The sequence below is a fragment of the Heloderma suspectum genome, chromosome 7, assembly GCF_057233095.1.
Source record: "Heloderma suspectum isolate Gila_16-S chromosome 7, 16-S_ref, whole genome shotgun sequence".
NCBI lineage: Eukaryota > Metazoa > Chordata > Lepidosauria > Squamata > Helodermatidae > Heloderma > Heloderma suspectum.
In genome coordinates this window covers 44,057,488-44,129,576 of record NC_139464.1, presented here as the reverse complement: position 1 = coordinate 44,129,576, position 72,089 = coordinate 44,057,488, and the positions used below count along the sequence as shown (strand labels likewise).

General features: G+C 46.9%; 1 protein-coding gene across 2 annotated transcripts; it reads right to left on the bottom strand.

Moving 5' to 3' along the window:
* Nucleotides 1–46,041: 46,041 nt before the first annotated feature.
* TAB1 (TGF-beta activated kinase 1 (MAP3K7) binding protein 1) lies at nt 46,042–68,883 on the bottom strand. 2 transcript variants are annotated; one of them, XR_014784292.1, is made up of 12 exons: nt 68,827–68,883; nt 65,217–65,353; nt 64,897–65,050; nt 61,208–61,294; nt 59,931–60,069; nt 59,483–59,596; nt 54,033–54,144; nt 53,782–53,926; nt 51,785–52,007; nt 51,156–51,312; nt 50,161–50,420; nt 46,042–46,654 (listed from the first exon to the last, which is right to left on the bottom strand). XR_014784292.1 is itself a non-coding variant. In XM_084809877.1 (11 exons), the coding sequence occupies exons 1-11, from the start codon at nt 68,857–68,859 to the stop codon at nt 50,213–50,215; spliced, it is 1,509 nt and encodes a 502-aa protein (XP_084666003.1). In that variant the 5' UTR covers nt 68,860–68,883; the 3' UTR covers nt 49,743–50,212. The 2 variants fall into 2 exon arrangements, 1 of the variants encoding a protein (XP_084666003.1); XM_084809877.1 differs by lacking the exon at nt 46,042–46,654 and having other exon boundaries at nt 49,743–50,420.
* Nucleotides 68,884–72,089: the final 3,206 nt, after the last annotated feature.

Below are 72,089 nucleotides of genomic sequence, written 5' to 3'. Positions count from 1 at the left end.
GGTCCACAAGTCTGCACAACTTTTAAAAGCTGGTGCAGTGCAGAATCCATAGGTTGGATTCATAGAAATCCAAACTCATTTGACTCCTTTGTGGATTTCTGAGACATCCCTAGTCCTGATGAACCCTCACACCCAGCTGCTATTAAACCCCAGAGGAGAGACCCCGTCAGAAAACCCTCCCTGAATGTCATGGTCCCAGTCCTGCTCAGGGGTCCCCGTGGCAGTTGTTTAACTTATTTATTTTTAATCCACATTACATGCAAATAATGTCACAGCTAGTTTGGCCCAAAGATGCTTTGGAGAGCTAGGCATAGAAACCCCTTTCATTATTGACGTTCATATGAATAGACCAGGCTTCCCCAACCTGGTGCCCTCCAGATGTGTTGGACTACAACTCCCACCATCCCCAGCCAGCGTGGCCAAAGCTGGGGGCCAGCAGTGGCAGTTCTCTTCCCCCCGCAGCCATTCCTTTTGAGCCTCCATGCACACCTAGATGGTACTAGGTTGCAGAAGGCTGGAAAAGGTTCTTCAGATGTTGCTAAACTCAAACCCTGGCAGTAATCTCTGGCCAAAAGATTTTTTTTTCAGGGGGGGGGGGGAAGGCTACAGTCTGGATTATCCATTACATTTTGTAGCTACAGGACTCAGAACAGTAGTTTTGGATGTCTGAGATTTCTGGTGGAGCTAATCGGATCCTTTAAAACAACAACAACAACAACAACAACACCTTAACTTGGGATGGATTGGATTTCTCCCCAAAATTCTGTTCAGTCTTGCAGATTTTATTCAAGCATATTGAGTGTTTATCACAGTACAAACATTTGAGCGTAACTGAATCATGTAACTGAAGTCCCCCCAGCCATCTCCCAGCCCCATTGATTGACTGCAGAAGTCCCTGGGGCAGAGAAGTGTCACATTTGCATCCCCCAGACCCCAAAGGGACCAGTGGATGGAATCCCACTTCATTCAATAAAAGGGATCATTTCACGCAGTCTGTGTCTTGTCCAGACTTACAAAGAGCCATGTCCTTGGCTGCCTGTGTCAAGGAAGAATGGTGTGCAGAGATGGTTTTGTCATCTGGAAGAGAGTTATTTTTTTTTCTTTTTTTCTCCTTTGGCTCTGAATGAACATAGAAATATATGGACAGGGCAAGCTGGTATGTTTTCTTGTGGACTAGTCACTTTTCTGGAGTTCTTTACAGGGCTGGTCCTGTTAAATTTTCACCACCAAGACAGAATAAAGCACATATAAATAGAAATGAACATTTGTGCAAAAGGACTGTAGCTTCCTTTCTTCACTTTGGAGCACCTGAAAATATGAAAACTTCAGGTTGCAACCCATTCAGAGATTCCCCATGTCCCTTTAACCCACCTGATTGCTGCAGAGATGGCTATTCTTCTTTGGGCCCTGTTCAGCACTCCCTTCCTGCCTGCTGTAAAGGGCAGGAATCCAGGTATGCTGCACAGCAAGGGTGTGGGGCTTGGGGTGGGGGGATGATCAGTACACCAACCTGTCCATGTCAAACATCCCAGTTATGGGAAATGGTTTACTTGGATCATCCCTGGTTTGCAAAACTGCACACTTTGGGTCCGCCTTCCCAAACCTTGTGTCTTCCAGATGTGTTGGAATGCAGCTGCCATCTTTCCCCAGCCAGCATGTTTAATGGCCATTTTGGCTGGGGATGATAGGGACTGTAGTCCAAGACATCTGGAGGGTGCCAAGTTGGGGACGGCTGCTTTGAGCCATTTCAGCCCACATGTTTTTTCCAGTAGCACACTGCTGAAAGAGAAGCCCACGCAAGCAATGTAGTTATAAACCTGTCGGTCAGACTTGGTCTGAAAAAGACTACTGGCTATTCTAATTTTGTGCCTCCAAGTGGTTTAGGGAGGAAAAAACAGCTCCTTAATGTCCCAACACTTCCTCTGTCATTGCAACTCTGAACTTCAAATTTGTTTATTTGAAGGTATTAATAAGGCATGGGTCAGAATGTGCATGGGTGGGTGTGAGAACAAGGGAGAATCACCACTTCTCCTGCAATAGGCCAAGTTCAATGGGACGACACCCCTGTAGTTAGCAATGGAATAGTTCCCAGAATAGTTAGTTATTATTTTAATAAAGTATATTATTATCAGTATTCAAATCCCAGAGAAGAAAAGGCAGAAGGTAGGTAAGAAGACAACTTACTTCTGCTGGTGAAATGGAACAAAGTTTTTTCAGTTTCATGTTGTTCTTTACAAGGCAGTTTGAAAGTGAAAATGTACCAGTTCATTAATTAAATTGTCTGTGTTTGTCAGTGAACCTCAAGGCAGCTTACAACAAGAAGTTGAAAACATAAGAAACTGCGTTATACTGATCAGACCACTGGGCCATCTCTCACGCCGACAGTCAGTGTGGCATAGTGGTTAGAGCACTGGACTAAGATTTGGGAGATTCAGGTTCTAGTCCCCACTCGGCCATGAAGCTCACTGGGTGACTTTGGGTCAGTCTCTCAGCCTAACCATCCTCAGAGGTTGTTGTGAGGATAAAGTGGAGAGGAGGAGGATCATGTACGCCATCTTGGGGCCGATCTACATTGAGCCCGCCATCGCAATGAATTCGGTGTCCCATCGGGTTAAACGCTCTCGCATTAAAACATTATTATTCACACTCACCCATTTTCCCCGTTGCAGTGCTTCATCGAATATGCAAGCTCGGTTCACACTCGAGCGCTGTGCTGTTTTCCTGCACGCGCTTGTCTGATCTCGGATGCTAAGCGGGGTCGGCCCTGGTCAGTAGTTGGATGGGTGACCGCCTGGGAATCAGGCTTCCTGCATTGAGCAGGGGGTTGTTGTATCCCCTCAAATGAGACTAAGTTTTACCCCCTCCTATCCCCCGCTCCGGATGTTTTTTTTAAAATTCAGGTGTTATCCTCGCAGAATCGGGGCTTCTCCGCGATGTTTTTTTTTTCTAATTGAGGCATGATCTTCGAAGCTTCGAAGTTGTGAAGCATGTCTTCTTGTCTTCTTCCAGCTACCGATCCTATAGCTTCCTCAGCAGCCCGTTTCCTCAGCAACAAGCAAAGGGCTGGATGTGCGTGCACTTGCCTGATCTCGGAAGCTAAGTTTTTTCAGCTTCATGTTTTTCTTTACAAGGCAGTTTGAAAGAGAAAATATACCAGTTCATTAATTAAATTGTCTGTGTTCTGCTTTTGTCAGTGAACCTCAAGGCAGCTTTGTCATGTGAGCAATCTCAATCATGAGGCATGATCTTCGAAGCTTCACAACTTCAAAGCTTCAAAGATCATGCCTCAATTAGGAAAAAAAAATTGTGGAGAAGCCCCAATTCTGCGAGGATAACACCTGCATTTTAAAAAAAAAACATCCAGAGTGGGTAAAACTTAAACTCATTTGAAGGGATACAACAACCCCCTGCTCAGTGCAGGAAGCCTGATTCCCAGGCAGTCTCCCATCCAAGCACTGACCGGGACCAACCCTGCTTAGCTTCCGAGATCAGACAAGTGCGCGCACATCCAGCCCTTTGGTTGTTGCTGAGGAAATGGGGGCTGTTGAGGAAGCTATGCGATCGGTAGCCGGAAGAAGACATGGGGCCGTTGAGAGCTGTGATTGGACAGGAGGGAAATACAAACACTGCCACATATGGACAGGTGGGGGAGGGGACTACGACTGGATATGGTAGCAAAGGCAGAAAATCAGAGCACATTAAGGGGAAATACCAGGATATTAGGGTATTGAAAGCAGGAGCACGGAAGTGGGAAATTCCAGTTCCAATTTGAGGCGGCTACCGCATAGTGTGAAAGGCGGGCGGTGAAACCTCATTGGAAGCGAAAAAAGGCGGTAACTGTAGATCCAGCCTTGGGTTCCTTGAAGAAGGAAAAAAAGGCGGGATATAATAATAATGATAATGATGATGATGATAATAATATCATCTCACTTAGACTATATTGGCTGGCAGAGGCTCTCCAGGGTTTCAGGTAAGAATCTTTCCCAGCCTTACCTGGAGATGCCTGCAGAGATAGAACCGGGGACCTTTTGCAGGCAAAAACGTATGCTCTAGCACTGAGCTGTGGCCCTTTCCCCAAAGGGGAGGAAAAATACACTGACCAACTCCAAAGACTCAATCTGTGAAAAAAAATCATATAAAAATTGCCAGTAAGAGAATAATACACAGCCATTTTATTCTATTTTTACAAAACCACAATCAATTGAGTCCAACAGATTTTTGAAAAAGCCACGTATGGGCCAGTCACCAGAAAGATGACCATGAGGTAGACCCACGGGCCTTTTTGGGGAAGAGCATTCTACAGTCTCGGTGCTGCGGTTGGCAAGGCCCTGCCTTGCATCTCCACCTGCCATCAGTGACGGGGACAATCAGCAAGGCAAAACAGAACGATAGAATTGGAAGGGACCTTGGAGATCATCTAGTCCAGGGGTGGGCAACTTGTAGGCTGAATGATCTGGAAGGCCACAATTCCCATCAGCTGTAGCCAACATAGCCTATGGTGAGTGATCATGGGAGTTGTAGGCCAAAAGACCTGGACCACCACATGTTGCCCACCACTGAACTAGTCCAACCACTGAACTAGTCCAACTATCCTTGCTCAAGGCAGGATGTAACATCCTTGGAAAACAGCCATCCAGCCTCTGCTGAAATACCTCCCGTGAAGAAGAACCCACCGCCTCCTGAGATTGCTGAACAGCCCTTACTGTTAGGAGGTTTCTTCGAATGTTTAGCCAAAATCTGCTTCCTTGCAACTTCTAACCACTGGTTCTAGTCCTGCCTTTTGGAGCAACAGAGAAAAACTCTGCTCCCTCTTCTGCAAGGCAGCCTTTCAGATATCTGAAGACCTATTTGAGCTAGATCTGCACTAGTGTTTTTTGTCGGTATTGAAGTGCACTGATAGCTGTTGGGGCACATTAGGCATTCTGTATGCCACTTTTCTAGCGTCATTTCCTGCTTTTGATTCCGTATTATCCAAAATACCGCAACAGATGTCGTTGTGCGTGCTACAAGGTATAAATGCGCAAGAGGGATATGGTGTCAGTGTCACCATGATGGGATCGTATTGATACAGTATGAGATGTAGATCTGGCCCATGGCTCCCCGTAATCTTTTCTTCTCCAGGCTAAACATATCTAGCTATTTCAACTGTCCTTCACAGGACTTGGTTTCCAGACCATTCAGTAGTTGAACAAAATGTACAAGTAGATCTGTACAAAAAGAAGGGACCTCTAAAGTATCCTGGTCCAAGACCACTTAGGCCTTAAAGGTTAAGACCAGCGCTTGTAATTGGCCTGGAAACAAATTGGCAGCCCCTGCAAGTGAAATAACACTGGGATAACATAATCAGAGTACTTGCACCAAATAGGAGACTGGCTGCTGTATTCCAAACCACTTAGGCTTTCAGCTTTTATTGCTGTAGTTGCTGCTGTTGTTTTCTCAACTGCCCTAACAGTTGACAGTACAAATCAATAGCTGACAGTACAAATCAATTCACAGCCATCCCAAACCATCGCTCTTGCTGAAACACCTTCGCTCTTCACACTTTCCAATGCTTCCTCTTTCAAGACAGGATAAACTCTGGAGGTAGTTCAAGCTGCCTTCACACATTGTATAAATATCCCATAAATCTCATTGACACAGGATACGATGGCAATAAGGAGAGGGATCATCGCTTAACGGTAGAGGATATGCTTTGCATGCGGAAGGCCCTGGTGGCATCATCAGTTTGTAAGGCTCTCAGGTACCAGGGCCGGCGAAAGACCTTTGCCTCAAAAAACAATCTTGGAGACTCGTTGCCAGTCAGAGTTGATAGTACTAGATCTGGTGGGCCAATAGATCGGACTCAGTATAGGGCAGCTTCATAGGGACACAGAATATTGTTCAGGAGATGGACTATTGACGTAATCCCAACAGTGATATTTCTGAGCTATGATACACAAATGTATATGAAGCACTGGTTTCTCTGGCCTCCACTGTGTTAGTCAACTATCTGGATGCCTATTCACGACCTGGAGCCAATGACACAATGGGAGCTGCTAACCCAGCAAAGGTTGAGGGCTTACATACATGCTGTCAGCTCCCTCTCTTCCTGGTTCAGCAGTTGCAGCTGGGTCTGCTTCCTTATTGTCTAAAGATGGGTCTTTCCCCCCTGCCAAGTAGACCCTTCCTCCTGAAGAGACCCTGGGCAAAAGGGTCTTCTGGCAGCCAGGCAGGTGCTCTGATGAGGATCTCGAGTCTCCCACCTGGTCTGCTGCCTGTGCTCTGGAGAGCTGCAAGGTGAGGGAGGAGAGTCAGGAATCAAGGCAGGGGATGGGGTGGGGCTGAAGGCGAGGCATCGGGTCTCTCCAGGCTACCCATGTCTTCTGGGGGAGGGAGGTTTGCTGTGGACTCCCAATCTTCCTCCTCTGAAGGTCTCCCCAGAGCTCAGGTTGACCAGGGGCCGGATCCTGTACTGACATTTACTCATTACTAGGGTTGTCTTCACACGTTTTATCCTGCTGTTGAGATTGCTCACTCACGGAAGTTTGCGGGTTCTTCAGATGACGTGAACCTCCAGGGCAGCTCCTGCACTAAATGACCTTTATTCTGTTTTTAAATAGATCAGTGATAATGAGCTATCAAATTACCCCGCTTGAGTTCAACTTGAGTTTCCTCCGTGGAAAAGGAAAAGGAAAAGCGGCAAGAAGAGGAGCGAGATCAATGAAACATGTGGAAAACTCAGATAAGGGGGAGAAGGAGGGGGGAAAGGGAGTGGGGAAAGGAAGCGCGTGTAAAGAGAGCCCGTCGGGATCCTGCATTTAAAACAGAAGCAGAAAGCCCCATTTTAAATGCAGGATTTTAGACTGGTGTAGAGATGCTGTAGAAGTCCTGAGCTATCCCTGGTTGAACCCCCATACTGGCTTAAGTGCTAGCTACCTCCCTTCCTTAACATCCATCTCCAGGGTGCCTTGGTCCCAGCCACAAGTGCCAGCGCCTCCTCCTGAGCCCTCCTGGAGTCGAGGGGTCGAGTGCCTCCCGTACTACTTAGCCTGCCGGGAGGCACAGGGAGTGTGCCAGGCAGGAGGCCACGGCGGAGAGGCAAAGACATGTTCTTCTGCAGGCCAAGGGGTTGGCTCTTTAAGGCTCACATTCTTCAGGCCAGGGTGCGGGTGGAGCTTGGGAAGGGTAGGCTGGAGGAAGGGACTCATAAGACCTTTGTTTACCTCCGACCTTTGTCAGAGCAATTTGCTCCTTTGAAGTTGTCCATATGGATGGATCAGAATGCAACCTTCCATTGAAAGATGACTATCAATGGTTTCCTCTGATTCGTTCCCCATTTGGTGGCGGTGTGTGTGAGGGAAATGTTGTGGATTTCTAATGCTGCATTTGAAAAGGACATTTCACCAAACTATTCCAGCTTGGGAAGACAAAACAAGCTACACGGACTTTGGGACCGTCCACACTGAAGCTTGACTACTGGCTCCATTGGCAAACTTGTTGGCTCTGAATCATCATTGGAGAAGTGTGGATGTTACAGTGGTGAAGGTGTGCATTTAAAGCAGGGGTGTTTGAACCTCTTTCAGCCTGAGAGCTGCATTCAGTTTCAGAGAAGCTTTACGGGGCCCACTCCAGTGGTGAGCAGGGTCGAAGGCAAAAGGGACAAGCCAAAGATACCAACATATTGTCGCTTAAGGTGCAATCCTATGCATGTTTAGACAGAAAGAAGTCCCACAACTCCCAGCATTACCCAGCCAGCATAGCTTCTGGGGAGTGCTATTGCACCTTAGGCTCCTACTGGCAGTAAATAAGACTGGAGAGGCATTCCAGCCCTTCAGAATGGGGAAAAAACTGAGCAAAAGCGAGGAAGCCAACAAATGCTTGGTGGGGAATCCCGAAGGGTGGATTGGGACTGCAGGAAGTCCAGATTTGGCCCCCAGACTTGAGATTTGACACCCCTGATTTAAAGGCTGTCTGTTGCTGTTGGAGGAGAAAGCTTTCAGACATGGGGAGTCGCAAGGAATATTGGCCTCCAGTGTCCAGGAATTGGCCTCCAAGAATATTATAACAATTATATAAGCAATTCCTCCAACAATTAGGTGCTGCTGTTCCATGTCCTTACTCTGGAAGCTGTTCTGTAATTCTATGTGCATGAAATGTTACAATTAAACTACTGATTTGTACTCTAGGTTATTTTGAAGAGGATAAATGGGTTTGGCATCTTATATACATATATCTTAAAAGAGAAAAGCACTAATTCAGTATATGTGTGCGTGGTGGCCATGGTGTGGTGGCCATGATAACTCAAGATCAAGTTGATGGATTTCAACCAAATTGGGTATGTAAGACACTTATAGCATAAGGAAGAACGGAATCAGTTTTGGCTGGAAAGCCACAACGGGAAGTAGTGGTTACAGCGTTGGACTGGGAGTTGAGAGATCCAGGTTCTAGTCCTCATTTGGCCATGGAAGCTCACTGGGTGACTTTGGGCCAGTCACAGATGCTCAGCCCAACCCACCTCACAGGGTTGTTGTTGTGAGGATAAAATGGAGAGGAGGAGGATTATATACACTGCCTCAGATTTCTTAAGGAGGAAAAAAGGCAGGATATAAATGTAATAAATAAAACAAAACAAAATCCTATACCTGTTCAGACAGAAAAAAGCCCTACAATTCCCAGCGTACCTCAGTCAGCATAGCTAGCTGGAGGGATGCTGGGAGTTGTAGGACTATTTTCTGTCTAAACGTGCATAGGATCGTGCCTTTGCTGAAATAAATCTATGTATTTCCATGCATATCTCTTCAATTAATGTTCTGATTGACATGAAATTTCATAGATCTCCAGACACTGGCATACAATTCACTAGAAACATCCTACTGGAACTTGTCACAAAGTCTATATTCTGAACATTGAATAATGAGAACAAGGAAGTTATTATTTTATCTAGGATTGCTAGGTATGCAGAACCTATATGCATTTCTATATATGGATGTCGAGTGGGGCCTACTCCAGATTTCTAAATAAGTTTTGAATGGAAACACAGTATGATGTTCCAGACGGAGCTACAAAAAGATAAAATACACAAGTTGTTGTTAGTATAATGTTTGCCTCAAAACACTGTAACTCACAACAATACTTCCTGTTTTTCAAGAGGAAAAAAGTCCAGTCATTGTGTTACCTACGGAAATGTTGACGTTAATTCATTAATCACAGTATTTTCAACTGTTCAATTATTTTAAGATGTTTAACTGTAGGCACGAAGGATCATGGGCCAATAGAACATACAGTGGCTTAACACACTGTAAATGCTGTGTCATGATGAATGCAGTTTATCAGCACGTGTGGCTTAGTAATATTCCTGCTGCTCATCAGACTCCTCAGTCTCTACTGCATCTGATATGCTTACACATTTTGCCACATTTTAGGACTGTTCACTGCATCCACACATCTCGGTACTCCGTAGACACGCATGCAGATAACTGCATCTTCCAGAGCCATGTCTCTTCTTGCACAAGCATTTGATTGAGTAGGATGGATCACGGTGCTGGTAGGATGGATCAAGACATGACATTGGTGTGTAACTACCCTCCCCATCCTTCATCCATACCCAGTTGGGGACAGGATATTTGGTTGTGGATCATCAGCATGGACCCCAAACATTCTCAAGTGAAACGCCTATTCATACATTCTTGCAATTGCATGAGAACTAAAGCTGGGGACAAGGCTGGGCACACCAGCTCTGCCTCCAATGTCCCCTGTGCATGCTAGTCCTGCTTCCAATGTCCCCCGTGTGCGCTGCCCCCTCAGTTCCCTCACCTTGCTGTGTTGAGCAGCAAGGTCTACAGGGGAGTTCTACTAATATTTTGCTGAAGCGAACACAAGTCGGAGTCTCTGGAAGACCTTTCCTCATACAGTGGCCAGGCTGGGGATCTGAGGGGTGGGGACAGCACATGCAGCCTGTTCCCACCCCCAGTTTTAGCCCTCGTGCATTTGAGACAACGCATGAAGAGGGCTAATGTGCTCTTGATACATGCGGTTGTAGAGTTCAGTTAGTTGGACGTAGTTTGTCCCCTTCAGCATGCTTCTGTGTAAACCAGTGGTGCAAAATATCAGGACTGGGACCAAATCCAGCCTGCCTGGGGTCCCAGTCTAGCCCTCCACTGATTGATTGGTGATTTCCTGGCTTTTGTGCAGTCCCCCCCCCCATTCTGAAAGGCAAATGCCTCTCCTAATGTTTAGTTACTGGTGGTAAGAACTTTAAGTTAACATACGCTGGTATTTTTTTGGCACTGCCCCTTTTACCTACCACCACCACTGGAATGCAGCTCCTGAAAGCTTCTCCAAAAGGGAATTTGGTTTCTCGAGCTGAAAGAGGTTCAACCCCCCAGATGTAAACAGATGCCAGTGGAGTTCTGATGTGCTATAGCCATAGAGTCTGCATTCAAGTCTCTCCAGAGCCTCCATTGTTTCATTACAAGGGAGGCCTGCTTCATGGCCTACGTCTGAAACACACAAAGCATATGTGGCTCAGAGGTGAGAAATGTTTTGAAGCAGGTACCTTTGCCCATGCCAGAAAATCTGCTGGTTGTGTCAGCACCTGTGAACACATTGAAGTCAAGAAGAGCCTTGGAGCTTTGCTCACCTAGGACCTGATAGATGAGCTGAGCTGGGGTAGTGCGCTTTGAGGAGCCATTTCCTGTAATTAACTGGTTGTTTGTGCAGAGCAGAGAGATCCAGTGCTCCAGCAGAAACTAGAGGACATATGTTTTAAGTGAATGTGTATCCAACTTTCCTGAAGGGGTTATTTTACAGGCATCGATGACATGAATAATAACCATTATTATTACGTCAGCTTCCTCCTGGTTGTGCTGATTAAGATGTTCAGACTGTCTGCCATGGTTCCAAAGTGCCACTGTTCCTGGCATAACCACAAATTCGATGTCGTTGGGTTTTGAAAAGTCTAGTAGAGACACCTCAGCCAGAAACTTTGTTAGTTCAGCCTTTTTTGCAATGTGAGACAGAAACGGCTTCCATGGGATGGGATGTTATAATAATATCAGCCACATGGTACCAGACAACCTCACCGCCACCTGTGTGCTTATTCCTCATCTTCTCTTTCAGAAAACCTTGCACATATCTATTGAATATCACTCTCACTTCCTTGTGACCATTTGATACTTGGACAACACTTGCTACAAAACTTTCAGCACAGTCTTTGCATAATTTCCGTGTGATCAGTTCTCTGTGTTGTACAAATGCTGTTCCATCCAACGCCATGATCCCTTTCTGAGGTTGTGAGGGCAGGCTGAGCATCTGCTGCTTGATGGGTAGTTTTCGCCCATTCTTCTAGGACAAGGGTGGGGAGCCTCAGGCCTGGGGGGCCAAATCTAGCCCACTGGGGTTCCCCCACAGGCCATGCCCCCATCTCTGGCCCCACCCCCTTTCCCCCAAACACTGAATGTTGGGTGGTTTCCTGGCTTTTGTGCAGTTTTCCCCCTCATTAGAGCATAAGAATGTAAGAAGAGCCCTGCTGGATCAGACCAAGGGTTCATCTAGTCCAGCCTTCTGTCCACACAGTGGCTGACCAGCTGCCAACCAGGAACCCACAAGCAGGACACAAGTGCAACAGCACCCTCCCGCCCATGTTCCCTAGCACATAGGCTCACTGCCTCTGGTACTGGAGGCATTAGGACTCGGGCTGTATGGATGGTGTAAAATCTGTTCCACCCGTGTTTCACGGATTGTCAGGCACCTTTCATTCTGTCGTCCGCCCATCGACAGAATCCGATTTTTTTTGTTTCTGAATTTGCACAATAAGCCTATAGCAGAAATGCACATTGTCGGCAGTTTAAAAAAAATTGTGTGTTTTTCTATGCCGAAATTTGTGCAAAATTCGGGAAAGTTAGAAAAATGGACTGCAAGTCCACAGAACCCACTCGACAGGGGGAAAGGCCAGTCCACTGCGGAATCAGTGGGTCAGATTCATGAAAATCCAAACTAATTTGGTTCCATTGCAGATTTTTCTGACATCTCTAATCAGGACTAGTAGCTATTGATAGCTTTCTCCTGCAGGAATTTTTCTAGCCCCTTTTTAATGCCATCCAAGTTGGTGGCCAATTTGAAAAGGTTGAAATGCCTCTCCTAAGGCTTAGTTACTGACAGCAAGAGCTTTCAGCTACGATCTGCTGGGTGTGTTTTTGCAATTTTGGCGCCACTCCAGTCCAGCCCACCATTGGAATGTGGCCCCCAAGAGCTTCTCTGAAGCTGAATTCAGTTTGACGGCTGAAAAAGAGCCCCACCTCTGTACTAGAGTAGGGGTGTAGACCCCCCAGCCTACAGTCCTAATCTGGCCCGCTGGGCTCCCTAATCCAGCCTGCAGAGCCTCTTGGGGGCAGGCCTTGTCCCCGGAGCAATCCTCCCTGGGTCTCCCCCAGTCAGGACAGCCCTTCTCATGGAGGATCTCCACGTAAGTAAACTGATGCACGCAACAAGCCCCCTCTCATGCTCACTGGGCATCCAGATAATGAAGTTCTTCTCACCTGGTATGGGTGGTGGTGACACTAGCTTGCATGGCCCCATGACCCCCTGGTACACATCTGGGGGATTCTTGAAATATACACCCCTCCCCTTCCCCAACCAGCTGCCTGTTATAATGATGGGAATTTCACTAGTAGAAACATATGGACTGGCGAGAGAAAAGAAGAAAGACATCTTCCAACGAAAGGAAACATCTGCAAGTTTTAAGGCATGGTCTCTTCTTTTTATGGGTGCATTAGAAATGCTTCTGGATTTATTTATTTATTTATTTATTTATTTTGCAAGTATTGTAAGATGGATGTTTCTCACATGGAATGTCTCTATTTTTCCGTGCAAGTTTTGTCCTCATCAGAAGCTCCTGGCAGATTGACAGCTGTTGGCAGGGAACTTGAGTAACATTCCAGAGCTCATTTAAATAAATAACTGACTCCGGAGGCTTTGCCTTTGACAATGGCTTTTGATTCGGGCATTCAGTCATCAAATACCTCTGAGATTTTTTGGGATCCTCGGCTGCAGCAGTATTTTCTTTTTCCCCATTCAGCTGCTTCTTTCTCTTCTTTGTTTCTTTTTTTAACCATTTTTTTCTCCCCTGATGTAGTGAAGGAGTCTCTTTCAGGTGCAGTAATGAGAATTATAACAAGGTACATTTTGAGAGGCAATGATGCTATCTTCCTTTTAAAAAGCAGGGGGGAGAGGTACTGGCAAATATATATAATGATATATTCTTATGTTTCCTGCAGCACATCTGGCTGTCCACTTTTGGAGACGACGTTTTAATCTGATTCAGCAATGTAGTGCTTATGTTCTTACTGGTAGTGGAGGCTGGTGGCTCCGATGTCAGTGAGGCAGTGAATCTGCTCCAGGTTTCAGTCAGAACTCTAAAAGAGCTACCTTTGATAGCTCCTTTGGAGTTCTGGCTGGTTCTGACTGAAACCCGGGGTGGATTCACCGCCCCACTGACTTCAGTGCCACCAGCCTCCACTCTTGCTGAGCATGGATGCGAAGCTACATTGCGGAAATCACTGCTACAAAGTCAGGAGACACCGCCCCTCCCCACACCCGCAATGGCTCAGGGTTTGCTAGAGAACAGCATTCCCCGACCTGGTGCTATCCAGATGAATGTGAGTACACCTCCCATCATGTCCAGCTAGCATGCTCCCCAGCCTAGTGGGCTGAGGATGGTGGGAATTGTAGTCCAACACATCTGGGCCGCACAGGGTGGCCATGTGTCCTCTTTTACAGAGGACAGTCCTCTATTTGAAGGGCAGCCAGAGAACTGTCCTCTGTTTAAAGGGCTGTCCAGTCTAAGTCCTCTTTAAAGATAACGAGCCACAAGACATAATAATAATGGCCACCTGTTTGGATGGCTTTAAAAGGGGGTTAGATAAATTCATGGAGGAGAAGGCTATCAATGGCTACTAGTCCTGATAGCTCTATACTTCCTCCAATATCAGAGGCAGTGTGCCTAAATACACCAGTTGCTGGGGAACATGGGCGGGAGGGTGCTGTTTATTTTATTTATTTCATTTCTATACAGCCCAATAGCTGAAGCTCTCTGGGCAGTGCACAAAAATTAAACCCCAAAAGTGCAGGATAAAACAATATAAAATATAAAAGTGTTAAAACCACAATATAACAATACAACCAGAATCAAATCAGATCAAAACCTAGCAGCCATACAGAGATTTAAAATACAGTTTTAAAACACCAAAGCTAAAAAACTAGGAAGCTAAAATGCCTGGGAGAATAAAAAGGTCTTCATCTGGCACCAGAAGGAATACAATGTGGGTGCCAGGCGAACCTCGCTAGGAAGCTCATTCCACAGCCGAGGTGCCACAGCAGAAAAGGCCCTCCTCCTGGTAGCCACCTGCCTCACTTCCTTTGGCAGGGGCTCCTGGAGAAGGACCCCTGAAGGTGATCTTAGGGTCTGGGCAGGCACATATGGGAGGAGGAGATCCTTCGGATAACCTGGCCCCAAGCCATTAAGAGCTTTGAATGTTAATACCAGCAATTTGAATTGGGCCCGGAACTGGACTGGCAGCCAGTGCAGCTGGAAGAGTACTGGCGTAATGTGATCTCGTTGGTCAGTCCCTGTTGCTGCCCTATTTTGAACCAGCTGAAGTTTCCGGGGCGTTTTCAAAGGCAGCCCCACATACAACGCATTGCAGTAATCCAGATAAGAAGTTATCAGAGCATGGATCACTGTAGCTAGGCTATCTCTGTCTAGATAAGGGCGTAGTTGGTATACCAGCCTAAGCTGATAAAAAGTGCTCTGTGCCACTGAGTACACCTGTGCCTCAAGTGACAGTTCTGGGTCCAAGAGCACTCCCAAACCATGAACGTGAATGTTGTTGCACTCATATCCTGCTTGTGGGTTTCCCATGGGCAGCTGGCTGGCCACTGTGTGAACAGAATGCTGGACTAGATGGACCTTTGGTCTGATCCAGCAGAAGGAAGAGCTGGGCCTTGAAGTTGCCCATCAGCAGCATCTGAACAGCAGCCTCAGCAAGGCACACAGGTCACCTGGTCAGTCTTGCACTATGGTACTGTATTTCCATTTAAATTATAATAATTCTAAATTTGCCTATATACATATACATTTGCATTTGCGAATGCTATGCAAATTAGTGTCCTCTTCTGTCCTTTTTTGTTGATGCCTTACCTCTTGGGGCAATTTGTAAGTGGCCACCCAAGGACATCACCAGGTTGGGTGAAGGCTGCTAAGGGAGGAACTGCTCCCTAACTCCCACCCATAAGCATATGCTGATGAAGAGGCCATTAACTTGTTTATATTATAAGTTGGCCCTCCCCAATTTGGTGCCTTCTGGATGTCTTAGACTATAACTCCCATTGTCCCTGGCCACTGGCCATGCTGGTTGGGGCTGCTAGGAGTTGAAGTCCAAAACATCTGGAGGGCACCAGGTTGGGGAAGGTCAGCATAGGTAGCCCTGGAAGAAGATCCATTGGCTCATTGCCGCTTATGATATATTTACACGCAAAGGCTGAAGCTGCATGAGAAGAAAAGGGACTCTGGTAAAATTTCAGTCTTTTGATTTGTTTAGAATGCAAAATGAGCTGACAGAAATCAACCCCCAGAAAGATTAAGATCTTCTAACCCACCTCTCTTGATCAAGTAAACACTAGCAGGGTTGTTATCTTAGGTATGTGGGGTTCACAGGTTCCTAGATAAACACAGTGACCTGTGAAGGACACAGGGTGGCGTCTCTGGAAGAGGCTGTCGCTCAGTGGCAGAGCACAAGCTTTGCGTAAAGAAGGCCCCAGATTCAATCCTCGCCATCTCCGGGCAGGACTGGGAAAGGCTGCTGTCTGAAACTCTGGAAAGCCACCGCCAGTCAGTGTAGTTAGATGGACCATTGAGGCACAGTGGTAAAAGGCAGCTTCCTAGAAAACATGGAGGCCCAGCATGAGGGTGTTTCAAGGCCAGGAGGATCAAGTCCCTGCTCAGCCACGAAGCTCACTGGGTGGGCCCTCGGCCTACTACATAGGCTTGTATCGAGGCTAAAATTCTGCTTGTCCTTGGAAGAAGATAGGGTGGTCATTTAAAAACCACTAAACAAGAGGAAAGGCATCACCAAAAAAGGGGACACAAGAGGATACTCGTTTGCATAAATTTGCATATGCTAATTTATAGGCATAGGAGCAAATGTAGACATTACTATCAAAATTTAAATAGAAATACAGCACATCTCACTGCAGAGTGGAAGCCTGTGAGCTGGTGACCCATGTGCCTTGCGCTGTCTGGTGTCCAGGTGCTGTTGATGGGCGACTTCGAGGCCCAGCGCCTCCTCTGATGGTTCTTTATCTTCATACGGGGCTTGGACCGGGCAGACTTTCAAACAGAGGATGCCTTCAAAATAGGGGACAGACCTCTGCAAAAGAGGACACATGGCCACCCTGGTACTAATAAAGGGAAGCAATGACCCAACTCCCTCTCCAGGATGTATTCACCACCCGATTAAAGCAGCTCAGGAAATCCATACCTTGAAGCTGACACTTGCCCAAAGGTCCCGGTTTGGCCAGGGGAGACAATACTGTGCTTGATGAACAAACCGATGTTCTGACTCAGGATAAGGCAGCTTCATGTTTTCAAACACCCAGGAATGCCTAATTGTGTGGACGAGGGTTTGTTCTTCCAACATAATTCAGCACAGAGTCTTGGTTGTGTAAGCAAATCTTTCTTCTTACTGGGATTTATTGTATGGGCAGTCTACATTTTGGGGTTTGGTTGGTTGTTGTTGTTTTTTGGCTATATTTATAAACTGACATCATCTTTCTAGGCTTCTGTTCTTTGCATCAAGGAAAGCAGGTGTTATTTCCATAGAAGCCCATGGCAAAATTCCTGTGGTTTGCAGCAGGAAGAAAACCAAGCCCTTTCTTTGCTAAAAGATAACAACAACAGTAAAAATCACAGAAGTGCTTAGATTAGCAGATAAGCCTTTCTTAGGAAGAGGTGAGAGGACTTGTGGATTTCAGAGATATATATACTTCCCACCCCTCTGAATGAGGAACACATATGTTTGAAAGCAGTTAAATCCTTAAGAAAGGAGGGGAAAGGGAGGGGAAAGCTAAGCTACAAAGTTCAACTGGTTTAATAGCCAAGCTATTCCCTAGCCCGAGGGAACTGTAGTTCTGCCAGAAGTGGGGAGGAGAGGTGGGGCAAATGGTCTGTAACAGACTTCTCAGCACCCCGCCAAAGTACTAGTCTCACAAGGATTCTTTGTGGAAACTCATGACAATGAAACTGGTATAAAAACTATGCGAGAGCCGGTGCGGTATAGCGGCTAGAGTGCTGGACTGGGACCAGAGAGATCCAGGTTCTAGTCTCCGCTTGGCCATGAAGCTCACTGGCCAAATTTGGGCCACTCACTGACTCACAGCCTAACCTACCTCACAGGGTTGTTGTGAGGATCAAATGGAGAGGAGGAGGATCATGTAAGCTGCTCTGGGCTCCTTGGAGGAAAAGGCTAGATGTAAATATAACAAATAAATGGATAGATATTTTTTTTTACAGTGTAAATAGTTGTACAGTGCTTCCAGATGAAGGGGTCATAGCACTAACCGTCGGAAGGCAGCATGCAGCTCTTCCGTCGTTTCTTCTTTAACAGATTTTCTGCAGGAAGAAAAAAGCCGGAAGAAATTCTGAGAAAACATGGCGGGGGGCAGGTTACAAGCGGAAGACAACACTGTCTGGACCCCATCGTAAAATTCTGTGAATGAGCCAGGGCAGTGGAGGGGGGGGGAGCCCAATCTGGAAGTGCCCCAAGTCCCTTCCCTGTGTTTTAACGATATGATGTCTTCTTTGTAGGTCGTGTGATGCTTGTACAGGTGATGCATTTTCAGAGATGGGGAAGCACTTTTTCCTCTTGATATAACTGAACAGTGGAAGATTCAGGGCAGATGAACAGAAGGACTTCTTCACACAGCACATAGTTAAACTATGGAATTTGCTACCATAAGATGTAGTGGTGGCCAGTAATGTGAACAGCTTTAAAAGAGGATTAGGCTGTCAATGGCTACTAGTCATGTTGGCTATTACCTCCAGCATCAGAGGCAATGTCCCTCTCTGTACCAGTTGCTGGGGAACATGAGTGGGAGTGTACTGTTGCACTCACGTCCTGCTCATGGGCTTCCCATATGCAGCTGGTTGGCCACCATGGGAACAAAATGCTGGACTAGACAGACCTTTGGTCTGTTCCGACACAGCTGTTCATATGTTCTTCCCCCCCCCCTTTGATACTGGTTGCACCGAGGCTTTAACCCAGTTTGCACAGTCAAATTGACCCATGGTGGCTTAAATAAGCCACTGTGGCTTGTGGGCACCCGGGGGCACCCATTTCATAACACACACACACACGCCCCTCGTAACCTTTTGTGTTGTGCAAATCCAGAGATAGTGGGTTGTTGGCCTCTTAACAAACCACCCACAACCCATGGGGTACTTTAGGGTTGTAGGTGGCTTGTTAACCATGCCAACAACCCAGCCTCACCAGGTTTGCAAGACACAACAAGTGTGTGTGGGGGGCTGGTTTATGGAATTGACACCCATGGGTGCCTGCAAACTACAGTGGCTTATTTAAGCCACCATGGGTCAATTTGATTTTGTGAACCAGGTCACAAAATGCAAACAGGAGTGGGTGTGGGTTTTTCTACTGTGCGGCGAGCTCTGCTTCTTGCTGCCTTTCCTCCACAAAGAAAATATGAATAGTCTGCCCCCCACCCCACATAATACTGACTGCTTCATCTTCTTGCTTTGAGCAAGCTGTCTTTTTAAAGCACCTTTCATTTGTATCCCATCAAATGTACTTTATTTTAAAAAACAATCAGTTTTTTTACACTTGAAAAACTGCTCCAAGGATGAGGGTGGGGGTTTGTCATTGATGCAAGGGCTGGCAAACCAGCTCTGTGCACAGCCCTTTCATCTGTAAAGCAGAAGAACGGGATTCTCGTTCGTTCAATCCAGGGGAGTGATTGAGTGCACTGTCTGAAATGCAATGAGCACACTTCTGCAGGTAGCTCACTTACCACTAAAATTATAGGTTTGGAAGCACTCACACAATTGTCCCATGATACACACAATGTTTTCTGCTGAATTTCACTGGCAAACTCGTTTTTCAGGTTTTTTTGTTGTACCTTAGGAAGCACGTACTAAATTCTCCCCCCTTCCCTGCCCCCAGTGACTGTGATGGTAGCGTCGCCATTTTCAGGGGATTGTGTAATTCACCGGCATCTGTTGGCTAGAGACCGTGGATGACAAGACAGAATGCCCCATGCTAATGCGGAACTGCATTTCATGATTTTGTGTTTCAAATATAAAGCAAAAATTAGGCACAACTAGGTTCCATTGAAATCATGGATCTTGTGGCAAATAAGTCCCATTCCATTGCTTTCAGTGACATTGCATTGCAACTAAACTTTGCCGGATTAGGCCCTTTAGTAAAAGTGTGTGCCTGGTCACCTGACTACTTGAGGGTTCCTGCAGCGTTTTTAAGAAAGACAGACAAACACTACCTTTTCAACAGCAGAAATGCCCTCCTTTCCAAGAATACTCTGCTATGCCTAATAATGGGATTGTGGGGTGGAGAATCATGCAGTGGTGTGACTATGGTGATACGACAAGTCCACAAGGAATGTCTCCATGATCATCTGTGAAATGTCGGAAGGTGTGCCGCTACCACTTTTATTTATTTATTTTATTTATTATTACATTTATTAATCGCCCATCTGGCTGGTCACCCAGCCACTCTGGGCGATGTACAGCGTACAATAAAACAGTTTAAAACAATAAAATTCTACAGTAAAAACGTTTTCTAAAATACCCTAACCCACCCCAAATGCCTGCCTGAACAACCACGTTTTTAATGCACGACGGAAGTTCATTAAAGAGGGGGCATGGCGGAGTTCCCTAGGGAGGGAGTTCCACAGAGTGGGAGCCACCACAGAAAAGGCCCTCTCCCTTGTCCCCACCAGTCTAGCTGTCCTGGCCGATGGGACAGAGAGAAGGCCATCCGAGGCTGATCTTGTTAAGCGGCCTGTCTGGTGTTGCTGGAGGCGCTCCTTGAGATAGGCTGGGCCGGAACCGTATAGGATTTTAAAGGTCAAAACCAACACCTTGAATTTGGCCCGGGAAATAACTGGTAACCAGTGCAACTCCTTCAGCACTGGAGTGATGTGATTTCGCCGGCGGCTGCCTTTAATCAGACGAGCCGCCGCGTTCTGTACCAGCTGCAGCTTCCGAACCGTCTTCAAGGGTAACCCCACATACAGCGCATTACAGTAGTCTAAACGAGAGGAGACCAGGGCATGTACTACCGATGGGAGCAGATGGTTGGGAAGGAAGGGGCGCAGCCGCCGTATCAGATGGAGTTGATACAGCGCTGTCCGGCTCACAGCTGCCCCCTGAACCTCCATGGACAGCTGGGAGTCCAAAATGACCCCTAGGCTGCGGACCTGGTCTTTCAAGGGTAGCCGTACCCCATTCAACACCAGGTCAACATCCCCCAGCCTCCCCTTGTCTCCCACCAAAAGTACCCCGGACTTGTCAGGGTTCAGCTTCAGCTTATTTCTCCCCATCCAGCCACTCACCGTCTCCAGATATTTGGACAGGGATTCTACGGCCAACGTTGGTGAAGATTTGAACAAGAGGTAGAGCTGTGTGTCATCCACACATTGATGACACCGCACCCCAAACCTCCTGATGATAGCCCCCAACGGCTTCACATAGATGTTAAATAGCATCGGGGAGAGGATGGAACCCTGTGGCACCCCACAAGTGAGTGGCCACGGGTCCGAAACCTCCTCCCCCAATGCTACCCTCTGGTACCTGCCAGAGAGGAAGGACCAGAACCACCGTAATACAGTGTCTCCAATGCCCAACCCCTCCAGGCGGTCCAAGAGGATACCGTGGTCAACGGTATCAAAAGCCGCTGAGAGGTTGAAGAGAACAAGGAAGGAGCATTCTCCCCTATCCAGACCCCTCCTCATATCATCTACCAAGGCGACCAAGGCCATTTCTGTCCCATGCCCAAGCCTGAAGCCCGACTGAAATGGGTCTAGTTAATCAGTTTCTTCCAAGTGTGCCTTCAACTGCATCGCCACCACCTGCTCAATCACCTTGCCCAAAAATGGCAGTTTTGAGACTGGGCAAAAGTGGTTCAGAACTTGGGGATCCAAGGAGGGCTTCTTTAAGAGCGGTTTTATCACTGCCTCCTTGAGGGCTGATGGCATCACTCCCTCCTCAAGGGAAGCGTTCACCACTGCCCTGATCCCCTCACCCAGTCTCTCTCTGCAGCCCATAATGAGCCAAGATGGGCAAGGATCAAGTAAGCAGGTGGTCGGCCGTACAGATGAAAGCACCTTGTCCACTTCATCAGGAGGAAGAAGCTGGAACCAATCCCACAAAACTGGTTTGCCACAGGCCGCCTCTTGTTCACTAACTGTATCCACAGCGTGCGGAGTAACGCTCCTAATCCGATCAATTTTATCTGCAAAGTGCCTTGCCAAGGCCTCACAGGAGGGCTTAGAATGCTCCAGTGGTTCAGGAGCCACAGGACCGACCAGGTTCCGGACCACTTGGAACAGCCTCCTGGGACAGCACCACTGGGGTAGGGGTAGGTAACCTCTGGCTCGTGGGCCAAATGTGGTTCTCTGTCATGCCCCCCTGGAAGAATCCTCTTCAGATGACAATCTGGAACCTTCTAAGCCACATGTCCCTGGAGAACAAGCCACTTCAGGGGATCCTGGGGATGAACAAGAAGATCCTGGGCCCTCAGGGGATAGGACTTCAGATCCTCTTCCTCGAAAGGTGGAATGCTCTGCTTCCAAGTCAGGGGGGGATGCTGAGCCACCACCCAAGAACACCCGTGCCTGAAGGTACAGGCTGTGACCAGGGCCAAGCAAAGGAGTGCCCGCTTGCAGAAAACGCCTGCTTGGGAGCAAGGCCCTCCTCACAAGTAGAACTTTTGCCAGAAGGCCTGTAACAAACTGCAGCTGAGCCCTAGGTTGGGCTCAGGAAATTCTGGCAATATAAGCCTTCAGTATCAGGCTAGCCACTGCTAGGTACAACATCTTCTACCAGCTCCAGTGCCTTGCTCTGTGGTTGAACTTGCATGCTACTGACCTTGGACTCCAGTTTGATTCTGCTTCTTGGGGCTCCTCTATACCAGGCTCTTTATCTCACTGCTTTACTGGGGCTTCTGCTCCCAGTTTATTTGTGGGATTAAGAATGGTCCTTTACACACTCTTCTCCCCCTTTTTTTCAGGGATTTCCTTTCTCTGCAGGTTCTATTGTTTCATTATACAGCCGCTAGATGTCACTGTGGTATAGCTGTGATTACAGTGCAACTCTGTAATTACACAGGATGATTCAACCCACCATTTTAAGATGCATTTTCCCCATTACAAATAAAGCTGTGGAAATGGTCACAAAGCACAGGAGAAGCCCTAGAGGTTGATGATGTCATGTAAAGGACCTGAAAACATCCATGAGTAACCAGTCTCTATCACAGGATAAAAGCCTGGTGTAGAGAAGCCCTCAGACTGTGTATTGTATCTGGCTGCTTATCTTTGTTTGGACCTTGGCTGCTCCTCAGACCTCTCTCTTGGATCTCTCCCTCATGCCTGGTAAAATTGTGCATTTGGCCATCATTGCCTGTTTATTGACTTGCTTTTGGATTGCCCCTTAGTTTAACCTAACGCTGAGCTTGATCCAGCTGTTGCATAGCAACCTCCAGGCCTCTTAATCCAAACTCTCCCCAGGCCACATGCCCTCACTGGCCCTGTTCTGCATTATTGATCTTATAATCCTGCTGTACCCAAACTACAAAGCTGATGGAGGGAACCTTGAACAAGTTGGGGATGGAGAATGCCTGGATGCAGATGTCTCTCTCCCCCCCCCATTGTGTACAGAACAAAAGTATGAGCGACAGCTGTAATTCTGCTCACTCTGGACCTTCCCACTGCTGGAATGTGGACCCCCACAGATTTTGACTGAGATAATGTGGACTTTGATGGGAAAAAGGTTCCCCACCTAGAGTCTTATGATTCTGAGTAGCCAATATTTTTGAAGGTCAAAAACAATCTCCTCTCATTCACATCTCCAGCTGAAAGTACAGGGCCATGGCCAAAGAGAAGCACGGTGAGCTATTTCTCCAAACATAACCAAGAGTCATTATAGGAGACTTAAGGGATCTCTACACCTCAAGTTTATTGTGCATTCATGGTTGCACACTCACCGAATTGTGCAGGTCCATTACATGATGTCGTCATTGTCCAGTCATTATTCCACTATTTCTTCCCACCTATCCTGTGTTTTCCTCAAACAGAAAAAATGGGGTATTTGTCCAGATATGCGCAAATGGAGCACCATGTCCTCCTTGGGGCATTTCTCCCCTAGTGTGAATAAAGTGCCAAGTGTGGTTGTTGGGGGTGTGGTCATGATGTCGAAGGTGGTGACGAAGGTCTGATGGGCGTTCAGCCTTCCCGCTCCTGCGCCATTTTGGCTCCTCGCCATTTTCAGCCTGCCTGTTCAAAACAGAGTGGCAGAGCGGCACAGCGGAGGAGCAGCAGAGCGGCTAAGCAGCAGGGACTGGCCAAAAGCATGGAAGAGGGAGGTGGGGCCTGGGGAGATAGGTGGGGGGGCTGTCCACATGTCAGTCCCCATCCACCAGTAATGTGCAAGGGGAGGGAAAGGGGCAAGAACCCAGGAGCAAGTATTGCTGAACCTGGAGCACGTGTAATGCTTCTTCACGGAAACAACGCTATGGGAACGGCCATCTACAGAGAAGGAAGCACGTGTGAAGGGAGTCCATTGTGATCCTGTATTTAAAACGGAAGTGGAAAGCCCCATTTTAAATGCAGGATTTTAGGCTGGTGTAGAAATCCCCTTAATGAAGTTCTTACTTTCATGTGAGGAAGCAAGGAAGTGGACGTTCTGATTTTGTGTATTTAACCCTCTCTGCTATTTTCAGCAATGTATCATGTGAAAATGAGCTAATGGAGACACACCCTGGGTGGCATAACCATGGACAGTACTGATTTGCTGAGAAAGCGTCACTTAGAGTTGTGGAGCAGCCATGTTTGTTGCTGGAAGAAGTAGGAACAGAAGGAGGAATGCTGGACTGGCATGGAAATTGAGGATTGGGAAATAGGCCTAGGGAGTGTGGGGAATGAAAAAATGGAAGGGTAGTGGCAGAAAATCACATGCCTGGAGAGAACACAAAGAAGGCAGTGAACTAAGAAGCCTGAACCTGATGGAGAAAAGGATCTGAAAGTGCCAGAGGGAGGGAGGGCATTAAGGATTGTAGAGACCTCTGAAAAATGAGAGTCTGGAGAAAGGCCTCACACAGGGCCAAGAGGGGCAGACCATGTGATTTTGGTGGGAAAGCGGGGCGGGGTGAGATAGGTAGGGATGCTGGGCTAGAAAGTGGTTGGAATGGGGCGCTGGAGGAAAGCAGAGACTCCATCATTTTATAGATGAAAATATGGGCACTCTTTGTGTACTTGTTATATCCCTAGGGTGGCCACTTATGGATCACCAAAACAGAGGACACAGATTTGCGTAAAATTGGCATATGCTAATGCATATGTATAGATGCAAATTTAGAAACAATTATTATAATTAAATAGCAGTATAGCACATCTCACGATAGTATGGAAGAGTGTGACCAGATGACCTGTGTGCCTTGCTCCATCTGGTAAGACAATGTTTACCTGTGATAGATATCTGAAAAGCAGGAGAAATTGGAAGCACCGGGCTGCATGGAAAAGTCAAGAGACAAAGAGCCCCAACGACCGAGTAGCTGGAGGAAAAAGCCAGAGTAGGCAAGTTGGCTGAGATGGAGTAGGAATCTCAGAGATGGAATGGGTGAAAGAGTCTGAAGGTAAAGAGAAAATAGATCTGGGGCGTGGGGGACACCTCTCATAGATCCTAGGAGCAAGAGGGGCTGTGTGCTATTGGTGGAAAAGGGAGCAAAAGTGAGTGGTGCTGATAAGCCTTCCTAAGGGATGGTAAACCCCCAGGCGCCTGCTTGACTGGGCCTCCAAAATGCAATGCTTGAGTGGGTTTTTGAAAAGATTGTAGTAGCCCACCCTTCCCCATACTGGGCCCCTCCAGGTGTGTTGGACCACAACTCACACCATCACCCCAACCAGCCAGGCTGGTTGGGGATGATGTGAATTGCAATCCAACATACCTGGAGGGGGTTGGGGAAAGCTGTAGTAGGCTCTGGTTTAGATGCCCCTTAGCCAATTGCCACTCAAGAATTGTACCATCATGCTGCTTCTGGGAAAAGCACAAACAGCCAATTCTGTCACAGTACAGAAGTCCCGACCTCGTCACTGTTTCCCAGGCATTTGATATTTGGGGCTCCATTTGCTTTTCTGGATTAAAAGCAGAGCCACTGACATGGCATGACACAGTACACTTAACAGGAGAGAGATTTTCTCCATCAGCTTCTAGGGCAAATGGCAGGCCCTCTCCTTGCACTTGCATGTCAGCCCAGTCGATATTGCCTTCCAGCCAGCGTCCTGCCCTTTCCATGCTCAGGGATGGAACTGAGTATGATTTCTGGGCAACATTGATGTTTCTGGTATTCTCCTGTGCTTGGAATGCAGGTTGTGCTAGGGAATTTGGTGCATCCTTACTCCTGTTGTTGATATGATGTTGTTGCCTGTATATTGGCAAAGGGGGGGGGTGTTGATCAGTGCTGCACAGGAGGACCTCACCACCCCAAGGGACATAGGGTGATAGGCTCAACCAACACTGTGGCTTCCTTTTTCAAGGAATGCTTCCTCTTGGGGCACATTTTGGGGGAATCACTATGCCAGTACATGGATTCCCGAGTCCTTTGAATGAGAAGACTGCTCTGGGCAATTCACACTGTTATTTTGTTGCTGCTGTTTTAAATTGCTGTTTGATTCTTTTGTTTAGTTTAGTCAGGGCCAGCCTTAGGGGTGGGCAAGCTAGGCAGCCACATTGCTCACCAGAATTCTTGGTATTTTATTTAAAGTTTTCATAAAAAGAGGAAACTTTGTACACATAAGCATAGGTCCTTGTAGGGGACAGCAGCAGGGCCCCCAACATCACACCTGCACCAGGCCCAATAAACCCTCTGTGTGGCCCTGCAAAGCTGGCCACAGGGGTGGGGTGGGGTGGGGTGGGGTGGCGGCCAAAGGCACTCCTCGCCTAGAGCGCTATTTATCTTAGGGCCAGCCCTGAGTTTTGTTTTGTTTTGATACTGTATTTTTATTCTGTTTTATGTATCTTATTATGTATCTCATGTGTCTTATGTAAAAAAAGAAAAGAAAAAGTGGTATATATGAAATACTACTACTACTAATTATGATGATGACATGGATGTCCTGTATCAAATCCCTGACCCAATTTTGACTCTGTATTAATCCATAAAGTTAGGCATTACTATGGATTTGGCCCTACCCTGACAACACACTTCATCCCCATTAAAAACACATTTTTGTGGCTTGGTGACCTGCCAAAGTATTTGTTAACGGTAGCAGAGAGGTTATTCGAATGAGTAACCAGGGCAATCACAAGTGTGAGAAGGTAGCAAACAAGATAAAGATTGCAAAATGCTGTCTCGACAAAGACAAATGAATAGAAGGTAGACTTTGGAGTGACCCCATTTATGCTGTCTGAGTGTATACGAGTATCGGAACCTAAAGAGCAACACTGCACACAAAATTGGTCACCTAAAAGGTGTGGGCACAGTCTAGCTCAAGTTGAGGACTTTCAAGCCCTACTAACTTCAGCAAGTGAGTAAAATCCACATGTTTTAATTTCACCCACTGAAATCAGCCAGGGTTTAAGTGCTTCACTTCAGATGGCCTGTGCCCCATCACAGTTCTTGCTTAAGAAACTTTGTCACTTTTGCTCTGGGACCAAAACAACAGTAACAACTGCTAGCTGGCATTCTTTGAATCCATTACAACAATCTTCCCCAACCTGGTGCTCTCCAGACATTTCAGGCTGCACCTCCCAGCATTCCTGATCATTGGCCATGCTGGCTGAGTCTGATGAGAGTTGAAGTCTACCTAGAGCAAGGGTGGGCAGAAGGTAGATCTCCAGATGTTTGGGATTCCAACTTCTAGAAGCCTCTGCCAGCATCCCCAGTGGTCAGAAATGCTGGGAGTTGAAGTCCAAAGCAATTGGAGATCTACTTTCTGCCCATCCCTGATCTAAAGGGCACCGGATTGGGGAAGGCTTGCATTACAACATTAGAAGAGACTAATGGGTTTCGGCTGCAATGCTATGCACACTTACCTGGGAGTAAGCCCCATTGAATTCAATAGGGCTTATTTCTGAGTAGACATGTATAGATTGCAGTCTTAGGTAATCAAGTTCACCTAGGGTTGCCTTCTTTTCATACTGGCCCTGCTCCTGTGCTACTCACAGCAACCTGACTCAAAGAGAGTAAGCAGGTGAAAATTCTCCTGGCATGGAGATAAAATGGCACATGCTGAACAAAAAGGGCTTTTTCAGGTATGTTCAAAGGAAGAGGAAAGAAATGGTAGGACCCAGTGGTGGCTGGTGGCTCCGATGTCTGTGGGGCATTGAATCTGCTCGTTTCAGTCAGAACCAGTTAGAACTCTAAAGGAGCTATCCAAGGAGCTCCTTTAGAGTTCTGACTGGTTCTGACTGAAACTCGGAGCAGATGCAATGCCCCACTGACATTGGAGCCACCAGCCACCACTGGGAGGACCACTAAGTCAAGATGGTGAAATGTTAATGGATGGCAAAGAGAAGATGGAAGTGCTGAACTCCTGTTTTGCCTCCATCTACTCTCAAAATAGGAACTCTATACAACCTTGCATGAATTGTGTAACTAGTGAGAGGATCTAGATTGCAGTTTAAGATTGATAAATTGGTCAGGAAATACCAAGTTACCTTAAATGAGTTCAGGTCTTCAGGGCCAGATAAATTGCATCCAAGGGTACTAAAGGAACTCACCAGTGTACTCTTAGAACCTTTTATCATCTCTGAGAATTTTTGGCGAAAAAGTGAGGTACCAAAGGACTGGAAATGGACAATATCCCAGTCTTCTGAGGGGAGGAAATGAAAGATCCGAGACATTAGACTGGACAGTTTGATTTTGATGCTGAGGAAGACACTAGAACAAATTATAAAGGAGTTGAAATAACCACCTTAATAACAATGTAGTGATTAGTAGGAGCCAGCATGTCAAGAATAAATCCTGCCAGACTAATCTTATCTCTTTTTTTAATTGGGTTACTAACTTAGTGGATTGTGGGAATGCTGTGGACATAATTTACCTTGATATCAGTAAAGTATTTGACAAAGTATCCCATAATATTTTTCTAAGCAACTTAGTTATATGCAGGCTAGATGATAGCACTAGCAGGTGCACTGGATTCACAGACTGTTGGAAAATCATATTTAAAGAGTGCTCATCAGTGTTTACCTATCAAACTTGAGGGAGGTTTCAAGTGGCGCGCTGTCCCATGGGGCTTTGTCCTCGGCCAGCTACTGTTCAACATTTGTATAGATAACTTAAATGGAGGGGTGGAAAGAATCCTCATCAAATTTGTGGATGTTGCAAACTGGGACAGATAGCTAACGCCTCGGAAAATAGAAATAAAATTAAAAATGGCCTTGAAAGAATGGAAAATGTGTCTGAAACTAACAAAATGGACAAACAAAGACAAATGTAAAGTTCTGCATGGGGCTAGGGTAATCAAATGTACAGGTATAGAATGGGGGATACCTAGCCTGGCAGGAGCAGATGTGACGAGGATCTCGAGATTGTAGCAGATGACGAACTGGACATGAACCAGCTATGTGATACGGCTGCAAAAGAGGCGAATGTGACTTTAGGCTGCATTGGTAGAACTATACTTTCCAATTCCAAACGACACAGAGGGAGGGAGCAGGGGTGGCTGGCAGGGGCGGTGGGAGGAGTGTTCCACTTGCCCAGCAGCACCTGCCCACCTGGCAGGGGCAGTGGGAGGGTGTGCAATTCACTGTGCCTCCTCCTCCACTGCCCGAGGTGGGGGATTCATCCCACCTCATGAGAAGGCTGGCCCTGACAGGACTAGATCTAACAGACTTAAGTTACAGGAAAGTAGATTTTGGGTGGCCATTAGGATAAACATCTTGATAGTACAAGCAGTTCAAAAATGGAAACAATTACGTAGAGGGGTGTTGGGCTCTCCCTGGCTGGACGTCTTCAGGCAGAGGCTGGGCAGCCATCTGTTGGCGATGCTCTAACTCTGGATTTTGTGCATCAAGCAGGGGGGTGGACTAGATGGCCTACAAGATCCCCTCCAACACCTCTGAGTCTATGAAGTTAGTACACATAAGGCTGCCATTACAGGGACAGGAGCAGGGCCACAAAAATGGTGGAAACCCTCACTCTGACTCCTGCCCCCCAAAGCCAAGACCGCCCACTCTGCAGTAGATCACGACATGCCATCCAAAACACAAATCCAAAACGCAGGTGACCCACAGGTAAGTCCAAGAGAGGATTGCGACGTTCCTGTTCTGGGTTATTCTCCCTTCAGTTTCCACCTGTTGAAACTGGGGAAAATCCCAGGACGTCTCCCTCAGCTTTGGCCAGTTGTCATCACTGAATCCAAAATCTTCAGCCTTTTACCTTTGTGTCAAGGAGACACTCAGTAAGTTAACTGGTTACCTTTAACCCATACAGGAGTAGTAACAGGAAAAATAGGCTTTTCTATTTGTTAGTGTTAATAAATTAAACCAACACATAGGGGAGATCAATCGATCGATCGATAACACGTATGTGTGTGTGTGTGTATGAAATAAAATTTTATTAAACACAAGAAGAGTTATATATATATTATTTAATCATCCTATACTTAGTCCTAACCTACCTACCCCTTCTAAACCCTTCAAAACCCCACTCACTAGATGTACACTCACTGAATCCCTAAACCCTATCCAACCAGAGTTCTCTCCTTTTAAACACCTTAGAATTCTTACAAGCCCCCACCCCCACCCCCACTTCACTGACCCACCAACATTCTGTTAACTCTAACTTACCTGGCTAACATTTTACAATTCAAACACAAACACGTCCATTATCATGCACATGTTACAAGGGCCTTTTGCCAACAGCTATTCAATATGGATCCACTATGTTTTACCAATGTAGAAAAAGATAGATCTGTCAATGGCAGCTCTTAGTCACGATGGCTCTATGGCACCTCCATGTTCAGAGGCAGTATGCCACTGAATACCATTTACTGCAGATCAACGGCAGGGGGAGAGCCGTGTTTGTGAGTACCCGGGAGGCATCTGGCTGGCCGCTGTGGAAAAGGCAATGCTGGGGCAGTTAGACAGGATTTGATCGGATCCTGCAGGGATCCGCTTATGTTCTGGGATATATTAAGCAGAGCTCTGACCTTGTGTCTCGCCTTGAATGCTCATGTAGATGCTATTCTAATGCATCCTTCCCCAATCTGGCAGCTGCCACATGTGTTATACAACTCCCCATCATCCCTGTCCACATCAACCTGGTGATCTCTAGATGATTTGGACTTCCAACTCTCATCAGCCCTAGCTAGCATGGCTAATGGTCAGGAATGCTGGGAGTTGTAGTCTAAAACATCTGGAGGCCACCAGGGTGGGGAAGGATGTACTATACTTAAGACATAGGTCTACTTAATATTTTCTTTACTGAGTGCTTCATAGGTGCCACTAAAGCAGGGAACAAGTGATCCCCTGAGGAAAATGACTTGCCTTCTTCCTAACAGCCACAGATTACCTCCTTCATGCTCACGGCCTTTTGTTTCTCCAGGCTGGTTGTAAAGGTTGACGGTGAGGTTTGGGGGGGGGGGGGATTTGGAAGATCGTTCTCCTGGAACAGCACAGTCTTTGGCAGGTAGTTTTACTGACACATTTTTCCAGAAACATTTTTGTATTTTTGAAGCTCTAAGAGCATGGTAATTGGGAGGAACAGGTTTGGCTGCCACCTACGACAGATAAAGAAAATGAGAGAATGGGTTTGTCATTCTGAAGAAGAATGGAAGCAGAATTACATTCCAGAGTTTTCGTAGTATTCTGTACAGTTTGTGACAAGATACCATGATCAGTATTGTTAAATACGTTATGTACAGTTTGTGGCAACCTTCCACTGGTCAGTATTGTCAAACAGAGACACATTTTGCATAGTTTGTAACAACAGCCCATTGTTTAGCATTGTTAAGTAGAGACTTTTGTGTCCTTTAAAGCATTGTTGCGCATATTGCATATTACGCACATGCATGGGTGTGTATATGCTGTATAATTACTTGAAGTAAAGGTCTTAAGCATTTGATTATTAACTAGTGATTATAATTTTATGCAGGGGCTGCAATGGCTTAGTGGTTAAGATGCTGAACTGCAGACTGGAGGATCGGCAGGACGGCAGTTCGAGACCCGAGTGCTGCGTGACGGAGTGAGCTCCCGTCTTCAGTCCCAGCTCCTGCCACCCTAGCAGTTCGAAAGCAAGAAATTGCAAGTAGATAAATAGGTACCGCCTCGGCGGGAAAGGTGACAGCGTTCCGTGCACCTCGGTGTTCAGTCATGCCGGACACATTACCACGGAAGCATCTTCGGACAGTGCTGGCTCTTTGGCTTAGAAATGGAGATGGGCACCACCCCCTAGAGTCGGACACGACTGGCTAGGGACGCCTTTACCTTTACCTTTTATAATTTTATGCACCTTTTGTTTTCGCATAATATAATTGTTCCTTTGGTCCACTGATTTTTTGCCTTATGACCTAATTAGTACAGGTAAGGAGCATAGGACGCTGCCATATATGGATACAGACCATTGGTGTATCTAGCTCATTATTGTCTACACTAGCCTTCCCCAACTGGGGCCCTGTGGATGATGGGAATTGTAGTCCAACTCATATGGAGGACACCTGGTAGGGGAAGGATGGTCTACACTGACTGGTAGCAACTTTACAGGGTTAGGTTCGGCCTCACAGACCCAAAAGACTGCATATGAGGAGAGACAGTGATGAGGTCATAACCTTGCCCGTATGTCCTACTTATGGGAACAATAGGGGCGTAGCTCAGAGCAATGTGTGCAAAAGGTCCCCAGTGTCTCCAGGTAGGGCTGGAAAAGACCTTTCCTTGAAACCATGGAGAGTTGCTGCCAGTGTGGTACAGACAAATCTGAGTTAAATGAACTGATGAGGCAAAATACCATTAAGCATAAGTCAGCTCCCTAACAAAAATGGAGCCCCAGCCTGGTGCCCTTCAGAGGTTTTGGACTTCAATTCCCATCAACCCTAGCCAATATGGCTAATGGTCAGGAATGCTGGGAGTTGTAGTCCCAAACATCTGGAGGGCAGCAGGGTCGATAGGCTGGGCCAAAGTATGTTGCAAAGTTGGGAGGACTAAATCCCTGTTCACCCCTGAAGCTCACTGTGTGGGCCCTCAGTCTACCACACAGGCTTGTATTGAGGCTAAAATACTGCTCGTCCTTGGAGGAAGGACAGGCCAAAGGGAAACAACATAAGCCCACAATGAATTCGCCTTCTGAGGATGGAAGCTCAGCAACTCCATACCATGAAGCAATGGGGCCGATACTTGCTCAAAGGTCAACTGCAAGGTGACGCTGCTCTGTTCAAGTCCTTGCTTGATTTGGGGCCCAGCTCCAGCCTGAGCTGGTTGCTCCAGAGATGAGCTCACATTGGTAAGAGACATGGCCTGTCGCAAAGTGCATTTGCAGACAGTTTTTTTTTCCTCCAGGAGCCAAAAGTGGGTCCCAGCCTCTTTAATAACCCATCTTCAGATCTACATTCCCATAACGTTGTTTTCGCTCTGGGCACATTATTCTTTTGGCCTCATGCTCCCGAAAAAGAAGAGGCCCAGAAGCAATCACTCATCTTGATTTATACCACCAGCAGCCCCTCAAGGTGTTTTGAGATTGCATTTATCTTAATGCCAGCGCACCCCTCCAGTAGCATCTGGTTTAGATTAGAAACATTTAGTGCCTCCATCGCTGATCCTTACATCAATTTGCATTTTCCACTCCAGGCCTTATTCTGATTATGAGAACTGTACCCCCGCCACCAGTTCGCTCGCTCGCTCGCTCGCTCCCTCCAACTCCCTCTCTCCCTCCCACCGTTCTGAGGTTACTAACTAGGCTGTTTTGACATTGTTTGGAACAATTTAGCAAAGAAAAGCATTTGTTGTTGTATTTTTACATTTATTTATTTGGAACCAGCAGCATTGCCCCTCTTGATCCCCGTTTGGTTGGCACATTCTTTAAAGTCTTCGAAATCTGTCCCAAACTGTGCAGCTGCGCCTTTGTTTTTCTCCCCTCCTGAGCAGGACAGTCATTTTTCTGCGGGATTGAATTTCATCACATCGCATTACAGGCCTGGCCTCTGGCCTCCCCATGATCATATTTTAATCAGAGTCCATCCTCCTGTGAGCTTGATAAGTATCAGATAACTTTGGAATCACATTTGGAAATCGGATCACCTCTTTTGTCAATCTCTTCTTGTACCTCTCTAATGAAAGATATTAAAACATGGATTTCTTAGTGATATCCTATTTGCTGCACTTCACCCACACCCTCCCTTCAGTACTGTTATCGAGATTTCTAACTCCCTCTGCAGCATTTAAAGAAAGTGCTACAGTCAGGGCCAGAAATATTGGAACAAGGATAGCTGTTTCGGCAGCTGGCCTCTGTACACCATCACATCGAAGTTGAAAGGAAACACACCCAGATGGGAGCGAAGTCAGGACTTTCAGCTGTAATTCAAGGGGGTTGACAAAAGTGGGGCACTAACCATTCAGGAAGGACAGCCAGTGGCATTCTCACACACCCATTGTTGGTGGCTCATAAGTAATGGAACGAATGGCTGACAAGGAGCTGCATGGCCAGGTGTGGCCTGTTTCCTGGGTACCCCATGGCCAATCAAGCAGATATAAGGCCTGGAGGTGGTTCTGAGTGTTGCATTTGCATTTGGTAGCTGTTAACTGGAACCCCCAACATGAGGTCCAAAGGGGTGTCCATGTGAGTGAAGGAGGCCATCATTATGCTGAGGAAACAAAATAAACCCATCAGAGAGATAGCAAAAACAGTGGGAGTGGCCAGTACAACAGCTTGGAACATCCTGAAAAAGAAGGAATTAACTGGCAAGCTCAGCAACAGCAAAACGCCTGGAAGCCCACGGAAGACAACTGAAGTGGATGACCGCAGAATTCTGCTCATGGTGAAGAGCAACCCTTTCACAACATCTAGCCAGGTCAAGAACGTTCTTGCGGAGGTAGGCATGTCATTGTCAACATCAACAGTCAAGAGACAGCTTTATGAATGTAAATACAGAGGCTTCACAACAAGGTGCAAACCACTGGTAACGCTCAAGAACAGACAGGCTAGATTAGCCTTTGCCAGCAAACACCTAAAAAAGCCTGCCCAGTTCTGGAATAAGATTATTTGCACTGATGAAACCAAGATTAACTTCGACCAGAATGATGGGAAGAGAAAAGTATGGAGAAGGAAAGGAAAAGCTCATGATCCAAAGCATACCACATCATCTGTCAAACATGGTGGATGCAGTGTTATGGCATGGGCATGTGTGGCTGCCAATGGAACTGGGTCACTGGTGTTTATTGATGACCTGACTGCTGATAAAAGCAGCAGGATGAATTCTGAAGTGTATAGGGCTGTACTTTCTGCTCAGATTCAGCCGAATGCTGCCAAACTGATAGGATGCCGCTTCATATTGCAGATGGATAATGACCCAAAACATACAGCAAAAGCTACCCAAGAGTTTCTTAAGGCAAAGAGGTGGGATGTTCTTCAATGGCCAAGTCAGTCACCTGATCTCAACCCAATAGAGCATGCTTTTCACTTACTGAAGACAAGACTGAAGGCAGAAAGACCCACAAACAAGCAGCAGCTGAAGTCAGCTGCAGTAAAGGCCTGGCAAAGCATCTCGAGGGAGGAAACTCAGCATTTGGTCATGTCCATGGGTTCCAGACTTCAGGCAGTCATTCACTGCAAAGGATTTTCATCGAGGTATTAAAGGCGATCCTTAAATTTGAAATGATGTTGGTTTGTTCCATAACTTATGAGCCACCACCAATGGGTGTGTGTGTATGCCACTGGCTGTACTTCCTGAATGGTTAGTGCCCCACTTTTGTCAAACCCCCTGAATTACAGCTGAAAGTCCTGACTTCGCTCCCATCTGGGTGTGTTTCCTTTCAACTTCAATGTGGTGGTGTACAGAGGCCAACTGCCAAAACAGTTATCCTTGTTCCAATATTTCTGGCCCTGACTATATTTCTCTGTGTTCTTCTCATGGTACTACATGAATGCATCTGTACATCCCCTGTGCTGTTATTGAAGCCCATGTTAATGCCTGTATTTACTAAGCAGGCAATTATGTTGAAGAAGTGAGCGTAGCCTGACCTACATTTATCCCATGTTTTAACAGTTCTTACACCTTGTCTCTAAAACTGCTAATCACCAGCTGCCTTATTTCATGGATAACTGTGCTAAAATTAAAATAACACACATTAATTACACATTAGCAATACACCTAATGAACAGCTGGGACAAGGGTGGGATGTACTGTGTGTGAAAAGTGTCCAAATTCTGTGAGAAGGAAAGAGCAAATCTGTGCTTGGAAGAAATTGTGTGAGTCATGTCATTCTTTTTTGTTGTTGTTGCATAAATTACTCCTTGGTTGCAATGTTTGGGGTTTCAGAGATCTCAGAGTATTTTCTGGCAAGCACAAGGGCAAACTCAGCATGGGCTAGCAGGAGGGAACAGGGTTACTGGTGAGTGCTGGAAAAAATAGGGATTCTGTTAAGTGAAAACAGTTTTTCAGAATGGGAGCAGGGCTCCTATCAAATGCTGGCTGGACTCCTTTGCGCTGTTGTACTGGCTGTATTTGACAAGATACAACATTCAAATATTTCCATGCACTCATAGATCCTACACAGTTGCACCGCATCAATAGTTTTGTACTCTGCAAAAGCTGCTGATCTTGCAATTAGTGTAGTTTCATGCCGATTTGTGTGCGTGAGAACTACTGTCTACAGAATCCACGCTATAGTGTAATTGATCATTGTGGATGAAGCATGCATGTGTGAAAAAAACATCTGGACCCTGTATAATGCCAGTTTTAGGAAGTTTGGCAGTGAAAGAGAACCAGCCGGAATTCAATGAAAGCCACATGGATGCTGGTATCTCCCTACAGGAAAGTTATTCCTCCATAGTGGAGCAGATAGAATCCAGCAAGTCAAACTGAGCTTTCCCGGAAATCTGTGGCTCATCACCTAAGCAAGCCAAAATTGGAGATGTGTAAGGAGTCCTGGGCTTTGTGGACAGCTGCCCCACGTGATGAACCACAGAACTGCAAGTGGCAGCTTTTCACTGAAGTACCCATAGACTCTGGGCTGATTCCACCCAGTGAGGCTAGCCATTCAGGGCTGCCCCTACCATGAGGCAAAGTGAAGCAGTTGCCTCCGGCAGCAGCAAGGTGTTGGAGGAGAAAATTGTGTGCCACATGGCCTGCCTTGCACCTCCTAAGCTAGCCTGCAGCCTTCAGGTGTGGTGGGGGATGATATCCCATCATCAGTGTTGAAGAAAGATTCAACTGCCAGTCCAATTGGCTTTTGTACATAGAATGGGAGGGGGCGTCATCTTGCCCTTCACCTCAGGCAGCAAAATGCCTTGTACAGGCTCCGTGGCCACTGGATCAGTCAGGTGGCTTCCTGAGCTCTCTGTGTACCTGTGTCCTTGGTTGTCCCAAACTCTGGCTTGCTTCTTGAGCCTGCCTCCCAGTTTGTCCTCTGGTTCTGGCTACTCAGGAATAGTCAGAAGCACTTTGCTGCCTGAGGCAAAAATGCCCCCCCCCGCCCCCACTTCCATGTTCAGAAGCAAATTGAACTGGCAGTTGGATTTTACTTCAACACCAGTGATGGGGTAATTCTCTTTGCTGCACCTGAGGGAAGCAGGCTAGTTGTAGGACAAAACCATGTCACACGCTCAGCTCTGCCAGAGCCAACGTCAAGGGCTGGGCATCCGCTGAGGGCCCACACCCCAGCAGGGGCCCACTGACAAGAGTCCCCTGGGCTTCTCTTCATCAGGCAACCTTCTCTGGCCAGACAGCAGAGGTATTGAGGAGGAGGAGGAACAGTAGGCGCCATTACTCATTGCCTCTCTGTTTGGCAAGCAAGTAGGCAGTAACAATAATAAGGAAGAGGAGGAGGAGCAGCTGACAGTAATGCTGCTGAGTAGGTAGACTCACTGAGGGAGAGGGGCCCTTAGCTGTCTTGCCCAAAGGCCCTCCAAAATGTGGAGCCAGCGCTGAGCTTTGTACTCCAACAAAGGGCAATGGCTGAGGGGCTCAGGAGGAATGGCTACAGAGCTGGTCGACCCCCCTCCCCCCTTGCCTGAGGCAATTGCCTCACTCTGCCTCAGAGTAAAGCCTAGTCCTGGGACTGGTGGCTTGTTCCATGGCACCTGGGATCACTCCAGGGGTTTATGCAAGTCCCATGTGAGAACAGAAAAAGAGGCCAGGAGGTTTGGGAAGGGGTTGCATTTCGGTGGATGAACGTAGATAGCTACATGCCATATACATTAACCATTTCTGTAGCACTTCTAGTTTGTTAACTACTTTGAAGTCTCTGTATAATTTACTTTCAGGGCTTTTGGATGATGTATTTACATGGCATTTATTACTTTTTATAAATGTAGAATCAAGCATGAAGGACAATGGCTCACACAAGGTCATCCAGAGAATCCTTATCAAAATTGGGATTAAAACTCAGAACTTAGCAGTTAAAAGTATGAGATGTGAGCCTGGCTGTTAGCATAGCACTGTAAGGCCTTCAGTAACACCAGCTAGTTAGAAATCTTTAGTGACACCAGCTAGACAAATTCATGGATAAGGCTATCAATGCCTTCCAGTCAGGATGGATGTATACTACTATCTCCAGCAGCAGCATGCCTCTTATTTTATTTATTTATTTATTTATTTCTATACCGCCCAATAGCCGAAGCTCTCTGGGCGGTTCACAAAAACTAAAACCAAACAACACACAATAAAACAATTTAAAATATATAGAACATTAAAACCACAATATAACAATACAACCACAATAAAACCTAGCAGCAGTACAGGAGTTTAAAATACAGATTTAAAACAGCAAAGATAAAAATTTAGAAAGCTAAAATGCCTGGGAAAATAAAAAGGTCTTCACCTGGCGCCGAAAGGAGTACAATGTAGGCGCCAGGCGAACCTCACTAGGGAGCTCATTCCAGAGCCGGGGTGCCACAACAGAAAAAGCCCTCCTCCTAGTAGCCACCCGCCTCACTTCCTTTGGCAGGGGCTCATGGAGAAGGGCTGCTGCTGATGATCTTAAGGTCCGGGCAGGCACATATGGGAGGAGGCGATCCTTCAGGTAACCTGGCCCCAAGCCGTTAAGGGCTTTGAATGTTAACACCAGCACTTTGAATCGGGCCCGGAAATGGACCGGCAGCCAGTGCAGCTGGAAAAGTACTGGCGTAATATGAGCTCGCAGGCCAGTCCCTGTTAACAATCTTGCTGCCCTATTTTGGACCAGCTGAAGTTTCCGGACCGTTTTCAAAGGCAGCCCCACGTATAACGCATTGCAGTAATCCAGACGAGAAGTTATCAGAGCATGGATAACTGTAGCTAGGCTATCTCTGTCCAGATAAGGGCGTAGTTGGTATACCAGCCTAAGCTGATAAAAAGTGCTCTGTGCCACTGAGTTCACCTGTGCCTCAAGTGACAGTTCTGGATCCAAGAGCACCCCCAAACTACGAACCTGATCCTTTAGGGGGAGTGCAACCCCCTCCAGAACAGGTTGATTATCACCTAGCCGGGCAGACGAACCACCCACTAACAGTACCTCCGTCTTGTCTGGATTGAGTTTCAGTTCATTGGCCCTCATCCAGTCCATTACCGTGCCCAGGCACTGGTTCAGAACAGCCACTGCCTCACCTGGTTTTGATGAGAAAGAGAGGTAGAGCTGGGTGTCATCCGCATATTGATGGCACCTCAGCCCACACCTCCGGATAACCTCCCCCAGCGGTTTCATGTAGATGTTAAACAGCATGGGGGATAGAATAGAGCTCTGTGGAACCCCATGGCACAATTGCCATGGCACAGAGCAATAATCCCCCAGCACCACCTTCTGGAATCGGCCATCCAAGTAGGAGCGGAACCACTGTAGTGCAGTGCCTCCAACTCCCAACCCAGACAACCTATCCAGAAGGATACCATGGTCGATGGTATCGAAAGCCGCTGAGAGGTCCAGGAGAATCAACAGGGTCGCACTCCCCCTGTCCCTCTCCCAGCAGAGGTCATCCCACAGGGCGACCAAGGCAGTTTCCGTTCCAAAACCAGGCCTGAAGCCCGATTGAAATGGATCTAGATAATCCGTTTCATTCAAGAGTGCCTGGAGCTGTCCTACAACCACCCACTCAAGCACCTTGCCCAGGAAGGGGATGTTGGCCACTGGCCTATAATTGTTAACATCCTCTGGGTCCAGGTTAGGCTTTTTCAGGAGTGGTCTAATTACTGCCTCTTTTAAAGCGGCAGGCACCACTCCCTCTCTCAAGGAGGAATTTACAACCTCCTGGACCCAGCCGGACAACCCCTCCTTGTTTGATTTAATAAGCCATGAAGGGCAAGGGTCAAGCACACAAGTGGTCGATCGGACTTGGCCAAGCACCTTGTCCGCATCCTCAGGCCTCAGTAACTGAAACTCATCCAATAAAACTGGACCAGACGGTGCTCTGAAAGCCTCTACCAATGGAACTGCATTAATGGTGGTGTCCAATTCATGACGAATCTGAGCGACTTTATCCTCAAAGTGCCGCGCAAACCCGTCACAGCGTGCTACCGAGGGTTCCACCGTCTCTCTCCCTGGCCCAGAATGTAACAGGCCGCGAACCACTCGGAAAAGCTCCGCCGGGCGACACTGAGAAGATGCAATGCTGGTGGAAAAGAACTGCCTCTTTGCCACCCTCACCGCCACAGAGTAGGCTCGATAGTGGGCTCTTACCTGTGTTCGGTCAGACTCAGCACAAGTTTTCCTCCACCTGCGTTCTAGCCGTCTCCCCTCTTGCTTCATTGCCCTCAGCTCAGGTGTATACCAAGGAGCTGGCCGGGCTCTGCTCAGAGGGAGAGGGCGCTTGGGTGCGATCGTGTCAACCGCCCGAGTCATCTCTGCATTCCACAGAGCGACCTGGGCTTCGACAGGAGCACCAGCCATACCAGCAGGAAAATCCCCCAGAGCCCTCTGGAATCCATCGGAATCCATTAATCTCCGGGGGCGGACCATTTTAATAGGTCCCCCACCCTTGCAGAGGGGAAAGGCCGCCAGAAGTCTAAACCTCAGCAGGAAGTGATCTGACCATGACAAAGGGACAGAAGTTAATTCCTCTACTTTCAGATCACCATCCTCCTGCCCAGTCGAGAAAACCAGATCAAGCGTGTGTCCTTTTATATGCGTTGGGCCAATGACATGTTGGGACAGCCCCATGGTTGTCATGGCGGCCATGAAGTCCTGAGCCGCCCCGGATACAGCGGCCTCAGCATGGAAGTTGAGATCCCCCAGGACCATCATCCTGGGGGTCCTCAACACCAAGTCCGAGACCACCTCCGTCAGCTCAGGCAGGGAGTCTGATGGGCAGCGGGGTGGGCGGTACACCAACAGAATCCCTAATCTGTCCCGGGTACCCAACACAAGGTACAGACACTCAAGATCTGCACTCGAATGAGCAGGAAGCCTGGAGAGGGAGATTGAATTCCTATAGACCACGGCAACCCCCCCTCCCCGACCCTCAAGTCGGTGTTGGTGCTGCACTGAGTACCCAGGAGGGCACAGCTGGGAGAGAGTGACCCCTCCCAGTTCCCCCACCCAGGTCTCAGTAATACATGCCAGGTCAGCCCCCTCATCCACAATCAAATCATGGGTGAGGGAGGTCTTATTTTGGGCCGACCTGGCATTCAGCAGCAGCACCACCAGACCCGAGGGCAGACTGGTAAGGCTGCCAGGAACCATCAGGTTGGGGGAAGAACCAGAAGAGGGGACAGCTGTAAGGTGTCTAGCCCCTCTTCTCCTCAGCTGGCCTGTTAATCCCCCAACGCCATACCTCCCACTGCCCGTGACCACAGTTATGGTGGCACCTCCCCCACCCCCTGAGTTGTCCAATAGTCCTCCCAGGCACATATTAAAATATTAAGATATAAAATATACAACATATATATTTATGTTGTAAATATGTTGTATTTAAATAAATATTTTATTTAAACATAAATATTTATGTTGGCCTCTGTATGCCAATTGCTGCAGAACACAAAGAAAAGGGTGCTATTGTGCTCACATCCTATTTGCAGGTTTCCTGTGGGCAGCTGGTTGGCCACTGTGTGAACAGAATGCTGGACTAGATGGACCCTTGGTCTGATCCAGCAGGGCTCTTCTTATGTCCTTAGCTTCTCGGGGGAAAGCAGTTTGTCAAACATCCAGCATACAAGAGTTTGCTGGAACTGTCTCTTTCTGGCAGTTTGTGCATCGGGAGCAAATGTTTGTTCTGCTGTATGTTAACAAGCATCTACTGACATTCTCAACCCAGCGGCCACTTCTAGTCTATTGAACTGGGAATTGCACCAGTGGCACCCTAGAAATGCAACTCGTCAAGCCGTTGCAGCTTGGCCTCAACCACAGCTTTGGTTGGTTTAGCTTTTTAATTATAGAAACCCCTAGTCACATAGCCCTCCAACATAATTCCGTTTTCCCTGTGGCCCTGAGCACACACGCCTCTTGAGAGCTGGGGTCGCCAAGATGGCTCAGTTGGATGATAGGTTAACTTAGAGGCAGAGTTCTTGCTGCTCTGCTCTTTGAAGGCACCTTTGCTCCACTGCATTTCTCAATACCACTTTCTTGCTGGCTTCAAAGGAATTAGCGAGGAGAAAGCCTAGGCATGCTTGATCCTGCCCAGCTGTCCCCATGTCATTCAGGAGAGGCAGCGAAGTGAATTTCTCAGCACTACTGAATCAGCACAAGCAGTCAGAGGACATGAGCCATAGCATTGGTGCTAATCCACATTGAGCACGGTGCAGCCAACTATGTCTATATTTGGCACTCACATGAACCGCCGCCCACGCAGGCACGGAGGGCACATTTCTTTTGTCTGTCACGATACAGACACATTGCAGCTTGCCAGGCGAAGTCCAACCCACTCAGTTGTGATTGTGCCCCTTGTAGCACGTGCTGCGTATCTCAATATTCCTGATCCTGGCCCAGTAACACCCACTTGCCAGTGTTCCAGGCAGGTGTTGCTAAAGCAACCTCCAGCCTACTTGCAAATTATAACAAATCCAGCTTCAGCATACTTTGATAGTGCCATCTCCTGGCTCTTTAACTTTCTATTCTAACCTCTTTTTTAAAGCAACTTTCATTCTTTTTTTACCAGCATACCTATTGGTATTTGTATGGCAGGGCCACTTGAACGGTGGGTCTGTACGCTTAAGAACAGAAGAGCCATGCTGGATCAGGCCAAGGGTCCATCTAGTCCAGCATCCAGTTTACACCATGACCAACCAGCTGCCCATAGAACCTCACAAGCAGGACATGAGTGCAACAGCACCGCCTCTCCACCCATGTTCCCAAGCAGCTAGTGTACATAGGCATATTGCCTCTGATACTGGAGGTAGCATAGAACCATCAGGACTTGTAGCCATTGAAAGCCTTCTCCTCCAGGAAATTGTCTGACCCCCTTTTAAAGCCATCCAAGCTGGTGGCCATCACTACATCTTGTGGTGGCAAATTCCATAATTGAACTATGCGCTGTGTGAAGAGGTCCTTCCTTTTATTGGTCCTGAAACTCCCACCAATCAGCTTCATGGGATGACCCCAGGCTCTAGCTGCTTTCTTGGAAGGAATTCTTACTTGGCGACTGCCTGAAAGCAACGCCTTCCTATGCTCTACACATGGGGTCTCCAACATGGTGCTTCTCCTGATTGTTTTAATTAATTGCATTTAACTAGGAGGCTGACATGCCGCAAAGCAAAGGGCTGCCCTCCAGCACCATCTTTATTGGGGTTCAAAAGAATGATAGTATATTTTGGAGTTCGGACCCCACCTCTGCCTTGTACTTAGGTTCTTGGACAAGTGACTGTTATTTTAGTCTCACTAGTTTGCTTTATGGGAAATGAGTGTTTTATAACTGTCTGTGCCCATCATGGCATCTGCTTTATGAACGGGAAAGACCCCCCCCCCATGGCAGCCATTTTGTGAGAACACCCATGACACTCTCAATATTGCAGATGTGCCCAAAAGGTTGGGGACCACTACACTACATTATGACGAGCCAGATGGAAGTCTGGCTCTTGCTAACAGACATAAGCCCTATGTGCCTAAGACATTTCATCATTGATGTAACTGGTGCTTTACAGAGTGCAGGTGAACAATTCCCTGTCCTGGACCATTCATCTCACTACAGTTGAGATCACTCAAGAGCAGCCTCTTGGCTGTAATATCTACACATTTATCAGGACATACAGAAAGATGCTCTGGACAACTGTTTTAGAACTACACAGTGTCTTTCTTCTGGAGGTTTGCCAAAGTTGAAGTCATTTGCAGGGTGGGGAAGGAAGATCTGTGGGAACTTATTCCGATTCACTACCACCCTCGCTCCACAACTCCATCTGCAGGACTGACAACTACCTGACAGCAACTGAGGTGAGTGCCTGGGCGTACACCTCAGTGATGCACTGAGTGTGTTGCTGAGCACACACTTAGTATCACACTTGGACACTGCAGAAGACTGAATCTGCTGGACAAAGAATACATTAAGGATTTTCTTTTGTTAAGGTATTAAGCACTAACGTGAACAATGAATTGTTTGCTGCCTCTGAAATAGTGTTCTTCATCTTGGTGTCAGACCTGCAAGTACAAGCTGCTTAAAAAGAGCATGTCTTGCTTGTCTGACTTTTCTATTTCATGAAATTTAACATATTCGTCTGATGGTTCTGAACTTCAGAACCAGGATAATTAAGCAATCGATTGACCCCCTACGTATCTGTTTGGTTGTTGTGTACTCATCAGGAGGTACCCTCCTGGTGGTGCCTAAGATATCAGAAGGCGGTACACAAGGGTCAGAATAGGACTTTTACTGTCACAGTGACTATTGACTGGAACAGCCTACCAGTACATAGTAGATAGGCCCCAACCCTTCTGGGGTTTTGGTGCCTACTGAAAATGTATTTGTTTTAATAAGCTTTCCCAAAACTTGTCTTTGTCCTTGCTGTCATGCTATTGTTTCTTCTAAGTTTTATGTAGTATTTTATTACTAATGTAAAGCCCATGTTGCAGTGGGCGCTATTAGTCTGCAGGTGAAACATACTGCAAATTGGAATTCTGGGTAGTGCTGGGCAATAAGAAAATCTGACCTGTTGGGGACCTGAGAGGAGTTGGACTTTTTAAGTTGCTGTACCAGCAGCCCTCCCGGTGCACTCCCTGCTCCACGGAAGCAGCAGCAGCTCGGTTTTGCCCGGCCTCCTTCTGCACCTGTTCCATGCACTTCCCAAGTCCAGACTGAAGCAGAGCCAGAAGGTGGTGGCACCGTTGCAGGGGTTGCTGCTTCCCAGCCTGCGCACTTGCCTTCAGCAAGATGATGATGATGATGATAATTTAAAATTTGTTTTAGGCTGGCTGGAAAGAAAGCACTGTTGAAAATAGAGTCACTTGGGAAAGGGACGAAGGATATAAAAAATCCTTTATTTTTGGAATAAATGGGGAAGCAGCAACAATGGGGTCATGATGGGTGACCCAAGATCCCAGCCCTGAAAGGAAAGGGGCAAAGAGGGCTTCTCTCATGTCAGGGAGGGGGGAACGCAGAAAAAGATGGTTGGATGTAGGTGCCAGGGCACCCTCTGAGAGATAGAGGAGGCCCCTTCTTGAAGGGGGAGTAATTTAAAGATAGGAGAATGAGGAGATCAGGGGCACTGGGGAGGGGGCTTGCTATACATTCCAATGGGTATTATTGCCATTTATATCTTTTTCTGAGGGGGGCGGTGTTTGATAGTGTTCTATTCATTAGTGAATCATATTCCACCTCCTCATATTCACTTGTGGGGCAGAGCGGAGGGGGGGAGAGGAGAGGATGGAGGGTTTCCTTGGCAAATGCAGGGCCTCTTCCCTTACCTCTGGATGGCCACATTTGCCCTTACCCAAGTAAGGCGATAGCCTCGCCACGTAATTCACCAATATTCTCTTGCCTCCTCCTCCTTTGTCCCTGTATTTTTATATCCTTTGTCCCTTTATTTTTATATCAATAAAATTTTCCCTCATCATGGGAAGCCTCCTCTGCGCACACACAGCATCTAGAGTGCTTGAGGGGAGGATGGATAAATGTGGCGGCAGGTGCCATCTTTGTCTCTGGCAGAGAGCCTGTTCTTTTTAAAAGGGTGAGGGCAGGTCACACCATCTTTGCTTCTGGCCAGGCTGGGCTTTTTGTTTTTAATGGAGGCAGGAGGAGGGAGAGAAACTGACTAGTGGGAGCCACCATCTTTGTTTCTGGCACAGAGGCTTCACTTGTTAACATGGCAATGACAAGAAACATTTTTGCTTCTGGCAGAAAGGCTATTCTTGTTAACATACTGTTTGGCTATTAAAGCTTGAGCTTTCAACTTTTTCAAAGTTTCAAAATTTGCTGCGCGTTTACATTGCTCAAACTTCAGCGTAAAACAAATGAGCAAAATTGGTCTGGTAGATCTCTAGTAATCAGCCTTACATTTTCGTATTCTTATATAGATGGTTTTATGCAGTATTGTTTGTACATAACTTAGAAATTTCTTTCAATGTAAGCAATTAATACATATTGTTAAATAAATAAATATCTCTTGGAAACCTTCTCCCCCTTAAATTAATCCCCACTGCAAGTATTAAAGAACTAACAACAGACATATGAATGAAGGGATTAAGGATCGTCTCCCTTTTCCACACTTTTTTTTTTTAAAATCTGGAGGGGATTTTCTGATTATCTCTGATTATTTGTGACCAATTTTCATTAATTCATACCATGTGTTATAAATTGACAGTTAATTATTATGATTTACTGATTAATTTGTGACTTTTTCTTTTCTTGTGTGGAAGGGGAAATACTTTGACCGTCTGATTAATTCATAATTGTTATAGGTTAAAAACTAGCTTCCAATGAACTGATATTACTTATCAATGAATGCCGTACCTGATCTACCATTTAGCATTTTCTTTAATTATTTATATGCCTTACTGAGGTATCTATTCTTCTGAGGGCATTCATATATAATTAATATTATTTTTTGATAAGCTTAATTTGATCTGGTGAGTCTTATAAGATATACAATGAAATATTTTGTATATTTTGTAATGAGAGCCAGTGTAGTGTAGTGGTGAGAGTGACGGACTGGGAGCCGGGAGATCCGGGTTCTAGTCCCCACTTGGCCATGGAAGCTCACTGGGTGACTTTGGGCCAGTCACAGACTCTCAGCCCAACCTACCTCACAGGGTTGTTGTTGTGAGGATACAACAGTGAGGAGGAGGATAATGTAAGCCGCCTTGAGTTCCTTGCGAGAGGGAGAAAGGCGGGGTCTAAATGCAATAAATAAATAAATAAATAAATAAATAGTATTTTAATATTATGAATATAATGAATTGACACATACATACATACACAAATACACACTTTATCTCCTTTTGTATTGTTTGAAGCGTTCAGTGGGAATTTTTTTTATTATTATTTTAAGATGCCTTTATGTACCAGAAAATGCATCTACTGATAGGATAACTGTTTTTGAATGTTAATTTACCCTGCATTTTACTCATAGAAATTGATAAATTGCAACAACCTGTAACTATGGAGAAACTGTCCCACTGCAGGTGGAGTACTTGTCAATACATTTATTTAGGCAGGGAAAAAAATCCAGAATTGTTGCTTGGGTGTTATATGAATCTATTCATTCAGGGAGTATAGCACTACTTTATGTAAAATGGTGTCTAACTGAAGCTATGAAGTCTATGTTAAAGTCATGGGTCATATTAAATAACAAAGAATGCAGCTGTATAATTTAATGAGCAGTATTAAAAATACACTTTGACTGGCTTCCCACCTGTTTCTGAGTACAATTCGACGTGCTGGTGAGTACTTTTCAAAAAGCTCTGTATCACTTCTGACCTTGGTACCTGAAGGAACACCTCCTGTACCAACCTACCTGTGCATTGAGGTCATCTTTGGCAGCTCCCATCTGTCCCCTCCTCCATCTGAGGTAAGGCATGTGATGACCAGATAGAGAGAGAGCCTTCTCAATAGAAGTACCCCATTTGTGGAATTCCCACCTCAGAGAGGCCCACCTCATGTCAACACTGCTTCTTTGTGGTGCCAGAGGGGTTTTTATTCATCCACGCTTTTAAGGGTGCAATCCTATGCAGATAGGAAGCTGCCTCCAAACTCGGAGGCGACCGCCTATCCAATGCAGGGTAGGAGAAGCACGGAGAGGATCGTTCCCTCCGCACTCCTCCTGCCCTGCATTTTTGGCTAGACAGCCGATTGCGGCTGTCTAGCTGCGGGAGGGCTGAGCGGAGAAGGAGGCAGCCATATGACCCTCCCCGCCCCGGAATGCCCCATTTTGGCCGCTCCGCGCTCCTCGTGCGAGCGCGAAACGCAGGGCTTTTCCGCACTGCCTGTGAGGCAGCGTGGAAGTGGGGGGAGGTCGGTTCTCCGGGAACTGACCTTGGAGCACAATCAAGGTCAGTTCCTGGAAAACCAGATATCCTATGGCCGTCTAGCCACTGACAAGCAGCCATAAGATTGCTCCCTACATGTGTTTTCCCTTTTTAATGTTTTGTTATATTTTGTGTATTTATCTTGCTTTTGTAAACCATTCTGGAAGCTCTGCTGAAGGGTGCTATACAAATCTTTTAAATAAATTAAAACAATTGGCCCTATGGAAACATTTTCCAGCCAAGGACCCAAAACTGGGTACTAGATCCTAGCAGCTCCAAGCTTTCAGGATAGCCTTTATTTCATTTATTACATTTATATCCAGCCTTGAGATACCTCCAGCTCCCAGCAGAATGAGCATGAGCAGATTTTATGGACGAAGGACAGTGGTTTCAAGGCTTCCGGCTGTTCGGAATAAATAATTGGCTAGGAAATGTGCATTGTTCTAGCCAGGGCTAAAGTTTTTACTGAATGCTACCTCCCTAAATTAGGTTCATTGGACATATCATGATGTCCCGCCAGCATTTTCCTTCCCTCCTCTAACTACTTAGCCCTCAGGTCACTAGTATAAATGGCACCCTTGTCAGTCTTTAGGCAGGCATTACTAGATAAGTACAGCACATCTTGTTCTGCTCGTCTCTAGCCAATCTGCCATAAAGACAGGCCTGCTGTTTCTTATCTCTAACCTACTGTCTGTCCCTGAGTGCCTTGGAAGGTTTTCAGGTCATGACTCAACTAAGGTAACCAATAATGTACTATCTGGATGCTTTTAAGGATTGCCTAGGAAAAGGGCAAACATCTTTCAGATGTGAATGTTCAATTCAAAGGTAATACCCTCCAAATGAAGGTCATCATCACAGTATCCTCAAAAGCCCAAGAAAACAGGACAGAAAATAGGGGGATGTCACTGGTGCTACATCTGCCTGTGAACTACAAAAACATGAGCCTAGATGGATCCTGAACTGGATTATGCATGTGCTTTGGACACTCACTAGCTCTAATCATCTGAGTTAAACTAACATCGTTCCCTTCTTCAACTGGTAAACCATGAAGAATGAAGATGTGTTAACCCACATCACAAATAGCAGAAACCTAGTTCCCTTTAATAGCATAGACCTTAGAAGTGTATGTGTGTACTTTGTAAAGAGTTATTGAAATAGAATGAATTCCCCACTCATGTTCAGGCCAGATCCTATCAGAAACAGTATATGCAGGGCAAGATGGTTGGATGCTGTTTTTTGTACTGCAACTACTCTGATGGTCCTAAAACAATGCCTTGGGAAAGTAAAATGTGCGAAAGAGATGTCCTGAGCCCTGCGTGTCTCAATCCAAGGCCCATCTTGACCAACTAGAGAGCTAGGAGGGTAGCTGTTACAGGGGATGGTAAACAACCTTTACTGTATCTCACAGGGCAAAGGTGAATCATTCTATCCTCTACTTAATGTCCACAAAATGTCATCTTGAAAGAACCATTCCCTATAATTGTCAGCAGTGTTTTAGGGCATATGTTGGATGTCACTTCTTCAGAGGAGATCTTCTAGCTACTCAGCTAGGAGACAGAAGGCAGGCTAGATCTGAGGTTGCCTGTCTCTCCCCACTCCAAGTTTAGGTATTAAGGAACCTTTTAATGGTGGCTTAGTGGGTACCAAACCAGAAGACTAGATCCTCACAAGGTTGCTTCTCAGACTGCACCTCCACTGGAAATGACAGCTGGGCCAGCTGAAGCTGATGCAATGGATCACCTTCTTGAGAAGCTGTGTGTATGTGTGTTTGTGTATGTATATGTATATGAACGCAAGGGTATAGCCTGCTCCCTCGCATGTGACTCCACTAGTTGAGCGCCAAAGATAACCAAAATCAGGTGGACACAGATCCATCAGGAGCCCTGCACTTTAGGGAACTAGGCATTCATACACCCTTATGGGTGACCATTTAAAATTCACTTCACAGAAACAAAAGGAGTAGCTATAAGTTACCATTTATTCTGCAAAACAGAGGTATATTTCATGGAGTTAATACATCAGTATCATGATGCAGTATTTCCAGCCCTAAATCTTGATATATATATACACACACACATACACACACACACACACACATATACATACACACACAATGTACATCCCTTGACAGACACTTGTCGTCTTCTCCACAACAGAGCCCTGACTGCCAACTCTCTAGAATGCTAGGGTTCACAACCCTCTCTGATGCCGACAAATTTCACAGTGAACGTGGCAATCAGAACAGGGTAACATGCCCAACAAGATGAGAAACATCGTATCAGCAACCTGTCCCAACATTAGCCTTGTCCTCCAAAAGAGGATCATGCTTTATGGCAGAATGTGGCCAGCAAGGAGATGAACTGTTCCTGCCTCACCTGTATCCATTTCCCCATCTGATGGGAGTTCATGGGGGTTGATCTCCATGCATTATGATACAGTCAGTGCCCCCTGCTCACTGTGGTCCATGTTCCAGAGGCGGTAGAACTCTGCAAAGTCCACATAGGGCTCAACACGCCCATCTTCATCCGGCTGGAGAGAGTGAGAGGGGCGGGAACGGAAGAGCCCCCCATCTGAGCTTGAGCTGCTACTCTGGGTGTGAGTGTTGGTAGACTGGAGGGTCACTGTTGGGCTTTGACTGCAGATGCAGCGAGGGAGAGGGGGAGAGAGAGAGAGAGGCACACATTCACTTCAATCAGCACAAGTGGCACAGTAAATACAATTTATGGCAGAGGTGTTGAACCTCTTCCAGCCTGAGAGCCAAATTTCATTTTGGAGAAACTCTTAGGGGTCACATCCCAGTGGTGGGCAGGGTGAAGGCAAAAGGAGCAGGGGCCAATATGCCAGAAATGACAGCATATTTTAGCTTAAATCTCTTGTTGCCAGTACCTGAGTCTTAGGCTTATATTACCTAGGCTACTACTATTTAGGCAATACACTACCTCATTTATCTGAATAGTCTGGGACACATCTAAAATATCTGGATAATCTGGCATTAGGATAAATGAGTCTCACTGATTAGAAACAGCTATAATGTCATGGCACTACACAGGCGATATATTAGATTTAGGTAACTCAGATTCAGATACACAACGGCAGCTACACTCTCCAGATATTTTGGACTACAACTCCCAGCATTCCTGACCATGCTGGCTGGGGCTGGTGGAAGTTAAAGTCCAAGACCTCTAGAGGGCACCAGGTTGGGGAAGGCTGCGATACCATGCTAGAAGTGCGTAGGAACATGAAGCCAGTGCTGCAAATGGGAAGGTCTGCAAAGTTTAGCGTTAAAAAGCAGGAAGTGAAATGTTGCTGCTTCCAACATTCCAGCTATAAGGGTAAAGGAAGACAAAAAGTCTGAGCGCATGACACTTACTTAGTGAGGGTGGGTGTGGCTTCATCCAGCGTGGAGCTACTGTGGGCACCATTGACCATCTGGCCTTGCGAAGGCATGACAAGGGACAACGTTACGCTGGTCTTGCTGGTGCTCTGGGTACTGGAGTATGGCACTGATACAGGATACACCCGGCCACCTGGAGACGTGGAATAAAAGTACATTATGGCACGAGGATGGGCGAGGGGGCTTGGAAACCCCCATGCCTGTGCCCTTCTGCAATTGAGTTTTCCGGGAGATCACTGAGCATCATGCTCTCATAACCCAGTGGTGAGTGGCTTACATACTACTGGGTTCTACATTGCACTTCCCTAAGACAAAGAAGATTCTCTCAAAAAGAATACGCCAATTTCATCAATGCAATCTTGGCACCGAGTTCCCTTTCAGACAATAGATCACGGGTGGGCAACTTGTGGCCCTCCAGACGTTTCAGCCGACAACTCCCGTAATTCCTCACCACTGGTTATGCCAACTAGGGCTAATGGGAGTTGTAGACCAAAACATCTGGAGGGCCACAAGTTGCCCATCCTTGCAATAGATCATCACTGGTTGGACAGAGTAGCTTTGATCTCTCTCTCTCTGACATGGACACATTTTTACCTCCCCCATACCTTGTGTTGGGGTCAGTGTGGGCTGGCTCATCTCGCCCAGCGGGTACCCGAAATTCCTCACCAGCAGCGTCATGTCCTCATGCCGAGAGCAGAACTTGGACCGTTCACCACCACTGGCATACGTGTCACAGTGAATACGCTTCACTCGATCCACAACTGCTTGAGCCACAGAATCCAGTGAGGTTTGCTTGGCAAACTCCGTAGCAATCATGGCTGCAATCTCCTGGAAAGGAACGTGTTTAGGGAAAAGGTGCAATTATTCAGTGCCCTTTGGTTGTTCTCCTAGCCATGTGGGAGCCGCTTACTTGTGGACAGCTCTTGTGCAGTCCAGGGTAGATGAACCTGAAGCCCACGGGCCTCATCCAGGCGTCCCGGGGCAGGGGGCCTCATCCAGGCGTCCCGGGGCAGGGGGCCTCATCCAGGCGTCCCGGGTTCCCCAGATGGCCACACACACCCTTCCTCTGACCTCATCTCCTTTCCCTTGATTGTTCTCTGATTATATAGTGGTTTCCCAGCTTTTGCTCAGTTGTTTTTTGCATTCTAAAAGGCTGAAATGCCTCCCCTAAGGCTTAGCTACTGACAGTATGAACTTTTGAGTTACAATAAGCTGGTATATCTTTTGGTGGTTTTGGCCCTACCCACCACTGGAATGAGGCTTCTCAAAAATTGAATTCCACCCTCTGGCTGAAAGAGATGCCCCACCCCTGTTTTAAACACCCCAGCTACCTGTTAGACTGGGCAGGTCCCAACCATGGAATTGGCACACTACCAAGAGGAGTATGCATGCACTGACTGGTTCCATGGGAAAAGAGCCACATATTTAGGCCCTGCCTCAATGGGTGGGCCCTTTAAATATTATTACAGCTGTGTGGAGGCTGCTCACAGAGATAAGCACCTCCCAAAGAGTTAGAAGAACACCTGAAGGCCAGTATCCGACGTAAGGGAAGTCTCCAAGAGGTAACCCAACATGCATTTGTCAGGCTGTTTGAAAGAAATGTGCTACTGTGGAGAAAGCATTCACAACACTCCTATAAATAAGCAAACCATCCTCAGGTCTCCATTAGCATCACCTTTGCTCGCAGTAGCATCCACCTTCTGGATTGCAACTCTAAACATATATTTTATTGAAAAATTAGAATTTTAGAAAGGTAACTTCTCTTGCCTCCTTCCTTCCTTGCCAATCACTGGCAACAGAGGGAAGGGGAGCCCTTGCAGTTCCTTCTAGTAGACTTGAATGTCAGGAAGAGAGAATGTTTCCCCCAGGGCAACATGGGTTTGCTTCCCTGAAGATGAAGGACCTTCGAATCTTCTTACCCTTCCCTGCCTTCTCATACACTCTGGATTTCATGTACATGTAGCTATTAAATTGGGTGACTCTATGGCTACAATGTTGAACCAGAGAAGATTATGGGCTCAAGACACTCCAGGGCAGGTTTACTTATGTATTTTATGTATAATACTTATATTCTGCTTAACATAAAATCTCTAGATGGTTTACCCCAAAATGCATATATAATACAATATAAAAACAATAGAAGAGTAAGAATTAAACACATTACAGGTGAAACAACAAATAGTAAAACAGGGCAGTGTCACAGTCCTTTACAAGTAAATTAATTATGCTGCTCCATTTTACTGCTCCTTGATTTTTTTACTGTAGTTGGAAGTGTTTTTAATGCTGCATTTTAATGCTGTGTTTTAAAGTTGTGTTTTTAATATTGTGTGTTAATATTGTGAACCGCTGAGAGATTTTTGATATTCAGCAGTATATAAATGTCACAAATACATACATACATACATACATACGAAAGAGTCAGCGAAAGGTTGTGTAAGCAAGTAAGTTTTCAAAAGGCATTTGAAACTTGCCACAGTTTCTGTCACTCTAGAATGCAGATGTAATTGGTCCATACATCTAACCACGCTATACAGACACAATCAATTTGAAGAAATTAAGATGATGCAAAGGGCAATTTTTTACATTGCCCCGGAGCTCTTACTTGATTGGCTTGCCCCGGCCCGTGAGCCGCTTCCAGTGCTTTGTAGAGCCCTTCTGACATCAGAACAAGAAAGCCTGTGACTCCATCCAGTGGGTGCCCTCCATGGATTTCAGGCTCTGCTATGATTGGTTTAGATTTTGCAGTACTTCGAGAGAGAAAGCAGAGTTAGTACTGGACAGAGCAGCGGAAAAAACTTGCCCTCAAACCGAAAGCAGGAAAAGAGGAGACAGGCATATCAGGTCTTGGCTCACCTCAAAAGTTCAATATCACTGTAGCCGTATTTGACCTTGTAATCCCCAATGCGCCGGGTGCTCTCCTGCCCACAGATGTTTCCTACTTGCTTTATTTTTGCAGCATCCAAACCTGTGAGATAAAGAACCAACTTTGGTGCATAGGCTACATGTGTCATGTATTTGCATTCCAAGACTGGAAGAGGGAAATGCCCCCAACTAAACAGACATGTCAGCTGGGAAGAAAAGCTAGTGAGTGAGGAAAAACACCATGGACACAATAAGGAATGGAGGACAGAGAGAAGTTTTCCACTGGAAATTATTCACATGAAAGAAAGCACGCACACACTCAGCTATTGCTTCTTTGGTGTGACCAGAGATCTTTTGCATTTAGCAAATACTGAGTTAAGTTAGAGAGCAACCCTATGGCCCCTAGAGAGCATCTGGAGGACCATAGGATAGTTTGGATTCCTGGATCCAAGGTTGGAGACGGCACTCCGACCTCAGATACAGGAGTATGAGCAAAGGTGACCTTGGAGAGGGAAAGGGGGCGGTTCTGTGGGTGGGGAGGGCAGAGGTCTGGGGAGGCAGGCTGACAAAGAATCCTCCAGCCTCCACAGCCTCCTTCCCTTCTACTCCACAGAGCTCCAGCTAGATAGGGAAAAAGTCCATCTAACAAAAATGCAGGGCAGGAGGAGCCCCCTTAGCTAGCAAAGACGTTTCTGAATTGCCATTTAGCATACACTTCCATGGATGCATGAAGTGATATCCCCAGCAGGTAGATACACATATTTTTCTACACCTCTGTGTGTGTGCGTGTGTGTGTATATATAACAGCATTGCCCAATGGGTATCCTCCAGATGTTTTTGACTACACCACACAGCATTCCTGATATTTGGCCATGCTGACTGGGGCTGCTGGGAGTTGAAGTCCAAGACACCTGGAGGGCCCCAGGTTAGCAAAGGCTGGTCTATAACACTTTTTTGTTTCAATATATACACCTACCCATTGAGGATGACACTTTATGCAAGCTGAACTACAAGCCAATGCCCATGCTGGCTGGAGATGTTGGGAGCTGGGAGGAACACATCTGGAGGGCACCAGGTGGGAAGGCTGGCTCATGCTACAATAAACATGTTAGTCTTCACAGTGCCACAAGAGTCTATTGTTCCACCTAAAGCAGGCTTCACCAACCTGGTGCCTTCAGATGGTTTTGGACTACATCTCTCAGAATTCCTGAACATAAGCCACACTGGTGGGGGCTGATGGGAGTTGAAGTCCAAAATATCTGGAAGGCACCAGGTTGGGGAAGGCCAATCTAAAGCCTGTCGCATACTGTACATGGGCCGTTACCACGCTCTTCACCAGAAATACTTCTCCAACCTCTTTTGGATTAATATCCCTTCTGAAGAAAATATGAAACCCCGTGAAACCTGAAAAGAAGTTCACACATTTGTGACTTTCAGCAGGCCCTAATAAAAGCATAGTGCTGCTGCTCCTGTTTGGATTCCCCCCCACCCCCCGCTTAATGGGCCAACATGGCTGCCTGCGTTTCAGTCCACATGTACATATTTATTCCAACAGAATTCCTGGGTCTCCTAACCAACATTTGGTGCAAACCCCAATGTAGGCAGGCAGGGTTTTCTGTGGAGCAGAACCCTGATCAGGGAAAGGAGTTTCTAAATAACCCTCACATTTCAAGGCACAACCCAATTATTATCAGAGGCTATAAAAGACTGTCCTCTAGGTAGCAATTATTGCACAAGTCAATTATTTTCATACTATATGGCAGCTCTCCCTGACCGCATGTCCCCTCCGCATGTGTTGGATTGCAAGTCCCATCACTCCCAGCCAGCATAGAAAAAGCTTTCCTGGAAAATGCTTCAAAAAAGGGTCATCACGTTTTTTTAAGAAAGATCAAACAAATCAAACTGGTGAAATGTCCCCCTCCCCTCCCAACAGTCCTTCCCTGCTTCCTAAGACACTCTCTCTCTCTCTCTCTCTCTCTCACACACACACACACACACACACACACACTTACCTCTGAGAAAGGAGAGGAGTAACAGACAGAGCTTAGAAGTAGAGGTTTGCACAGGAAGGGTGTGTGTCGGGGGATGACGCCATCAGGGAGAGCTGGCTAGCAGCAGGGGTTGAGCTCTATTTCATGCTGGACCTACTTTCAAAGGATTCTAAGCCCAGCTCAAAATGGGGTATAGCTTTTCAAACTGGGCAAGTCTGAATTTCAGGCTCCCCCCAATTGCAAATTTGCCCCACTACTAATTATGTAGCACTTCAAAGTACTTTCTAATCCATATCTCAATCATTCTAACATAGCAACTTGACCAAAGCAGCATCAATTACTTCATAGATTGGTTTTCTTACTTAGATTATTTTTTCTATGCAATCCAAAGAGCTCTGAGCCAGTTTAATATACCTTGATCGTATCTCTGTTACCCATACCTAACAACAATCTAACCAATCTTAACCTGAAATGCTTCAAATGCTTGGCGCCAGAGTATCTAAAGACTCTTCCCGCATGTTAGGTCAGCCTTCAGAGACCCTCATCTGGGTGCCCCCACCAAAGGTCGTTAGGCAGGTGGCTACAAGAGAGAGGGCCTTCTCAGTGGTAGCACTCCACTTATGGAATAAACTCCCCAACGGGGTTCGCCCAGCACCTATTTTTGTTATTTTTTTGGTGCCAGGCAAAGACCTTTCTTTTCTCCCAGGCATTTTAGAGACCTAGTTCTGGGTTATTATGGCTGTTTTATCAATTCCTGTGCTATTTATTGTTTTGCATTATATTTTATTATTTTAAATATTTGTATTGTATTTTATATTTAATTGTTCTATGGCATTTTAGGTTTTGAACTGTTCGTAATCCGGCCAGAGAGCATTAGTTATTGGGCGGATTAGAAATGTAACATAAATAAATAAATAAATAAATGCTAGTTAAGCACAGATAACTTGCCCAAGGTTATCCAGTCAGCTTTGTAGATGAGAAGTGAGCTGCTCACATCCAAATCCAGCATAGTGCTTTGCACGCGGGATCCCAGTTTTCAAAACCAACACAATCCAAGTGTTGATCGCTGGCTTCAGAGGCTGAATACTGACACTTGATTATTTTCTACCCACTTTGTGTGGAACATTTGGCTTCAGACACTACTTGAAATTAGGATCTTGGACCATACAAGTGATTCTAGAACAAGGAATCAGCAAGAACCCAGTGGGCAAGAGCAGCCTGCCTGCCAGCACTGGGTGAATAGGACAGCAATGCGGCATGACGGCTTTAAGGGCTGGACTCAGTGGTCTTGTAGGCCCCTTCCAACCCTACTATTCTATGATTCTATGATAAAGCAGGCTAATTTCATGCACTCGATGGAGGAGATGGAGCAGAGAGAAAAAAATCCACAGTTGAATCAATTTTAGTATAAAATACTGATATCACTGTTAATGACCTCTAATCTGAATCCAAGCCTGACAAATCCCACATTCTGTATTCCAACATAAACAGGCATGTGAATCCGACTCCAAAAGCCAGACTGTGTGGAGAGACCCAATCTTCATGGGGAGGGACCATATTTCACTGGTAGAGCACATGCTTTTCATGCAGAAGGTCCTAGATCAGCTCTCTCCAGCCTGGTGCGCACCAAATGCTTTTGACTTCTATGCTCATCAGCGCCAGCCAGCATGGCCAATGGTCAAGAATGCTTAGAGTTGTAGTCCAAAACATCTGGAGGGCACCAGGTTGGGGAAGGCTCTCCTAGGTTCAATCCCCAGCACCTCCAGTTAAAAGACCAGGTAGGAAAGACCTTGGAAAGTCACTGCTCATCAGGTAGACCAGTCTTACCGAACCTGGTGCCTCCAGGTGTTTTGGACTACAACTCCCTGGATTCCTGACTATTAGCCTAGCTGGCTAGGGCTGATGGCGGTTCTGATCCCCAAAATCTGGAGGCTACCAGGTTAGGGAAGAATGGAATAAATCATAGTAGGCTAGGGATGTAGGAGTCTTGCTTGTGGGTTCTCAGTCAATGGCTGGTTGTCCACTGTGTGAACAGAATGCTGGACTAGATGGACCCTTGGTCGTATCCATCAGGGTTCTTATGTTCTTAATCCACCTGGGGAGCTTTCATCAGCTACCCTGCCCCCTGGACTTTGGCTCATTTTCCTGTGAGCTGGCCCAACTTGATCTGCATTGAGCCAGGCCAGCTCATGGACATTCAATTAAAAAAAAAAACATAAATAGAATTTATGCAAATTGCAGCCGCAATTTGTGCAAATTTCTATTTACAAAAAAAAATTAAAAACAAAAAAAGTTCCTGGATTTTGGGAAAGAACCGTGGCTTGGCTCACAAATGCAAGCTGAGTTGGGGGCACCGTGGAAATCTGGCAATCCCAAAAAGGGCCAGATTTCCCAGCAACAGACATCCCTATAGTAGGCTGGATAAGTCAATAGTCTAATTCAGTCTACAGCAGCTTCTTGTGCTTCTGTTCTCCCCTAACAGCAACAGAACAGGGCTGAAATCTACAGCAGCTTGAGGCCAACTTACTTCAGTCAATACGACTGTCATCCTGACAGACTGAATTGTGCAGCTCTCGTCTCTGGGTGCCTGTTGTAACTGACAAAAACAACAAAGCCTCTGGTATGCCAGCCAGCTTGCACAGCTTCGCCCATCAACTATACTTTGCAAGGATCATTGCTAAATAAAGGCACTTGGAATGTGGATGTTCTTTGCCAAATGCCAACCGAACTGTGTCAGGCAAACAATGAGGGAAGGAATTTAATTTCCAGCAGAGCCCAGTGATGCTTGAATGAGTCAAGGGCGAGGCACAGGTACGTCACATGCTGGGTGAGAACCCCAGGCACCAAGTGTTTTCTCCCACCTCCTGAAGCCTGTGAAATAAGGAAGCCTGTGTCGGTCAACCTAATGGCTGTTGCTCTCAGGAGCGGGAGCAAGAATAATTTGTCCTCACAATTTACCCCTAAGAAAACACCTTCACTCAAAATGATTTCCAAGCACACTCACACACAGTGCTTGGCTGGGCAGAAAGATTCTCTGCTGACAGCTTTGGAGGAAAATATATTCTTGCTCTTTTTCCTCTACCCTCTTGCAATCTCAGCAGAGCGAAATCTCTCGACACTGACCTCCAGGCACAAAATCCAAACTGTGAGGTCATGCAGAGAGATGCTCAGCCTGGTCGCCCCCAGCTTTCGAACTCTCTTTTTCCAGGTGTCCAGTAAATTACCAAGCCTGGGTATCTTTGGAAACAATGCAAGACTTTAATTGAGGCAGGCCAGGGGAAAGACAGGAGTTAACTTTTTAGTTTGGGCGCTCTAGGCTTGATGCTGCCAACCACAGATGCGGCGTCCACCACAAAGGCAGCCCTTCCTCCATGATGCGGCTCAGCTGTGCATTGCAACCCATCCTTTTCTGGGCTTCCTGCACTGCTGTGCCTGGAACACAGTACTTACCCAGCTGGGAAAAGCGGAACAGCTCATCCTCGTTCTCCGTGGTGTGATCCATGTTGAGTTGTGTCACTTGCAACCCATCTACGGTAGATTTGCACAAGAGTGCACGGTTTGTTCCTGTGGAGAAGGAGTGCATGACGCAAAGATGGGAAGGGGAACAAGTGAGGCACCTGGAAAACACACACATGTCCTCAGTGAAACCCACCACAACCACCCTATGACAAAACCTTAGCTGGGCTTGTGAGCAGTGAAGTCTTATCTCTTCCCCACTTTCCCAGGGAACTATAATTGCGGGCAGGCCCCTGCAGCACGTTTCAGTGGCCCTGAAAGAAGCCACTGCAGTACTTCTCTCATACACAGAGGATGAGGTAATCCAGCTGCCCTACTCTTCATCTCTCATCGCTGCATCCAGGAAGTGGCCAGATCAAAACAGCATTGAAGAGGAACACACCTACGTTGGCGATGTAGAGCTTGTTGTTAAGAATGGCTGCCACAATGGCCATGGCTCCTCCAGAGATCTCCTTTTCTACAGCCTTTAACCGCTCCAAGATTTTCTGGTACTGAGAAGGCAGCTGGTGAAGCGGGACCCCCTAGAACACAAGGTGATAGAAACCTGTGTAAAAATTATCAGTGCAAAAAACGTCTGGAGATTTCTATATACAACACACCAAAAGAACCAAGCCTGCTGTTCACAATGGTTTTTTTCTACGCTCATCATATGTACACATACCTGCCAATTGAGAATAATGTTTCATGCATCTGATGAAGTCGACTCTTGTCCACAAATGCTTACGTCATAATAAATGCACGTGTCTTTACAGTGCCACAAGAATTGGTTGCTTTTAACATTCAGGCCAAAGCTGTGCAGTGTCAGCAACTGTATCCTTGCTCTGTGCTTTAAGTGAAGAACACCATTTTCATTCTGTGCTCTATGTGGCCACTTGAGCAAGTTGAAACAGTACATAGCAATGTACCCACCTGTGTATCTGTTATCTTGAGACAGCTCTAGCTGTCAAGGCCAGAGCAAGGCTCAGTTAATTGGGCTGAATGATCTCAGCTGCATTCCTGTGGGATCTCCCTCCCTCCCCTACAGGGTTTCAGAAAGCTGCTGGAGTAGGCCTGTGATTGGCTGAATGAGAATGTCCCTGAGTTGACAAGGCTCTGAGCATAAAAGACAGGAGCTTGGGACTGCCAGTGACCAGACAATGTGCCCTGAGCTGATTGTGTCTTTCACCTTAGACTGTAGGAACCATATCAGCTCTGGCAAGTAGGTATTTTAACCGCTCTGTCCTTAAGGATGCAATCCAATGCATGTTTAGACAGAAAAAAGTCCAACAGCTCCCAGCATTCCCCAGCCAGCATGAGCTATTCCTCTTTTCCTGGCTGGGCAAGTACGTCTTCCAAGCATAGCAGCGCAGCAAGCCCTGAAGGAGATGGGCTGCAATGGCTGGCTGGGGAATTCTGGGAGCTGTAGCCTTTTATCTGTCTAAACATGCATAGGATTGCGCCCTAAGTGTTTTCGAGGCCACCACCAAGTCTCCAAATAGCGCCCGTGAGGGCGGCAGTTTGAAACATGAGAACACTGGAAATGGGGAAGAGACTGCCACGCCCCAACACACAACTTCAAGTTAATTCAGCAGTGTACAAGGGCCCTTTCAGAAAGAAAAGGCACAGTTATTGCTCCCTGAATTCAATAATGTTTCTTTTAAGGTCAGGAAGAGAGGTTACCTCTGGCAATTGGGACTGCAGGCTGGCTTTCTCTGCCAATGCATCATCAATGGACTCCAAGAAACTCCTTTCCACCACGTCAAAAGCCTGGGGGGCACCAGAAGGAAGTCAATGCAAGAAGGTTATTAGAACAGAAGCTTTGCATGGCCAGCTGTGCAGAATCTATCAAATGTGCCATGCTCCAATCCTATCTGCATTTTCAGAAGTGCCTCCAATGGGTCCCTGTTACTGTGCTCACACCAAAGAGAATTTTACCACCAAGATTATTTTGCAGTCCCGTCCCCTTGCCAAACCTTTCCACTTCACCCACCATTACAGTCTCACAATTCCCAGAATCCCCCAGGAAGCATATGTGGGGGGCACCAGGTTCGGGAAGGCTGCTCTATAGCCACTTGATTCAGCTGGACAAAGCAGGCACAAGGCCTGAAGCTGAGCTGCCCGTACTGCTTTGACAAAGGAAAGAGAAACATTAGGGAAAATGGAAACGAGGGCATGAGGACTGGCCTCCTGCATTTCACTAGCCTAGGAAAAGGCTAGTTCACTGGCCTTCATTTCACTGGCCTCCTGTGGATCCACAGTTGGCTACAGAATCGGACTCAAAGAGTGCTTATTAATGGAACCTTCTCAAACTGGGGAGAGGTAACGAGTGGGGTACCGCAGGGCTCAGTCCTGGGCCCAGTCTCTTCAACATTTTTATTAATGACTTGGAGGAGGAGGTGCAGGGAATGCTGATCAAATTTGCAGATGACACAAAATTGGGCGGGATAGCTAATACTTTGGAAGACAGAAACAAAATTCAAAGTGATCTGGATAGACTGGAGCACTGGGCAGAAAACAACAGAATGACATTTAACAGGGATAAATGCCAAATTCTGCACCTAGGAAAAAGAAACCAAATGCACAGTTACAAGATTGGGGATACGTGGCTCAACAACACTACAAGCGAGAAGGATCTTGGAATTGTTGTCGATCACAAGCTGAATATGAGCCAACAATGTGATGTGGCTGCAAAAAAGGCAAATGCTATTTTGGGCTGCATTCATAGAAGCATTGCTTCCAAATCCTGGGAAGTACTAGTTCCCCTCTACTCAGCACTGGTTAGGCCTCATCTGTAGTACTGTGTCCAGTTCTGGGCACCACATTTTAAGAAGGATGCAGACAAGCTGGAGAGGGTTCAGAGGAGGGCAACAAAGATGATCAGCGGACTGGAAACAAAGCCCTATGAAGAGAGACTGAAGGAACTGGGCATGTTTAGCCTTGAGAAGTGAAGACTGAGGGGAGATATGATAGCGCTCTTCAAGCACTTGAAAGGTTGTCACAGAGAGGAAGGCCAGGATCTCTTCTCCATCATCCCAGAGTGCAGGACACGGAATAATGGGCTCAAGTTACAGGAAGCCAGATCCCGGCTGAACATCAGGAAAAACCTCCTGACTGTTAGAGCAATACAACAATGGAGGTAGCGGGCTCTCCCATACTGGAGGCATTCAAGATGAGGCTGGACAGCCATCTGTCAGGGATGCTCTGACTTGGATTCCTGCATTGAGCAGGGGGTTGGACTTGATGGCCTTGTAGACCCCTTCCAACCCTACTATTCTATGACTCTATGAGAAATGTTTCTTTGTCAATTATCATAAGCTCCTGAACTCAGGAGCTTATGGTCATCCTATGCAGGGCAGGAGGAGCGGTGGAGGCAATCTTTGCTTCCCTGTCTTCACATGCTGCATTTTCCCTAGACAGACTTTTTTTGCCCATCTAGCAAAAGCATTTCAGAGGGGGAACCAGGCTGGCAGAGGCTCAGGGTAGCTCGTGTCCTGGCTTCTCCAGTGTCCTCCACTCCCCACCCACCAGAATGCCCCCGTTTCCTTTTCTCCGCAGTTGCACTCCTAACCTTGGAGGCCAGCCAGTGCAGTTCTTTCCACACTGGCTGCAAGGTAGAGGGGGGCTAGATCTCTGACTCCTCCTTCCGAGGTCAGAGCGCTCTCTCCAGCCTCGGAGGAAGGACTCCAAACAATCCTATGGCCCTTCAGGTGCTGTCTAGGGGCCACAGGATTGCCCCCTTATTTATTCGATTTGTACCCCGCCTTTCCACCAAGAAAATGGTGCTCAAGGCAGCTAACAATCATAAAAACATGTTTGTTTTTTTAAAAGATTGAGTTAAAAGCAATAATAAAACACATATATTAAAAACACAGATAAGAACACACAAAAATTACAGAATAGAAAACAGCACCCCACCCAACAGCACCCAATTTTACAAGCCGAAGGCCTTCTTGAACAGAAACATCTTTGCCTGCAACGTGGTGGAAGGACAACAGAGACAGAGCCAACCTAGCCTTTCTAAAGCACATCTCTGCCACCAACAGGCACCAAACGCAGCTCTAACATTAATCACAGCTCTAATATGAAGAGGGTGTCCTGGTCCTATAGGCTCCTGCATGTGGCAGGCTCTCCTAATCTGCCCCACTGTCATATAAGGTCTCCGTTATATTCGTACATAGACCATCCTGATGTAGCCCAGTGGCTCAAAGTGGGAGCCATGAGCCAGGACGTCTCTGGCTCAAATCCCACTTCAGCCACAGACTCACCACGTGGCCATAGAGAAGCCACTATCGCTCTGCCTCAGCGCCACACCTGCAGTAGGAAGAGGAGAACACAGGTCGACCGCTCTTGCAAGGAATACCAAGATAAGTTATGTGGTGGACTTTGAAAATGTGAATCATCCTCTATAAATGCTATGTATTTTTATCCCCACCTACAACTCTGTTGGCCAAGCATTCCCTGCTGGAGAGCCTGCCTTCATCACTTTGCTCCATGCATCTTGCTGTGACCCCTGGGCCCTGAATTCTGGCAGGCTACTCAGCCATCATCACCTCACTCCCAGCCCCAGATTCCTCATCAGTCATTTCATGCTCCTGCTGCAGCCTCCAGAGCCTCGCTCGGTGCTTCTCCGCCTCTCTACAGCACCAGGTCCCCTATGTGACTGGGCCCCTCTTTTGCCCCTGACAATTTCTCAGTGGTAAAAAGCACATGAAAGACGTCAGCACTGAGAAGGGAAAGCCTTCCCCATCTCTGCCTATAAGGAGAGTGAGGCCCCAGGAAGCCACTTAGAGATGCTGAGCACATCTGGCTGTCTTGATTCATGCCTACTCATATACGAAGAGCTTCAGCAGAAAAGGTTTCCCCAATGAGTGAGGCAAGCAAGGCAGCTACCAGGGAGGCGGCCTTCTCAGTGGTGGTACCCCAATGCTCTCCCCTGTGAGGTGGATCTGGCACCTATTTTGTTGTCTTTTTAGTGCCAGGCAAAGGCCTTTCTATTTTCCCAAGGCCTTTTAATCATCACTTTAGTCCCACTGATTTTTTTTTTTTATCAGACTGTTGAAGATTTTGCTGCCTTTTAGTTCTTGTGTGTTTATGACACTTTGGATCTGTTTCATTTGTATTTAAGTTGCTTTTGTATTTTTTTAAAATGCACACCACCCTGGGAATTTTTATTGAAGGGCAGGGCAGTAGAAAAATATCTGAAAATAAACAGGTAAAATACAGTGCTTGCAGAGGGCATCAAACTAAGGATGCTATCAGTTTGTGTATTCTGGGCACTTCTGTCCTCATCCAAACAAAGGACCCAGTCCTGTGGTGAAAGAAAGGGACACAGAGTTATGACTGATTTCTCCAAAGAAGAACCCCAGTACCTGCAGCAGGACTTTGCGCACATCAGCATCCTCATGGTCCACATTCAGTTGGCCCAACAGAAGCTCTGCCGAGAGTCTCTCTCCCACAAAGTTAGTGATCCGGTTGCCATCATAACCATTGAAGACTCCGTAGAGGTAGCAGTTGTTCTCGCTTCTGCCAAAAGGGACCGAGATGGGAAGGTAAGGTTAAGAGAGCGACATTCACTGTGGGGCCTGAAAGTAGCAACCGGCCATGCAGCCAATCTTATCAAGCGAAAGGGTTAGAGTAGTTCAGCCGGTTTTCTGACGAACCGTTCCACCCATCTCTGCAAGCTACTTACCTGAATTTCAACCAGTTATCCTCTAAGGGGTGGGCTTCTGTCCCCTTTCCGTCTGCAGTGTAGGAACGGTTAGGGGCTGACCCCACACCGGAGAGCTGGCAGAGGGGCAAGTCATCTGTCCAGCTTGGTAGCTCCTCCTGGGTAACAATAAAAGGAAGAACCCCCAGTAAAACTCTCCCACCAAAAGCATCATCATCAGTTATTAGACACCAGTTGAAATTGTATCCTCTCAGCTGGGTGATACAGTTAATTAGCTGATATACACTGATGCAGTCCCCTTTCCCACTAGCATCCGATCCCTTAGCTGGCATTTTCTTCATTAAGTCATGTTCTTTATTGCACCTGCTCACTCATACCTCTTCTTCTCTTGCTACCACTATGCTGTTCCTGCTTCCTTGTCCTCCTCCTGTCCTTCTTCACTCAGGACAGACAAAAGGAAGTACTTCTTCATGCAGAGCATTGTTAAACTATAGAATTTGCTACCACAAGACGTGATGGCCATCAGCTTGGATGGATTTAAAGGCAATTAGACAAATTCATGGAGGATAAGGCTATCAGTGGCTACTAGTCATGATGGCTATACATTATCTCCAGTATCAGAGACAGTGTCCCTCTGTATACCAGTTGCCAGGGATAAGGCTATCAGTGGAGGATAAGGCTATCAGTGGCTACTAGTCATGATGGCTATACATTACCTCCAGTATCAGAGACAGTGTCCATCTGTATACCAGTTGCCAGGGGACATGGTGCTATTGTACTCATGTCGGGCTTCCCATATTCAGCTGGTTGGCCACCATGGGAACAAAATGCTGGACTAGATAGGCCTTTTGTCTGATCCTGGGGGGGCTTTTCTTTTGTTCTTAAACCTCTCCCCCACAAATTAAGAAAAAAATCTAGCATTTCTTGAGTTTGTCCAGCAGAGCAAAGCCAGGTAAGTTTCATGCATTTTAATTACCATAACTGGAGAAGTCCAGCTTTTTTGCCATATAAATGCTTCTTCATGCATAGTTCAGATATTTTTGGTTCATAGCATGAACACTTTCCTAAGGCTTTTGGAACAGTTACCCTTCAGGAAGCCACAATTCTTCTCTGTTTACAGAACAGTGGGGATATAAACCAGCTCTCTGTGCAAGGTGAAAGAGTAAAATTCCTTTCCCAGTAGAGTAGATGGGAACTTGTATGATCCTTCTATCCTTACACATGGGGTGCCAAAGAACTGACATCACTCTGCCCTTCCGCAGAACTGTGGGAGTGTTAAGGCTCTTCCAGATGTCAGCTTCCCCAGAAGCATTACAAGAAGGATTCCATGAAAGAGCACAAAAAAATGGACAAAGTTTAGATCTCTTCATCAGGCAAGAAGTTACAAAAAGCAGGTTAGCGTGTATGGGTGTGCGTGTTCTACCTCCCACCCCATTGCCCCCACCAACCCGCTTTTCGTAACCTCTTGCCTGATTAAGACATCCGGATATCTTGAAAACTTGCCCATTTTGTGTGATCTTTGAGTCGATCTAATAAAGGCATTATACTAATATGGATTTTGGAATTTTTCTAATGGCTTCATTTTTCATGAAAGAGGTTCCTGTTTACATGGGTTTGGGGCTACTATCACTGGTTTCGCATTATCCCTGTTCTCCTCCTGCACCGATCCTGTTAGTATGTTTGGATTTTTAGTGAGCGGGACGTGGAGGGGCCCCATTCCTTTCTCACATGTGAATATCTGGCATATCAGCATGTTGGCTACCCACAAATGCACTACAATTTGCCAGAGAAGACAAGTTTGAAGCAGGCTTGCACAAATGGAAACGGCCTGCACAACCCACCAGGCTGAACACAGCCCACCATGTATTGGGGTTTGACAACCCAATGGTTTTTGGGTCCCAGTAAAACCAGATTTATCTAGCCCATGGGTCCACAAATTCAGTGGCTATGCTCTGTGTCCCTTTTCCCTCTAGCAAGACATTGTGACTGCAGGGATAAGTCTTACCTTTCTCTCTAGCTCCAGGGGAGCTGGGAAGGTATCTGCCCACCCCCCACCCTGGGCCAAGTTGAGTTCAGACTTCATGGGCACTCCAAACATTTCTATAAAGTTCAGCATAATGTCAGAGACAAGACCCTGCATACAGGGCAGAGATGGCAGTGAGCACAAATTTCGGTTGGCTACCATGGCCAGCCAGAATCTTTGGGCCCCTGATCTAGGTCCTGGTAGGCTGCAATATATAGCGGATGAGCAGCATTCAGTTTGGTGGACCACATCATACAAGCCTGGGCTGGAAACACCTGTACAATTCTTCCTGTATAATCAACAGACACACACTGGCACTGGATCAGTATTTTAGCACTAAACCTCAAGTTTGTGAGAAGTACCCTGAAAAAGTTGGTAGAGAGCAGGGTGTCAGAATCCTGCACCAATACATACACTCACAGCCATTGGGGTATACAGACAGTGCAGCCCACACTAGCTCCGCTATGACGCCTTTGTGGTATGTAGGGAAATGAGAGACCAACTAGGGCAGCGTGTATGGGAATGCTGAATAAGCACACCTCATGGGGCCCATGGGATCTTTTTAACCAAACTGGCTATTATGCTCTCATTTCACTCCCATAAAAATATGAGTAAAGGAGGGCCTTATTTTTGTCCTTCAACAGAACAAGATATATCATTTTTTCCTACACTGTTCTGTAGAGCCCAACTTCTGGAGGTCAAAACATCAGGAGTTGGGGAACCCCTTCTCTTTTTGATCTTCCATGCACCCCTCAACAAAGAATGCTAGCATGAACTTCCTCTCCAGGGGCAACAAACTTGTAATGTTATCTTGGGTTGCCAGACCCCTCCCCACTCCCCCGACAGAAATTTGGCTGGAGACAGCCAATTTCGCCACCCACAAATGTAGGACAACCATTGTCTGGTGGAATTACTTCCTTCTCTGCAGCTTCTTGACAGTACAGGAGCCCTTTTAGAGACCAGCACTGGCAACCTTACACACATCCTACACCAGCCTTCCTGAGCCTGATGCCCTCCGGAAGTTTCGGACAACTCCCTCAGCATTCCTGACCAATGGCCAGGCTAGCTTGGGCTGACGGGAGTTAGAAGTCCATAACAGCTGGAGGGCATCAGGTAGGGGATGACTGACTGCCCTGAACTGTGCAGTCACTGGCAATGGTGGGAGTAGGTTGACCAACAGAGGCACAGAAAGACAGAGCTCGAGACTCTTTTGCAGGCGTGCGGCTGAGGGAATGTCAGCAGGTGCAGCTTTTCTCACCGCTGCTGCAGCTTTTCTCACCGCTGCTGCATGGCAAACTGCACCTGCCAATATGCCTTCTCCTACGCAGGTGTTATTAAAGGCACAGGGCCCCAGTTTTCCTTTGGCTCTGGTCACCCCACTGGCTGAGGGAGAGGGTAACACCCCCCTTCCCTTGCTTGCACACACCCACCTACCCACCCTCTCTCTCGCAACAGGGTATCATCCCCGCCTTGTGTTACCAAGACAAGGTTCGCCCCTGCCCCAGACAAGCAGGGAGGGCCGGGGGCCCTTGACCCAGGGGGTCGTAATCTCCTCTCTCTCCATCCCCCCGTCCCACGCTCCCCTATGGAACAGGCTGGGCTACTCACACTCTGCAGGAGACTCCTCCTCGCCGCCGCCATCTTTAAGCAGAAGCGATGTCCTCCGCCCTTCCCCTGGCAAGGGAGAGGAGAAGGCGCAGGAAGCAGGGGCTAGAGCGTCCGTCGGATGGAGACGGGGGTTGTTTGTCTACCTCGATCACAGCGCCCCTGCGAGGACGGAGGGTGGCGTTGCAGGTTATTGACCCGCCCAGCAGGTCACTTTGTGCGCGTGTCAGAGTTAAAACGAAGACAAATGGCAAGCGTTAAAAGGGGGACTATACACTGGGCGGGGGCCACGGTGGCTTAGTGGTTAAGACGCTGAACTGCAGACTGGAAGGTCGGCAGGTCAGCAGTTCGAGACCCGAGTGCTGCGTGACGGAGTGAGCTCCCATCTTCAGTCCCAGCTTCTGCCAACCTAGCAGTTGGAAAGCAAGAAATTGCAAGTAGATAAATAGGTACCGCCTCGGCGGGAAAGGTAACAGCGTTCCGTGCACCTCGGTGTTCAGTCATGCCGGCCACATGACCACGGAAGCGTCTTTGGACAGCGCTGGCTCTTCGGCTTAGAAACGGGGATGAGCACCGCACCCTAGAGTCGGACACGACTGGTTGGGGACACCTTTACCTTTTTATACACTGGGCGAGTGTATTCTGCGGATCAGTGGGGCGCACTTCTCGAGGCTGTCCTCCGAAGGGGGCGGGTAGGGAGCAGAGGGGCTATCCGTAGATCTGCGACATTTTGAAAAGGATGTATTTGGAAAAACACAGGCAGGAAGACTGCAGTGGGCAGCAATGACGTTTCTCCCCTGCATCGAAAGTCGTGATTTCTTTCTAAAATCTAGGAAGATGGCCCCTAGCGGGTCAAACCATTGGTCCGTCTAACTCAGTAGAGTCTACTGCCTGGACCGGCAACTCCAGGGTTTGGAACCGGGTCCTTCCCAGCCCGACCTGGAGATGCATGTCAGAGATTGAACTGTGGACGTGTGCCTGCAAAAACACCTGCTCTACCGAGCTATGGCTGTGATTCAGAGCTGCTCAGTTAAAGCATATGCTCTGCATGCAAGCGCTACTTCGGTTCTGTCTCAGGCATCTCCAGGTAGGGCTGTGGAACACCGCTGCCCGAACCCCTGAAGAGCTATTGCCAGTAGCTATAAACCAGGACTGGGGAACCCTGCGACCCTCCAGATCAGCCTTCCCTAACCTAGTGTCTCGCAAATGTGTTGGACTTCAACTCCCAGCATGCCCCAGCCAGCTATGCTGGAAGATGTAGTCCCGCACATCTCGAGGTTGGGGAAGGCTGCTCCAGATCAGCCTTCCCCCAACCTGGTGCCCTCCAGATGTGTGGGACTACAACTCCAACAATCCTCAGCCACTGGCCATGCTGGCTGATTGTGGGAACTGTAGTCCAAACCATCTGGTAGGCAACAGTTGGGGAAGGCTACTCCAAGGGTTTTGGGGCTAGAATTCCCATCATCCCTGTTCATTGATAATGCTGGCTTGGGCTGATAGGGATTTTGAGTCCAACAGCTGGAGGGCTACTGGTTCCCCAGCCCTGGTGTAGCCAATACCGAGAGCTTGATGGGCCAATGGTCTGACTTGGTATAAGGCAGCTTCCTTTACTCAGGAGCATGTTGCACAGGTGTTTATTTTTGTACTTTAGAGACCATCCTTTTATGGCCCATTAAAAAATATCAGTCAACCAAGGCAGCCTCTTGAGCGTGAGCACTCTCAATGCCCTAGGATGAAGATTGCCATAAAGTAAAAATGCAGCTTGCAGTGTGTCCCTCAGCCGCAAAGTGAGGCTGGCTTGCTCCCACTTTTGTGATTTAAATGACTCCTCATATTCATTCCAGTAAACTGACTGAGCCCTGGTTCAGTTGCGAGTCTTACCCCTTCTCTCTGTATCTTTGATGGGCTGCCCAGTTTTTCTAATGTTTTTAAGTGCTGTATGTTAGGAGAGGGGCTGTAGTTCAGTGATAGAGCACCTGCAGAAGGTCCTGGGTTCAATCCCGGGCCTCGCCACGTAGGGCTGGGGGGAAAAAACCCTGCCCGAAACCCTGGAGAGCTGCTGCCAGTCAGTGTCGAGAATACTGGGCTAGATGGACTCATGGCCTGACTCAGTATAGGGCAGCTTCCTATGTACATTTAGCTATCTATTCATTGCCTTGTTAATTAAGAACAAAATAACCAACTCTGGGTGTTCAACAGCACAGAATTACCATCATGTGGAGTGGGAGAGCAGGGCGATGCCTGCTGGCTGTGCCCCTACATCTGTCAGGCCATCGCCCCACCCGCAGGTTATTGTGTGTGTTGGTGGGGGATGTCTGAAGGAGGAAGCCTGCTCTTTGCATGTAGCCCCCCCACCCCCATGATGTGGAACCCTGTGGAACCAGGGTTCCGTATCATGGGGTGGGGAGAGGGAACCTAGGCACATAGAACAGGGTCCCCTCTCAGACTCCCCCGCCACCCAATATGTGAACAGGAATGGGGCCACCAGATATGAGATGGCAGAGGAGGGACCAGCAGGTACAGGCCTACTTTACCTTGATTGTAATGGCATGATTTTGAAAGCCTGAATAGGCTATTGTGGGTGTGTTTTTTAAAGCCCAAAACTGCTCAGTGGGCTTCTTGATATCACAGAATGCCAACCAATCAGTGCAGTGCTTAGCCAGATGACGGTTCTAGAATCTTTTTTTCCCCATTTTAACAAAAGTTCAACCCTGGAGAGGAAAAATATGTTTGGATTAAATGCAGGGAGGAAACTTTCAAATCAGGCTCACTGTTCTAAAAATAAACACTCCCTCTGTCCCATTCTTTGAAATTCTTCTAGGAGCCTATCAATGTCAAGCCAGAATGTGGTTCAGAAACTGACTAGGCCATTTTTATTCAAACAAACATGTAGGATAACTATGGGGTCATTTCAGCTGTGTTGACTATAACGTGTAGGGAAACCATGTGATAAGCTCACAAAATTTTCAGATACATCCATCCATACATACGTACTAAGACAGAAAAAAGTCACAACACTGCTATTACAATTGTTTTGAATGTAATAATTTTATTGATAAGACACACCAATAGTTACCACCTTCACTTTTTGTTTAACCACAAATATACAGGACGTTGTAAACACAGGTGCCAAGATGGCAGGGTTTATGTTAGTTGGTGGAAGGAGATGTACTGGAGAGGAGAAAATGGGTCAGTTGGGGTGGAGCTTAGAAAAAATTGGACATTTGGGGGATCCTGCAGCAGGCCACCCTTTCATTGTCACATAT

Coding starts and splice junctions, on each gene's coding strand:
- TAB1 (XM_084809877.1), bottom strand. CDS start 68,859: ATGGCGGCGGCGAGGAGGAGTCTCCTGCAGAGT. Junction 53,927..54,032: donor AGTGATATTGAACTTTTGAG/GTGAGCCAAGAC, acceptor TCTCTCTCGAAG/TACTGCAAAATCTAAACCAA. Junction 51,313..51,784: donor CACACTGACCCCAACACAAG/GTATGGGGGAGG, acceptor CCACGTCTCCAG/GTGGCCGGGTGTATCCTGTA.